Raw genomic sequence first — 72,089 nt, 5'->3', positions numbered from 1 at the left:
TGCTCCAAATATCTACTCTACTATACGAATCCGTTTCACTACTCATAGTTATTCGGATTAGTGTCAAAGCTTGCATCGACGTAACCCTTTACGATGAACTCTTTAACCACCTCCATAATCGAGAAAAATTCCTTAGTCCATCAGTTACTAAGGATAAATTTTGACCGCTGCTATTGATTCAATCATGGATCACTCTTTGTACCTCTCAACAGACTTTGAGTCAAGGCACACATCAGGTGCGGTACACAGCATGGCATACATTAGATTCTACGGCTAAGGCATAGAAGACGACCTTCGTCTATTCTCTTTATTCTGCCGTGGTCGGGTTTTGAGTCTTACTCAAATTTACACCTTACAACGCAACCAAGAACTCCTTCTTTGCTGATCTATTTTGAACTCCTTCAAAAACTTGTCAAGGCATGCATCTTATTGAAACTTTCATCAAGCGCTTTTGATCTATCTCCATAGATCTTTGATGCTCAACGTTCAAGTAGCGCAATCCAGGTATTCCTTTGAAAACTCCTTTCAAACAACCTTATATGCTTTACAGAAATTCTACATTACTTCTGATCAACAATATGTCTACCACGTACACTTATCAGAAATTCTATAGTGCTCCCACTCACTTCTTTGGAAATACAAGTTTCTCATAAACCTTGTACAAACCCAAAATATTTGATCATCTCATCAAAGTGTATATTCCAACTCCGAGATGCTTGCACCAGTCCATTGAAGGATCACTGGAGCTTGCATACTTGCTAGTATCTTTAGGATCGACAAAACCTCCTGGTTGTATCACATACAATGTTTGCTCAAGGAAACCGTCGAGGAAACAATGTTTTGACATCCTACGTGCAATATTTCATAAATAATGCAACAACTACTAACATAATTCTAACAGACTTTTAGCATCGCTACGAGTGAGAAAGTCTCATCATAGTCAACTGTTTGATCTTGTCGGAAACATGTTTGCGACAAGTCGAGCTTTTCTTAATAGTGACTTATCACCATCATCGTCTGTCTTCCTTTTAAAGATCCATCTTTACTCAATAGTCCTCTGACCATCAAGTAATTCTTCCAAAGTCTACACTTTGTTTTCATACATGGATCCTCTCTCTGATTTCATGGCTTCCAGCCATTTGTCGGAATCCGGGCCCACCATTGCTTTATAACTCGTAAGTTCATTGTTGCTCAACAACATGACCTCCAAGACAGGGTTACCGTACCACTCTGCAGTAGTACGCGACCTTGTCAACCTACGAGGCTTGTAGTAACTTGATCTGATGCTCGATGATCACCATCATCAGCTTCCACTTCAATTGGTGTAGGCGCCACAGGAACAACTTCCTGCGCCCTGCTACACACTGGTTGAAGTGATGGTTCAATAACCTCATCAAGTTCTACTACCCTCCCACTCAATTCTTTCGAGAGAAACCTTTCCTCGAGAAAGGATCCGTTTCTAGAAACAAACACTTTGCTTTCGGATCTGAGATAGGAGATGTACCCAACTGTTTTGGATATCCTATGAAGATGCATTTATCCGCTTTGGGTTCGAGCTTATCAGACTGAAACTTTTTCACATAAGTGTCGAAGCCCCAAACTTTCAAGAAACGACAGTTTAGATTTCTCTAAACCTCAGTCTATACTGTGTCATCTCAACAGAAATACGCGGTGCCCTATTTAAAGTGAATGCGGTTGTCTCTAATGCATAACCCATAAACGATAGTGGTAATTCGTTAAGAGACATCATAGCATGCACCATACCAAATAGTGTGTGGCTATAACGTTCAGACACATCATCACACTATGATGTTCTAGGTGGCATGAAATGCGAAACAATTTCCACATTGTCTTAACTGCGTACCAAAACTCGTAACTCAGATATTCATTTCTATGATCATATCGTAGACAGTTTATCCTCTTGTTACGACGAACTTCACTCTGAAACAGAATTGAACTTTTCAATATTTCAGACTTGTGATTCATTAAGTAAATACTCTAGTATCTACTCAAATCGTCATTGAAGTAAGAACATAATGATATCCACTGCGTGCCTCAGCACCCATTGGACTGCATACATCAAAATGTATCACTTCCAACAAGTTACTATCTTATTTCATCTCAATGAAAACAAGGCCTTGCTCATGTGGTATGATTTGCATGTCACTAGTGATTCAAAATCAAGTGAGTATGAAGATCCATCAGCATGGAGCCTCTTCATGCAATTTATACCAACATGACTCAAGCGGCAATGCCACAAGTAAGTGGTACTATCATCATTACCTCGTATCTTTTGGCACCAATATCATGAACATGTGTAACACTACGATCGAGATTCAATAAACCATTGAAGGTGATTATTCAAGAAAATAGAGTAACCATTATTCTCTTTAAATGAATAATCGTATTGCAATAAACACGATCCAATCATGTTCATGCTTAACACAAGCACCAAATAACAATTATTTAGGTTTAACACCAATCCCGATGGTAGAGGGAGCGTGCGACGTTTGATCATATCAACCTTGGAAACACTTCCAACACGTATCGTCACCTCGCCTTTAGCTAGTCTCCGTTTATGCCGTAGCTTTCATTTCGTGTTACTAATCACTTAGCAACCGAACTGGTATCCAATACCCTTATGCTACTAGGAGTACTAGTAAAGTACACATCAACATCTTGTATATTAAATACATTTCTTTCGACTTTTGCCAGCCTTCTTATCTACCAAGTATCTAGAGTTGCTCCGCCTCAGTGACTGTTCCCCTCATTACAGAAGCACTTAGTCTCGGGTTTGGGTTTAATCTTGGGTCTCTTCATTAGTGAAGCAACTGTTTTGCCGTTTCACGAAGTATCCCTTCTAGCCCTTGCCTTTCTTGAAACTTAATGGTTTTACCAACCATCAACTATTGATGCTCCTTCTTGATTTCTACTTTCGCAGTGTCAAACATCGCAAATCGCTCAAGGATCATTGTATCTATCCTTGATATGTTATAGTTCATCACGAAGCTTTCACAGCTTGGTGGCAGTGACTTTGGAGAACCATCACTATCTCATCTGGAAGATTAACTCCCAGTTGATTCAAGCGATCGTCGTACTCAGACAATCTGAGCACACGCCCAACGATTGAGCTTTTCTCCTTTACTTTGTGGACAAAGAATCTTGTCGGAGGTCTTGTACTTCTTAACAAGGGCACAAGCATGAAATCATAATTTCATCTCTTTAGAACATCACTTATGTTCCGTGACGTTTCAAAACGTCTTCGGCGCCTTGCTTCTAAGCCATTAAGTATTTTGCACTGAACTATCGTGTAGTCATCAGAAACGTATATGTCGGATGTTCACAACATCTACAGACGACGCTCGAGGTGCAGCACACCGAGTGGTGCATTAAGGACATATGCCTTCTGTGTTGGGGAACGTCGCATGGGAAACAAAATTTTCCTACGCGCACGAAGACCTATCATGGTGATGTCCATCTACGAGAGGGGATGTGTGATCTACGTACCCTTGTAGACCGTACAACAGAAGCGTTAGTGAACGCGGTTGATGTAGTGGAACGTCCTCACGTCCCTCGATCCGCCCCGCGAACAGTCCCGCGATCAGTCCCACGATCTAGTGCCGAACGGACGGCACCTCCGCGTTCAGCACACGTACAGCTCGACGATGATCTCGGCCTTCTTGATCCAGCAAGAGAGACGGAGAGGTAGAAGAGTTCTCCGGCAGCGTGACGGTGCTCCGGAGGTTGGTGATGATCCTGTCTCAGCAGGGCTCCGCCCGAGCTCCGCAGAAACACGATCTAGAGGTAAAACCGTGGAGGTATGTGGTCGGCCTACCGTGGAAAAGTCGTCTCAAATCAGCCCTAAAACCTCCGTATATATAGGTGGGAGAGGGGGAGCCTTGCCTTGGGTCTCAAGGAGCCCCAAGGGGGTCGGGCGAACCAAGGGGGAAGGTCTCCCCCTCCCAAACCGAGTCCTACTTGGTTTGGAAGGTGGAGTCCTTCTTCCCTTTCCCACCTCCTCCTTTTTTTTCTCTTTGATTTTCTTCTTATGGCGCACAGGGCCTTCTTGGGCTGTCCCGCCAACCAACTAAGGGCTGGTGCGCCACCCTCAAGGCCTATGGTCTTCCCCGGGGTGGGTTGCCCCCCCGGTGAACTCCCGGAACCCATTCGTCATTCCCGGTACATTCCCCGTAACTCCGAAAACCTTCCGGTAATCAAATGAGGTCATCCTATATATCAATCTTCATTTCCGGACCATTCCGGAAACCCTCGTGACGTCCGTGATCTCATCCGGGACTCCGAACAACATTCGGTAACCAACCATATAACTCAAATACGCATAAAACAACGTCGAACCTTAAGTGTGCAGACCCTGCGGGTTCGAGAACTATGTAGACATGACCCGAGAGACTCCTCGGTCAATATCCAATAGCGGGACCTGGATGCCCATATTGGATCCTACATATTCTACGAAGAACTTATCATTTGAACCTGAGTGCCAAGGATTCATATAATCCCGTATGTCATTCCCTTTGTCCTTCGGTATGTTACTTGCCCGAGATTCGATCGTCAGTATCCGCATACCTATTTCAATCTTGTTTACCGGCAAGTCTCTTTACTCATTCCGTAATACAAGATCCCGCAACTTACACTAAGTCACATAGCTTGCAAGGCTTGTGTGTGATGTTGTATTACCGAGTGGGCCCCGAGATACCTCTCCGTCACACAGAGTGACAAATCCGAGTCTTGATCCATACTAACTCAACTAACACCTTCGGAGATACCTGTAGAGCATCTTTATAGTCACCCAGTTACGTTGCGACGTTTGATACACACAAAGCATTCCTCCGGTGTCAGTGAGTTATATGATCTCATGGTCACAGGAACAAATACTTGACACGCAGAAAACAGTAGCAACAAAATGACACGATCAACATGCTACGTCTATTAGTTTGGGTCTAGTCCATCACATGATTCTCCTAATGATGTGATCCCGTTATCAAGTAACAACACTTGCCTATGGCCCGGAAACCTTGACCATCTTTGATCAACGAGCTAGTCAACTAGAGGCTTACTAGGGACAGTGTTTTGTCTATGTATCCACACAAGTATTGTGTTTCCAATCAATACAATTATAGCATGGATAATAAACGGTTATCATGAACTAAGAAATATAATAATAACTAATTTATTATTGCCTCTAGGGCATATTTCCAACAGGAGGATGATATTTAAACCACTTCTCTTTGGGGAGATCAATATGAGCGGCAAATGATAACCACAATGAAGCTACTATCTGAGAGTCAAGTCCATACTTAGCGCTAAAATCACTAAAGGTATTTGTCTCAACAAAGGATTTAACGAAATCAAACGTGAAATTCATACCTGACTCCTTACCTTCTTCAAGCTCCCAATCTTCGGAGTTGCGTTTAATTCTCTCCAATAAATTCCATTTGAAGTCAATATCTCTCTTCATAAAAGAACCGGTACAAGAAGTGTCAAGCATGGTGCGATCATCATGAGAAAGCCGAGCATAGAAGTTCCGAATGATAATTTCTCTCGAGAGCTCATGATTGGAACATGGATATAACATTGATTTAAGCCTCCCCCAAGCTTGAGCGGTGCTTTCTCTGTCACGAGGCCAAAAATTGTAAATATAATTCCAATCACGATGTACTAAATGCATAGGATAAAACTTTTGATGAAATTCCAATTTCAACCGATTGTAGTCCCATGATCCACTATCATCACATAGCCGATACCATGTCAATGCCTTATCCTTCAAAGATAAAGGAAAGACTTTCTTCTTGACCTCATCCTCGGGCAAACCTGCAAGCTTAAATAAACCACAAACTTCATCTACATAGATTAGATGCAAGTCTGGATGTGATGTTCCATCTCCTGTAAAAGGATTAGCCAGCAGTTTCTCAAGCATACCCAAAGGATTCAAAGAAAATATTTTCAGTAGGTGCAGCAGGTTGAGGAGCAACTCTTTTTTCTTCCGGTCGAGGTGAATATACCCCGAACAAGCCCCTCAAAGGATTAGTATCCATAGTGACAAGTGACAATAAATTTCCGCACACTATATGAATGTTTCCTTACCAAGTTCCACTTACCAAAGGCGCTTCACTCCCCGACAACGGCGCCAGAAAAGAGTCTTGATAACCCACAAGTATAGGGGATCAATCATAGTCCTTTCGATAAGTAAGAGTGTCGAACCCAACGAGGAGCAGAAGTATGTGACAAGTGGTTTTCAGCAAGGAATTATCTGCAAGCACTGAAATTGTCGGTAACAAGTGATTGTGTGGTGAGATGATTCGTAGCAAGCAACAAGTAAGAAAAGTAGCAACGGTGCAGCAAAGTGGCCCAATCCCTTTTGTATCAAGGGACAAGCATGGACAAAGTCTTGTAGGAGGAAAAACGCTCCCGAGGACACACGGGAATTTCTGTCATGCTAGTGTTCATCATGTTCATATGATTCGCGTTCGTTACTTTGATAGTTTGATATGTGGGTGGACCGGCGCTTGGGTACTGCCCTTACTTGGAAAAGCATCCCACTTATGATTAACCCCTCTCGCAAGCATCCACAACTATGAAAGAAGGATTAAGACAAAGTCTAACCATAACATTAAACTAGTGGATCCAAATCAGCACCTTACGAAGCAACACATAAACTAGGGTTTAAGCTTCTGTCACTCTAGCAACCCATCATCTACTTAATACTTCCCAATGCCTTCCTCAAGGCCCAAATAATGGTGAAGTATTATGTAGTCGACGTTCACATAACACTACTAGAGGAAAAACAACATACAACATATCAAAATACCGAACGAATACCAAATTCACATGACTACTATTAGCATGACTTATCCCATGTTCTCAGGAACATAAGTAACTACTCACAAAGCATAATCATATTCATTACCAGAGAGGTAATGAGTAGCATCAAGGATCTGAACATAAACTCTTCCACCAAATAATCCAACTAGCATCAACTACAAAGAGTAATCAACACTACTAGCAACCTTACAAGTACCAATCGGAGACGTGAGACGGAGATTGGTTACAAGTGATGAACTAGGGTTTGGAGATGATATGGTGCTGATGAAGATGTTGATGGTGACGAGTCCCCTCTGATGAGAGGAGTGTTGGTGATGACGATGGCGACAATTTCCCCTCCGGGAGGGAAGTTTCCCCGGCAGGATCGTCCTGCCGGAGCTCTAGATTGTTCCTGCTCAAGTTCCGCCTCGTGGCGGTGGCGAAACCACGAAAAAGCTCCTCCTTGATTTTTTCCTAGACGAAACCCTTCATATAGCAAAAGAGGGGGGTCAGTGGGCCAACAGGCTGCCCACAAGCTCTCATGGCGCGGCCTTAGGGGGGGGGGTTGCACCGTGCATGCTTGTGGCCACCTGGACGCCCCCTCTGGCGCTTCTTCGGCCAAGTATTTTTGATAAATCAGGAAAAAAATCCTCGTTGATTTTTACGGCGTTTGGAGTTGCGCAGAATAGATATCTCAACTTTGCTCCACTTTCATGCCAGAATTCCAGTTGCCGGCATTCTCCCTCTTCATGTAAACCTTGCAAAATAAGAGAGAAAAGGCAAAAGAATTGCACCATGAAGTGAAATAATAGCCAAAGAAGCGATAAATATCAACATGAAAACATGATGCAAAATGGACGTATCAGCCGCTCCGACGGACAAGGAACCTATGCTCTTGTACATCGCGGCCAATTCCAAGGCAGTTAGCGTGGCAGTGGTTGTCGAGCGGAAGGATGAAGGAAAGGAGTATCCGGTCCAACGACCGATGTATTTTATCAGCGAAGTCCTAACGCTCTCCAAGCAACGTTACCCGCATTGGCAGAAGCTAGTTTTTGGGGTGTTTATGGCGAATCGGGAGCTGAAGCACTACTTCTAGGAACATCCCATCACGTTCGTCAGTTCTGCCCCCCTCGGTGACATCATACAGAATCGAGAGGCAACTCGACGGATTGCTAAGTGGGCCATCGAGTTAGGGCCCCATCATGTGCGATATATGCCCCGGACGACCATCAAATCTCAAGCACTCGTGGACTTCATCAATGATTAGACCGAGTTGCAAATTCGAGAGGATAGGCCCGATCATACTTATTGGACCATCTATTTCGATGGATCCACGCAATTGGAAGGCTCAGGGGCTGGCATGGTGATAATTTCGCCTCAAGGTGACAAGTTTTGCTATGTCCTTCGGCTCATATTCCCATGTACCAATAATGCAGCAGAATATGAAGCCTTGCTCCATGGGTTGTGACTCGCCAAAGAGATGAACCTCAAGCGAGTCAGATGTCTGGGCGACTCAGATTTGGTGGTACAGGAGGTTTCTGGCACCTGGGATTCAAGAGACCCCTTGATGGTGGCTTACAGACGAGCTGTGTCAGATGTACCGGGTCATTTCCATGGTTATCAAGTGGATCACATCGACCGGCGACTTAATGAAGCAGGGGACGCTCTTTCCCGTCTCGGTTCACAACATAAGCCGGTTCCTCCCAATGTGTTTTTGGATGTATTACATAACCCCTCGGTGAGACTGCCTTCAGAAGAAGACTTGGCGGTGCTGAACCCCGAGTCTCAACTCGTGGCGGGTCTTCATGCTACTCCGGATTGGGCGGCTCCTTATGTGGCGTATCTCACCAGAGGCGAGTTACCTGCCAATGAATTATTGGCTCGCCAAATCGTCCGTCGGTGTAAATCCATGGTCATACACAATGGCGAGTTGCACAAACGAAGCACCTCAGGGGTATTTCAAAGGTGCGTCTCTCCTGAAGAAGGATGTATGATCCTTAATGAGATTCATGCAGGAGACTGTGGTCATCATGTTGGGTCACGATCCTCGGTTTCTAAAGCCATCAGACATGGGTTTTATTGGCTGGCGGGTCATGCAGACGCAGAGGAGATTGTTCGCCGATGTGATGGCTGCCAAAAATTTGGACGTCAGATGCATGTGTCGGCTCAGGAATTACGGATGATACCAATCACTTGGCCGTTTGCAGTCTGGGTGCTTTACATGGTTGGCCCTTTCAAGATGTCATCCAATAAAAAGACTCACCTATTGGTGGCGGTTGACAAGTTTACCAAGTGGGTTGAGGCAGAGCCCGTTAGTATCTGTGATGCAGACACGGCTGCCAAATTCTTGAAAAAATTGATTTTCAGATTTGGATACCCTCATAGTATCTCCGGCTTGACATCTCCGCGGTTGCACATCCCCAGTCTAATGGGCAGGAGGAAAGAGCGAATCAGGAAATATTGCGGGGAATTAAGCCTCGGCTCATGGTACCTTTGGAACGTACTCCACGGTGTTGGGTGGAAGAATTTCCCTCAGTATTATGGAGCATCAGGACAACTCCAAATCGCTCCACGGGTTTTACTCCTTTCTTTCTGGTCTACGGGGAAGAAGCGGTGTTACCAAGTGACATCAGACACGATTCACCGCAAGTCGCCGCCTATGTGGAACAGGACAACGAACTGGCACGACAAGACTAGTTGGATGCTTTGGAGGAAGAACGTGACTTGGCCGCGTCACGATCGGCGATCTACCAACAAGACTTGCGACGCTACCATAGCCACTGGGTCAAGAGCCGGACTTTTCAAGAGGGCGAGTTGGTGCTCCGTTTGATTCAAGATCACACAAGTATGCACAAACTGTCACCTCCGGGGAAGGACCGTTTGTCATCAGCAAGAATCTTCGAAACGGCTCATACTACTTGGTGGATCTTCGCCCAGATCGGCCAACTACAGAGGCTGAGACAACTCGCCCCTCGAATATAGCCCACCTGCGGCCTTACTACACTTAGAGCCATGGGCTCCTTTTTTTCCAAATTTCAGAAAATTGTAATTCATTATTTATGAAAGCAATAAAGCCGACACCCACGAACTTCGGGGTCCTTTGTCATTTCAGCTTTTGAAAGCATGAGTCTTTATTGTTCTATAAGTCGTCCAACCATGGACGCTATCAAAGCCAAAGAGCATAAGTCGGCATGCTGCACTTATTTCAAAACTAGGCCTTGATAAGCCAAAGAGGACTAGTCGCCACGTGCATGGTTCAAACATAGGCGCCTTATATGATTTTGAGAATTAAGCCGGCTTACTTGGGGGCTACCAGTTCCCAAGTCGTTTTGCAGTAAGAGCATACACGCTTCTGCGATCCTATGCTCGACTTTTCCTAAATCATAGGTCACTTGGGGGCTTCCAATCACTGAGTTCAGCCTGAATACCCTCTTGGCTAGCGAAAAATTACCGCATTACAAACGGTTATACTGGACTATGTGTTGGACAAGTCGCCACATGGACCTATGTACTTTGGGCGAGTCAATCCGTCATTTGGACCCTGAACTCGCCCTGGTTAAAACATAAAAGGTACCGACCGGAGCCACACATGGAGAATAGACAAACCATTGGTTCATTGAACCTGCTTCATTGAAGCTTGACTCGCGCTTGATCAGCCGGTCTAAAAAAACAAGGCTGTTGCAAAAGCCTTCTAAGGGTAACACTAGAGTTTTGCAAACTCGTCTTATCCTGTCGGAGCTCATTGAGCCGACGAATGTTATTTCTTGATGGCACGACCACAAGGTTTCATAATATCTTTGAGTCGACTTCTGTTTATAACTCGCCACGACTCATTGGGCCAGTTTTTAACTACTATTTTCCATAGCCCACGGGGCTGGTTTATTTTTTGCCATAACCCAGGGGGCTGGTCTATTCTTTGCCATAAGCTCACTGAGTCGGCTTACGTTTTCATGACACACAGGATGAAAGCTTTTATGTCAAATTGTGACACTTCCTTGTTTATCAAAGTTAAAGGCGATTCATGAATAGATAAAGGAATAAGTGGTTCAGGAAGGTCAATCAAAAGGCACTAGTGACCAATTGTTTCCCCACAAAATCTAACAAGCTATTACTGTTGGGTAACGTAGCATAAATTCAAAATTTTCCTACGCATATTCAGATCTTCCTATGGAGAGACCAGCAACGAGAGAGGGGTGAGTGCATCTTCATACCTTTGAAGATCGCTAAGCGGAAGCGTTACTAGAACGCGGTTGATGCAGTCGTACTTGTGGCGATTCATATCGCGGTGTGATTCCGATCTAGTGCCGAACTACGACACCTCCGCGTTCAACACACGTGCAGCCCGGTGACGTCTCCCGCACCTTGATCCAGCAAGGAGGAGGGAGAGGTTGGGGAAGATCTCTGGCAGCATGACGGCGTGGTGTCGAGGGAGAGACGAGGTCTCCCGGCAGGGCTTCGCCAAGCACCGACAGAGAGGAGGAGAAAGAAGAGCAGGGCTGCGTCGAGGGAGAGGAAAAACCGTGTCTCCAAAAGCCCAAAAGTGCCCACTATATATAGGAGGAGGGGAGGGGGGTGCCACCCCTAGGGTTACCACCCTAGGTGGTGCGGCAGCCCCCCCATATGGGAGGTGTGGCGGCCAGGGTAAGGGGGAGGGGTGGCGCACCCCTAGGTGGGCCTTAGGCCCACCAGCGCCTAGGGTTTCCCCCCCTCTCCACCTCATGCGCCTTGGGCTGAGTGTGGGGGGCGCACCAGCCCACCTAGGGGCTCGTTCCCTCCCGCACTTGGCCCATCTAGCCTCCCGGGGTCGTTGCCCCCTTCCGGTGGTCCCGGTACGTTACCGGTTACGCCCGAAACACTTCCGGTGTCCGAAACCATCCGTCATATATATCAATCTTTACCTCCGGACCATTTCGGAGCTCCTCGTGACGTCCGGGGTCTCATACGGGACTCCGAACAACTTTCGATAACCTCGTATAACAATTCCCTATAACCCTAGCGTCATCGAACCTTAAGCGTGTAGACCCTACGGGCTCGGGAGACAGGCAGACATGACCGAGATACCTCTCCGGCCAATAACCATCAGCGGGGTCTGGATACCCATGGTGACTCCTACTTGCTCCATGATGATCTCATCGGATGAACCACGATGTCAAGGATTCAATCAACCCCGTATACAATTCCCTTTGTCTGTCGGTATAGAACTTGCCCGAGATTCGATCGTCGGTATACCTATACCTTGTTCAATCTCGTTACCGGTAAGTCTCTTTACTCGTTCCGTAGCACGTCGTCGTGTGACTAACTCCTTTAGTCACATTGAGCTCATGATGACGTTCTACCGAGTGGGCCCAGAGATACCTCTCCGTCACACGGAGTGACAAATCCCGATCTCGATTCATACCAATCCAACAGACACTTTCAAAGGTACCCGTAGTGCACCTTTATAGTCACCCAGTTACGTTGTGACATTTGATACACCTAAAGCACTCCTACGGTATCCGGGAGTTGCACAATCTCACGGTCGAAGGAAAAGACACTTGACATTAGAAAAGCTTTAGCATACGAACAATACGATCTAGTGCTACGCTTAGGATTGGGTCTTGTCCATCACATCATTCTCCCAATGACGTGATCCCGTTATCAATGACATCTAATGCCCATGACCAGGAAACCATGATCATCTATTGACTAACGAGCTAGCCAACTAGAGGCTTGCTAGGGACACATTGTGATCTATTTATTCACACATGTATTATTGTTTCCTGTTAATACAATTATAGCATGAACAATAGACGATTATCATAAACAAGGAAATATGATAATAACCATTTTATTATTGCCTCTAGGGCATATTTCCAACAATTACATGGCTCGCAGGGCCAAGTCGGGAGTCATCCCCCAATGAAGAAAGGATCGGATTGTCTTTTTAAGGTAAAAATTACATCTTGAGAAGACTCAAGCCGCCTCCGGGTCACCTTGACTTGAGCTCTCTTCAACTTCAATTTCTAAGTCGCCCAGTTTCCAGTTACACTTGGATAGGGCGACGAACTCATCTTCATCATCAAGGAAGAGGGATAGATCCATGTCAAGGTCAAAAGGATTCTTGGGCCGACGAGGAGCCAAGCTAGTAATTTCGAGTCACCTTCTTGTTCTTCTCATCATATGCGGCTTGGTATTTATTCAAATCCAAGCCGGCTGTCAGCTGAGTCGCCGAGAAGCGGGATTCCTTGATCACTCGGTGGTAGTCCTCCTCGGTGAACTCCGACCCGTCGTCCTTCAGTTCTGGGTAGACAGCGGCTACTTCTTCTGGTTTCAGCTCCGGAGCATAGGCTAAACACCGGCTTAGGGTGTTCAGGACTCCCTTGCGGGCGGCTGATCTTTTCAGTTCCTCTATTTGAGGAGGCAACATGGACAAATAGTGAGCATATTCTTGATGGATTTAACTGGCTCTTTGCTGCCCATCACCGCTTTAATTGTCAGCACACACCCTGTATATAACTTCTGGGTGAAGGTATACCTAGCCTTTAGCTTCAGCATGCAGTCATCTGGGAGATTGGCGGCTCATGAACCTACGGAGGACACATCAGTATTTGATAGTTTTGGGAGATTTGATTTATTTCTTCAATAAGCAAGGGTTAATGCTTACCAAACATGGCTATAGTCATGTTGGAGATGTGCTTTTTCAAGCTAGAAAGCTCTTGCTAGGCGGCTTCCAGTTTTCCTTCGGCTTGCTCAGCATGCTTCAGGATGGCGGCTTGGTCAGCTTTGGCTTTCTTCTCCAGTTTTTGATGATCAGCTTTCATTCTCTCCAGTTCAGCCAGAACCAAGTGATATTTCCTCTCCGACTCAGATCGTGCATTTTGTTGTTCAGCTAGATTCTTCCTTAAGTCGGCTAAAGCTGACTTAGTCTCGATCACAGATTCCTGCAAAACAAAATTTCGGGAGACAAGTTTCAAAATTATTGCAAGCAATATTCTTGACACTTGGGGGCTAATGTATGATTCTATTCAAAGTCATACAAAACACAAGACCCGGTTCATCTTTCAAAAGATGACCCGACCCTTGGGGGCTACAGGCTGAAGATTTTTAACTAAATTCAAGACCCGGCTCATCTTTCAAAAGATGACCCGGCCCTTGGGGGCTATAGGCTGAAGATTTTTAACTAAATTCAAGATCCGACTCATCTTTCAAAAGATGACCCGACCCTTGGGGGATACAGGTTGAAGATTTTTAACTAAATTCAAGACCCGACTCATCTTTCAAAAGATGACCCGACCCTTGGGGGCTACAGGCTGAAGAGTTTTAACTAAATTCAAGACCCGACTCATCTTTCAAAAGATGACCCGGCCCTTGGGGGTTACAGGTTGAAGATTTTTAATATACACAAGACCCGTCTCATCTTTCAAAAGATGACCCGGCCCTTGGGGGCTATAGGTTGAAGATTTTAATTATACACAAGACCCGACCCATCTTTCAAAAGATGACCCGCCCTTGGGGGGCTACAGGTTGAAGATTTTAATTATACACAAGACCCGACGCATCTTTCACAAGATGACCCGGCCCTTGGAAGGCTAATGGGTGGAAGAGAATACATAAATAGACGTACCTCATGCTTAACTTTCATCAGGTGAATCAAGCTTTTATTCATTTCATAACTCGTCTCTAGGCAACTCGTGAAGCCAGAGCAGAGTTGGTCAAATTCTAGCTTCTCATACTAGGGGAGCTTGAACTTAATGACGTCTTGATCGGTGGAAGGATGAGATTCCTTTGAGGTGTGCTTGGATAGCACCGCCTCCGAAGGTGTGGAGTAGCCAGTGCTGGTGATTATGACGGCATCTGGATCTTCAGTCGCCTTGAGAGGGCTCAGCAGGTTAACCTTGTCAGCAGGTTCCTTCAAAATGACGGGTGAGTCATCACGGACATCGGGGATATCATCCACATGAATGTCATGAGCTTCTGCTTGATCCTCATCAAGCTCTCGGACACAGGCGCTCATGCCTAAGGCCTTAGTCGTCTTAGAAGCAGAAGATAAGTCGCCAGTTTTTCTTTTCTTTGCTTGTGCTCTGAGATAAGGGCACCAAGATTAAGGCACATATCGTTATTTAGAAGAAAGAGAGTTAACAAAGGGACTCACCTTTGCACACGAATCATTGGCGGGAGATCTAACATTGCTGAGTCGCCAGATGAAGGGGGAGAAGTTTGACAGAATAAAAGTTTGAAGGCTAAGGAAGTTGAGAATCGTATTTTCCACAAGGAAGAGTATGTTTAAATAAAAGTGTACCTCGCTTGTGCGCTTCCGACCGGTTGTCTTCTCAGGAAGCCCGGAAATTAAGTCGCCACAGTGACTCCGGGTTTTGCACTTGGGAGTATATCTGTCACACCCTGTTTTTCACCACAAGTATTTTATGTTCCAAAATCAGAGCTTGTTAAAACTTTTTCAAATAATGTTGTGAGTGCAATGTAAGCCCTTGTATGAGTGAATGCTTGCTTGCTTGATGACTCAAACCCATGAAAAACTTATTATTTTGCTCTCTTCAAAAACCCTTTTTCCTTTATATCAAGATAACCTTCATCATGTTGGGATACACTACTAGCTCATGAAGCCAAGTGGCACTTCCAACCAAAGTTGGTGATCTGATCCAAATATTATTTTAATTCATTAAAAACATTAATTGGTGATTTAAAATATTATTTTCCTATTTTATATTTATGTCTGTTTCTAAGGCTAGGAATGATATTCCCACAAGGAAAATTGCTTTCCTGCCTTAGAAAATTCGGAGTAAATTCATGGAAGCTCAGAAGGACATATATTTTCCATATATAAGATTTTCAACCCTATTTTATATTAATATTATTTGAGTAAAACCCTGAAAACCATTTCTGTCTGTTTTAGCTTTTTGAGATGTTTCCAAAGGAAATAATCTCAATAGATTCCCATAAAATTACAGGAGCCCTCCCAAGCCATATTAGGTGCTCACATAAAATCTCACCTTGATCCAAGGTGGGGAAGTGCATCAAATGAGCCCAAAACCCTCTTTGTCCAGAGAAGAGTTGGAACAACTCTACATTGCGAAGTTTCTCCAATGGAGCTGAAACTTTGCAGAGGTGTTTGACACCCCAAATAAGGACTCCACACCAAAGATGAGATTTGTGAGACTCCGATTGGCCACACTTCCTTTGTAAAGGACACAACTGGTCATTTTGGAGCATTTCCAAGTTTACAAAGCTAAACTTGTTCAATGGATCTCAAATTTGGTGAAACCCCATGTTTTTACCCCAAGACCAACCTGTTAAGTGTCAGTTCCAGTGGTGGAGTGGAAGCACCCCAAATCACTGTCGAACACCTTCTGACAGGAAGGTAAAAACCCTCCTAGCCACTGTTTTACCCAATGGAAAAGCCCCAAACTTGGTGAGTTAGAGCCCCAGAACACCCTGAGCACTCAGTCAACCAGCCCCTCCCCAACTCCAAGCACAAGTGACAAGATCTTCAATTTGAGCCGTAGGCCAGGGCTTGCAACACTGGTGTTCCTTGCCTCCTTTGACCAGCTCGTGCTCCCACTAGCACACAACCGCTAGGCACACTCCCAGCAACACTCAGGACACGGAGGACACGTCCAAAGTGCCCCAGAGCGCGCCAGCATGCCGTGGCATGCCAAAACCGCACTCTGGACGCGCTACAGAGAACCTCCAGCAAGGGGACGTCGCCCCTGGCCAGTTCCAACCTCCCCAGTAGTGTCCAAACGCTCCCCCGACAGCCACTCTGTGCAAAGCTACCATCAGGGGCCCCCTCTCCTCGCGCAAGAACTCAGGCGACGCGTGCCCGCGCACGCCCGACGCGTGCCCGCGCACGCCCGACGCGGCCGAGCATGCACGGACGCTCTGGCTCGACCCCACTCGCTCTCCCTCTGCGGCCGATGCATCAGAAGGTCCTAAACCACGTCCCGAACCCGTGGTTTCGCGACCATCACCTCACTGCGCACGCACGCGCGCCACGGTGAGTCACCGGCACGCCCGAGTCGGCTCACCGTCGCTCGCCTATAAATAGGTCTCCCCGGTGCCTCAGCACCCCCCAGGCAGCTTCAGCACAACCACTAGACTCCCCCTAGCCTCCCAATTGAGCTCGCAGAGCCCCGGTGCTCGAGATCGACCGAGGCCCCTCCGCCTCGGAGCTCGGGTCGATCTCCGGCTACACCCCGGCTCCTGCGCCGCCCGACCTCCCATTGCACCTCCCTCGACGCCAGGATCATTTCCCCCAACTTCCTCGAGCGAATCCGTGCCCCTAGCCACTAGCTCGACGCCATCCCGAAACCTTTCCGCCACGGTCACCTTGTCGCCGGCGACCCAGACCACCTCCGGTGACGTCCCGACCACGAGCAGGTAGGCGGAGGAACGAGGGACCCATTCCCACTCCTAGATTGGCCTGAGGGCAACGGTAGCCTCGCCGGAGTCGGTCTCCACCTCTCTGGCTGGAGGTAGGAGAAGGACCCGATAGGTGGAGCCCACCTGTCGGTGTCCTCGGGCAGCCAGCGCGCGCAGCCGCTGACGCTGACCCCAGGGGCCCGCATGTCAGGTTTGAACCTGGCACGCGCGCGCCTAGTGGCCGGTCTGCTGGCTGGGCCGGCTGGGTTCCCCCTTGGCCGTTTCTTTAATTTTTTAACCTGCAAGCTTAAATGATTTTTATAAAAATATTTAGCTAGTAGAAAAATACGATTCTTCCACCAACAATTTTCTAAAAATGTGTAGTAATTGATTTTGTAGAGTATGACATTTTTCAAAAACAGAATCTGTTTTGGTATAATAAAATGATACTAAAAACATTTGTTTGCTCCTGTTTGCTTTTAAATAAATATGCTTAGCTAATAAAAACCATAGGAAACATTTTCCAAAATAATAAACTGAATTTATTCAAGCTTTGCAACATTTTTAAAAGCACCTTGTGATCTGTTTTGGTGTGAGCTATTATTTATTTATTCCTTTCTCGACGGTAGAGTTACCGAGTGACGGAGGATTCGGAGCGGAAGACCTCGAAGACCCCGGATACCTAGCTGACCAAGGAAAGCAGCCCTTTGACCATGACTTGAGAACATACATTGATGCATGCTAGAATAGCAAGTATTTTTTTGTTGCATGAGATCACAGTGCCGGTTCATCATTGGTGTGATGGTACCGAAGGCTTCTTCGAAGCACTTGCATGATAGTGATGTTATTCATATGGCTCCTTGGAGCACAAGCATGATGAGCTTGACCCTACCATCTATAAGGATCATGCTACTGTCATGTTGACTAGTAAAGTTATAGGATCATTGCACTGAGCTTGACCCTACCCCTTGAGGGTCACGCTGATACCATGTTGACAAGTAAAGATAGAGCATATTATCATGAGCATAATGATGAGTTCAAATAAAAGTTTATGAAAACCCCGTCGGGTGCCACTAATGGCCGAGGGTGATGATGAGTTGGTGGTTACTTTTGGTGAAGTGATGCACCGGTGTTTTGTGTGAGTATGGTTTCGGAAATGGGATTAGATTTATGATGTGTCGACCGTTCCAACCTTACCAGTACGACCACGATACCCCTTTATGGGACGGGGATTTGTTGATTACTCTAGTCGGTGCTAGCAAAGAGTCACATTACTAGTGGCGGGAGTGATTGTCGTCACTCTCGTGATGGGGTCTTGCCACGTAGGACGACTATGCCATTATTATGAGTTCCACGCACACCGTTGGTCCCTCCATGGTTGATACTGTCCAGAGTCGGTGCTCGTAAGACGTACAACATGTGGGCTAGGTACCAATCGAGTGGACCTCTTTGTCTAGTATCATCAGGGGAAAGATGATGATCGGGTACTTACCTCGGGTATATGTGATATACCGCGAGTCGTGGATGACACGGAAGTTTCCCGTTTCTCGTGGGTCCAGCGTACTACCTCTTCAGAGTGTAAACTATTCGAATAGTCGTGTCCACGGTCAAGGACAGTTGGGTGGTGCTGCTTAAACTATGTCCAGCATTTCCGCATAAACCAAGTGTGTGTGTGTGAGTTCGGTGAATGGTGTTAATAACCGGAGTTACTTGAGGAATTGATATGACCAAGTTCGGTGACTTGGCATATAGGGTGAACCCGGTGTGTTCAACCCTTGTCAGATATGTCGATATCTGTAACCTGTTCTTCAAGAGTAGTTCTTTAACTTGTTGCATATACCTCATCATTCCACCAAAGATACATGTTACTGTTATTCTTCACTATCAATGTTCATATCATGGGCTGTTTGCGAGTACATTCAAAGTACTCATTGGCTTGCCACTGGTTATATTATTGACCAGACATGGAAGGACCGGAGTTTGGCGACGAGTACGCCTTCGGAGACGAACCTGCGATCTAGGACGCTTCCAAGTCAGAATGCATGTCGGTGTAGGTTTGATGGCATGGGCACCGCTTAGCCCTTACGAGTTTCCGCTACCCGATGTATCTGTTTAATTGGCTTTAGGCCTCGCTCTTGAACCCGACCTTCTGGTCGTTTCATGTAATAATTTCGGTACTTGGATGTAAGACTCTATTATTCAGTATCTGTGTTCAGTGAACATTGAGCCTTAGGGTCACTGGGCACGGCGAACTCGACTTGCTAGTCGGGGTCCCCACAGAACTGGTATCAGAGCCATCCTGACTATAGGAAGCCTTAGATAGCATGGACGTTAGCCGAGAACGTTAGAACGCCAGCCTTGCACAAGACTTTTGCACATACAACCTTCCGACTTCTCTCCTATACCTTGTAGATGGCTGCCGTACCTGAGACGCTTCTGGAGACCGGCTTTCCACTACTCCTGGTGGATTGTCTTGAGAAGTGACATGTACGTCGCACGCCCATCTTCCTCTACCACAAGCACTAGCTCAACGCCGACACTAAGGAATATCACGTGGACGTGATAGTGAAGGCTAATGACTCCCCGTCTAGTTGGTTCTTCGAAGGACCACAGATGGGAGAGCTGTTGTTGGCAGTGGAGACGGCCGCACGAGAGGCGCTCGTGCGTCTCCGCAGCATCCTCCCTGAGATGGCTAACGAGCCTGTCACTCGTCACCTACCTTTCATTAAGGAAGGAGTGGATGGGAGTCGGACACTCACCCCAGCCACGGAGGATGGGATGCCATTAAGGTTTCAGACCTACTTCAGCCTCTCGTCGGACACCCTGACGCACTTCCTGGTTAAGGAATCAACCAAGCTTCGCCAAGAGCTGCACCTAGTCAAGGGCCTGCTCCACACTGAAAAGATGAAGAATCGCAAGGTTTAGAAGTAATCCTCGGCATGGATTGGTTGGCCAAGAACCAGAGTCTTTTGGACTGTGCCAACAGGGCCATTACCATGACAAGCAACCAAGGGGTCAAGGTCAGGTTTGTCTCCGAGCCAGTATCGGCTCAATTGCCTCGAGTCAACAGTCTATCCGAGGTAGAGCTTGATCAAGTGCGTGTAGTCTGTGAATACCCGGACGTCTTTCCAGACAAGCTACCCGGAATGCCTCCTGACCGAGACATCGAGTTCATCATTGAGCTCATGCCCGGATCAAGGCCTATATATAAAAAGCCTTACAGGATGGGTTCCGAAGAGCTGGCAGAGCTGAAGAAGCAGCTGGATGAGCAACTCAGGAAAGGGTTCATCCGTCCGAGTGCATCACCTTGGGGATCACCTGTTCTATTTGTTTCAAAGAAGGATGGTACCATTCGACTCTGCGTCGATTACCGTTCTCTTAATGAAGTCACAATTAAGAACAAGTACCTGCTTCCCAAGATCGAAGACCTGTTTGACCAGTTAAACGGGGCCAGGGTATTTTCCAAGATCGATCTTCGGTCGGGATATTACCAGTTGAAGATTCGACCCGAAGATATACCCAAGGTTGCATTCGTGACCCGATACGGTCTATATGAATGCACTGTCATGTCCTTCGGTTTGACAAATGCCCCAGCTTACTTCATGTACCTCATGAACAAGGTCTTCATGGAATATTTGGACAAGTTTGTCGTCGTGTTCATCGATGACATATTAATCTTCTCCAAGTCCGAAGAGGAGCATGAGGAACACCTGAGGTTAGTTCTGGGAAAGCTTCGAGAGCACCAACTTTATGCCAAATTCAGCAAGTGTCAGTTCTGGCTGAACGAAGTTGGATTTCTGGGTCATACAATGACGGCAAGCGGATTGGCCGTAGATGAGTCCTAGATTACTACAGTGACCAACTGGGAATCACCAAAGGACGTGAAGGATGTCAGGAGTTTCCTCGGGCTCGCGGGATACTACCGCAAGTTTGTAGAAGGATTCTCCAGCATCGCTCGACCTATGACTCAGCTCTTGAAGAAAGGCCGAAAGTTCGAGTGGACACCGGCGTGTGAAGCAAGTTTCCAGGAGTTGAAGAAGAGGCTAACTACCGCCCCGATATTGGCTACCCCAGACATCAACAAGGAGTTCGTGATATATTGTGATGCCTGTGGAACCGGGCTCGGTGGAGTCCTGATGCAAGATGGCAGGGTCGTGGCGTACTTGTCATGGCAACTGCAACCGCATGAGGAGAACTACGCCACCCATGATCTCGAGCTAGCAGCCGTAGTGCATTCTCTGAAGACGTGCCGACATTACCTTCTGGGGAAGCGATGTGAGATATATACAGACCACAAAAGTCTGAAATATATCTTCACCCAAAGGGAGCTGAATATGAGACAGCGGAGATGGCTTGAGTTAATCAAGGATTACAACCTCAGCATTCAGTATCATCCCGGCAAGGCGAACGTGGTAGCCGATGCCTTAAGCCGGAAGGCAGGCTCCTTGAACGTCTTGCTCAAGGAAAGGTTACCCGTCTTGTATGAAGAGATGGAGAGCTTCAGGTTTGAGATAATCGAACCAGGATACCTGGCCAACCTCGAAGTCAAGCCTACTCTGGCAGACGACATCAAGGAAGCCCAGGAGGGACACAAGAGTATCGAAGGCCTCAAGAGGAAGGTGCGAGAAGGCAAAGCCCCAGGATTCTCGATTGATGAGCAAGGAGTACTGTGGTACGGGAAGCGCTTATGCGTACCTAACAAGGCCGAACTTAAGGACTTGATCCTGCAAGAGGCTCATGACACACCATACTCTATCCATCCAGGTGGTACCAAGATGTACCAAGACCTCCGAGAACGATTCTGGTGGCATGGCATGAAGAGACAAATTGGCTCCTATGTCGCTAAATGCGATGTATGCCAGCGAGTCAAGGCTGAACACCAGCGACCTGCTGGATTGCTGCAACCTCTTCAAGTGCCGCAATGGAAGTGGGATAAAGTCGGCATGGACTTCATCACCGGGTTGCCCTGGTCGAATAAGGGTCATAACTCCATTTGGGTCATAGTCGATCATTTGACCAAGGTGGCCCATTTCATCCCCGTTAACACCACCTACGATGGCAGCCAGCTGGCCAGTCTATACATTCATCGAGTGGTGAGTCTCCATGGAGTTCCCAAGGAGATCGTGTCCGACCGCGGCACGCAATTCACCTCAAGATTCTGGAAGAAGTTTCAAGAAGCTCTTGGAACCAAACTCTCCTTCAGTACGGCTTTCCACCCACAAACGGCCGGACAAACCGAGAGGGTAAACCAGATACTTGAGGACATGCTCCACGCCTGTATTTTGGCTCATGGTGCCAAGTGGGAAGATTGCTGCCGTTTGCTGAGTTTTCTTACAACAACAGCTACCAGTCCAGTCTTCAGATGGCCCCATTCGAAGCGTTATATGGGCGGAAGTGCCGCACCCTGCTCAATTGGTCCGAAACCAGTGAAGGACTAGTTTTCGGACCAGAAGCACTGCAGGAAGCAGGGGACAAGGTTCAGCTTGTCCGAGAGAACTTGAAGGCAGCTAAGTCAAGGCAGAAGAGCTATGCGGACCCTCGCTGCAGAGATGTGGAGTTTGTTCCCTGAGACCCGGTGTACTTGTGAGTCACGCCTCTCAAGGGGACCAAGCGTTTCCATGTCAAGGGGAAGCTAGCTCCAAGGTTCATTGGACCCTTCAAGATCACGGCAAGGCGCGGGGAAGTAGCTTATCAGTTGGAGCTACCTCCTAAGCTTTCAGGTGTGCACAACGTGTATCACGTGTCACAGCTCCGGAAGTGTTTGCAAGTGCTGAACCGTCCCGATCTTTACAAGGACATTGATCATCAAGCTATTGACCTTCAACCGAACCTTATCTACTGCGAGAACCCGATCCGCATTTTGGATGAAGCAGAACGTTGCACCAGAAGCCGCACCATCAAGTCTTTCAAGGTTCAGTGGAGCAACCATACCGAAGCAGGAGCCACGTGGGAACGTGAAGACTATCTCCGATCAGAATTTCTCGAGCTATTTAACACTTAGCTTAGGAATCTCGGGGACGAGATTCTTGTAAGAGGGATCGGTCTGTCACACCCTGTTTTTCACCACAAGTATTTTATGTTGCAAAATCAGAGCTTGTTAAAACCTTTTCAAATAATGTTGTGAGTGCAATGTAAGCCCTTGTATGAGTGAATGCTTGCTTGCTTGATGACTCAAACCCATGAAAAACTTATTATTTTGCTCTCTTCAAAAACCCTTTTTCCTTTATATCAAGATCACCTTCATCATGTTGGGATACACTACTAGCTCATGAAGCCAAGTGGCACTTCCAACCAAAGTTGGTGATATGATCCAAATATTATTTTCATTCATTAAAAACATTAATTGGTGATTTAAAATATTATTTTCCTATTTTATATTTATGTATGTTTCTAAGGCCAGGAATGATATTCCCACAAGGAAAATTGCTTTCCTGCCTTAGAAAATTCTGAGTAAATTCATGGAAGCTCAGAAGGACATATATTTTCCATATATAAGATTTTCAACCCTATTTTATATTAATATTATTTGAGTAAAACCCTGAAAACCATTTCTGCCTGTTTTAGCTTTTTGAGATGTTTCCAAAGGAAATAATATCAATAAATTCCCATAAAATTATAGGAGCCCTCCCAAGCCATATTAGGTGCTCACATAAAATCTCACCTTGATCCAAGGTGGGGAAGTGCATCAAATGAGCCCAAAACCCTCTCTGTCCAGAGAAGAGTTGGAACAACTCTACATTGCAAAGTTTCTCCAATAGAGCTGAAACTTTGCAGAGGTGTTTGACACCCCAAATAAGGACTCCACACCAAAGATGAGATTTGTGAGACTCTGATTGGCCACACTTCCTTTGTAAAGGGCATAACTGGTCATTTTGGAGCATTTCCAAGTTTACAAAGCTAAACTTGTTCAATGGAGCTCAAATTTGGTGAAACCCCATGTTTTTACCCCAAGACCAAACTTGTTAAGTGTTAGTTCCAGTGGTGGAGTGGAAACTCCCCAAATCACTGCCGAACACCTTCTGACAGGAAGGTAAAAACCCTCCTAACCACTGTTTTACCCAATGGCAAAGCCCCAAACTTGGTGAGTTAGAGCCCCAGAACACCCTGAGCACTCAGTCAACCAGCCCCTCCCCAACTCCAAGCACAAGTGACAAGATCTTCAATTTGAGCCGCAGGCCAGGGCTGGCAACACTGGTGTTCCTTGCCTCCTTTGACCAGCTCGTGCTCCCACTAGCACACAACGGCTAGGCACACTCCCAGCAACACTCAGGTCATGGAGGACACGTCCAAAGTGCCCCAGAGCGCGCCAGCATGCCGTGGCATGCCAAAACCACGCTCTGGACGCGCTACAGAGAACCTCCAGCAAGGGGACGTCGCCCCCGGCCAGTTCCAACCTCCCCAGTAGTGTCCAAACGCTCCCCGACGGCCACTCTGTGCAAAGCCACCATTAGGGGCCATCTCTCCTCGAGCAAGAACTCAGGCGACGCGTGCCCGCGCACGCCCGACGCGCCCGAGCATGCACGGACGCTGCGGCTCGACCCCACTCGCTCTCCCTCTGCGGCCGATGCACCAGAAGGTCCTAAACCACGTCCCGAACCCGTGGTTTAGCGGCCAGCACCTCACTGTGCACGGACGCGCCATGGTGAGTCACCGGCGCGCCCGAGTCGGCTCACCGTCGCTAGCCTATAAATAGGTCTCCCCGGCGCCCCAGCACCCCCCAGGCAGTTTCAGCACAACCACTAGACTCCCCCTAGCCGCCCAATCGAGCTCGCAGAGCCCCGGTGCTCGAGATCGACCGAGGCCGCTCCACCTCGGAGCTCCGGTCGATCTCCGGCTACACGCCGGCTCCTACGCCGCCCGACCTCCCATTGCACTTCCCTCGACGCCAGGATCATTTCCCCCAACTTCCCCGAGCGAATCCGTGCCCCTAACCACTAGCTCGACGCCATCCCGAAACCTTTCCGCCACGGTCACCTCGTCGCCGGCGACCCAGACCACCTCCGGTGACGTCCCGACCACGAGCAGGTAGGCGGAGGAACGAGGGACCCATTCCCGCTCCTAGATTGGCCTAAGGGCAACGGTAGCCTCGCCGGCGTCGGTCTCCACCTCTCTGGCTGGAGGTAGGAGAAGGACCCGACAGGTGGAGCCCACCTGTCGGTGTCCTGGGGCAGCCAGCGCGCGCAGCCGCTGACGCTGACCCCAAGGGCCCGCATGTCAGGTTTGAACCTGGCACGCGTGCGCGTGGTGGCCGGTCTGCACGCTGGGGCGGCTGGGTTCCCCCCCCCTGGTCGTTTATTTTATTTTTTAACCTGCAAGATTAAATGATTTTTATAAAAATATTTAGCCAGTAGAAAAATATGATTCTTCCACCAACAATTTTCTAAAAATGTGTAGTAATTGATTCTGTAGAGTTTGACATTTTTCAAAAACAGAATCTGTTTTGGTATAATAAAATGATATTAAAAGCATTTGTTTGCTCCTGTTTTCTTTTAAATAAATATGCTTAGCTAATAAAAACCATAGGAAACATTTTCCAAAATAATAAACTGAATTTATTCAAGCTTTGCAACATTTTTAAAAGTACATTGTGATCTGTTTTGGTGTGAGCTATTATTTATTTATTCCTTTCTCGACGGTAGAGTTACCGAGTGACGGAGGATTTGGAGCGGAAGACCTCGAAGACCCCGGATACCTAGCTGACCAAGGCAAGCAACCCTTGGACCATGACTTGATCACATACATTGATGCATGCTAGAATAGCGAGTATTTTTTTGTTGCATGAGATCACAGTCCCGGTTCATCATTGGTGTGATGGTACCGAAGGCTTCTTCGAAGCACTTGCATGATAGTGATGTTATTCATATGGCTCCTCGGAGCACAAGCATGATGAGCTTGACCCTACCATCTATGAGGATCATGCTACTGTCATGTTGACTAGTAAAGTTATAGGATCATTGCACTGAGCTTGACCCTACCCCTTGAGGGTCACGCTTATACCATGTTGACAAGTAAAGATAGAGCTTATTATCATGAGCATAATGATGAGTTCAAATAAAAGTTTATGAAAACCCCGTCGGGTGCCACTAATGCCCGAGGGTGATGATGAGTTGGTGGTCACTTTTGGTGAAGTGATGCACCGGTGTTTTGTGTGAGTATGGTTTCGGAAATGGGATTAGATTTATGATGTGTCGACCGTCCCAACCTTACCAGTACGACCAAGATACCCCTTTATGGGACGGGGCTTTGTTGATTACTCTGGTCGGTGCTAGCAAAGAGCCACATTACTAGTGGCGGGAGTGATTGTTGTCACTCTCGTGATGGGGTCGTGCCAGGTAGGACGACTATGCCATTATTATGAGTTCCAGGCACACCGTTGGTCCCTGCATGGTTGATACTGTTCAGAGTCGGTGCTCGTAAGACGTACAAGATGTGGGCTGGGTACCAATCGAGTGGACCTCTTTGTCTAGTATCGTCAGGGGAAAGATGATGATCGGCTACTTACCTCGGGTATATGTGATATACCGCGAGTCATGGATGACACGGAAGTTTCCCGTTTCTCGTGGGTCCAGCGTACTACCTCTTCAGAGTGTAAACTATTCGAATAGCCGTGTCCACGGTCAAGGACAGTTGGCTGGTGCTGCTTAAACTATGTCCAGCGTTTCCGCATAAACCAAGTGTGTGTGTGTGAGTTCGGTGAATGGTGTTAATAACCGGAGTTACTTGAGGAATTGATATGACCAAGTTTGGTGACTTGGCATATAGGGTGAACCCGATGTGTTCAACCCTTGTCAGATATGTCGATATCTGTAACCTGTTCTTCAAGAGTAGTTCTTTAACTTGTTGCATATACCTCATCATTCCACCAAATTGCATTCCACCAAAGATACATGTGACGGTTATTCTTCACTATCAATGTTCATATCATGGGCTGTTTGCGAGTACATTCAAAGTACTCATTGGCTTGCCACTGGTTATATTATTGACCAGACATCGAAGGACCGGAGTTTGGCAACGAGTACGCCTTCGGAGACGAATCTGCGATCTAGGACGCTTCCAAGTCAGAATGCATGTCGGTGTAGGTTTGATGGCATGGGCACCGCTTAGCCCTTACGAGTTTCCGCTACCCGATGTATCTGTTTAATTGGCTTTAGGCCTCGCTCTTGAACCCGACCTTCTGGTCCTTTGATGTAATAATTTCGGTACTTGGATGTAAGACTCTATTATTCAGTATCTGTGTTCAGTGAACATTGATCCTTGGGGTCATTGGGCACGACGAACTCGACTTGCTAGTCGAGGTCCCCACAATATCTTGCCTTCCTCAAAAGAAATCAGGGTCCATATAAGCATATGGGTGAGACATGGGGACTTTCCCACAGATCCGTCTGGCTAGTCTAGGAGAAGGGGAAGGTGAGTCGGAAGAAATAGAAATTACCTCATCCGCATCATCTTGGATCACGTTGTCCTCGCCCTACTCATAAAGACGCATGGTATAAGCATGAGTCCGAATATACAGGTGATAAGTAAACGGGAAGTTTTACCTTTGATTGCTCTTCGACAGCTCGTGACTCTCCGACAACAGATGAATCCTTGGCGGCGGCTTTGCCTTTGCCTGCTTTCTTCTTCTTCTTTGGCGGTGGTTTGGTGTTCTTCTAGGCTGTCACTTTTGGACCCCTTCGCCAAAAGGGATCGTCTTTCTGATGAACAGAAGTAAAATTTAAACCCAGAGCATTGGCAAGTATATTTATATGGAAAACGAAGGCGGCTTAGACTCTTACTGGCGGAGCCGGGTTGGAGCGGCAAAAGGCCTTGAGCCCGATTTTGGCACATTCTTCCAAACACTCGCCGGTTAGCTTCTTGATTATTTCAACAATGTCACTCTGTGTGAGTTTTTTGTGGTGGAAGCATTGCGGATGGTTCACCTTACCATCATATTCACACATTAACCCGTCTCGGCGACTCAAGGGAACAATGTTCCATTCCACCCAGCAGCGGAACGGATCAATCCCAATGAGCCCGTTATTGGTCAAAGACCGTAACTCGGAGAAGATGGGGATAAATTCATATTCTTCTTCTTCTGTGAGCTTCTCGGGCAGTTTGAAATCCATGGGCAGGCAGTCCTCTCTGAAACCCAGAAGTGGGTTCTCGCCAGGTGGAGAGGTGTCGCGGCAATAAAACCATGACTCAGCCCAACCTTTGGGATGGCTGGGCAGAAGGACTGATGGAAATCCGCGCTCACGACGTCTCTGGATGTTGACTCCTCCAAGTTCACGACGATTGTAAATTCAGTCTAGCGATTCAAATGAAAGAAGTTCCAAAACAAAGGAACTGTGGGCTCTCTTTGCAGGTATACCTCACAAAACACTTGGAACTGGCAAAGATTGCTGATGGAGTTGGGTCCCAAGTCTTGAGGATGGACGTTAAGGAAATGCAAGATGTCTCGGAAAAACTTTGACCCGGGTGGCTTAAAACCTCGTTCAAGGTAGTCGGTGAAAATGACTACTTCTCCATCGGCAGGGTTGGGGATCAACTCGCTCGATGCGGTTCTCCAACCAATGACTTCCTTACTGTTGAGATGACCTGACTTAACAAATTTCTCGAGAGTAGCATCATCGATTTTGGTTGGTAACCAATTGCACTTCGAAATAACAACCATGACTACAAAAAAGAGGAGAACAAGGCGGTTCAGGGAGGACCATGAAGTATGGTAACTCGCCAGTTTGGGTCTACAATGTGTTTGAGAAGGATTTGGTGACTCGCCAGTAGGTGACAAAATATGGATGTAAAGGCATTCTAACTTGCTAATTGGGCGATTCATGGAAACATCTTTAAAGTATTGCGACTCACGCTTCAACCGAAAAAGAGGGGGCGTAGCTTTGGTGATAAGTCTAAATCGCTGTGGAGGAAGAAGCTGAACAGCGACGCTCAAGGGTCTTTTTTCCTTAGGGATATTCCCGGAAGACGGACAAACATGTTTCTAAAAAAAGCAATGAATTGCGGATCTACGAGTGAACCAAATTAAAAGAATAATGCTTGATAAAATTATGAAGCCTATGAACATAACGAAGCGACGGTACTATTGCCTGGATCTGCGGCGCAAGAACTTAAGGTAACCGAGAGAGGCAATAAAGAGACCGTGGTTTGCTACTGCGAGAATCTACTGTAAGAATATGAAGCAGGTCTGGGGCAGAAAGGGATGTTCGTTGCGTTTCAAAGCTAGCTTGCGGGGGCAATGGCGTTCTCAATCTAACCCAATAGGGAAATGTGTTTACCTGAGGAAGGAGACAGCGCCAGAGACGGATGCAGAGAACTTCTCACCTCTTGCTGACTTCAAGGCGCCCGGGAGCCCACGGTTGATGAAGGAGCTTCGGGTGCCGGTGAGGAAGCCGAGGCGCTGGCACGATGAAGACGAAGTGCGCGAGGAAGACGAAGGCCGAGGTGGGGGTACGTGACGGTGCCCCCCCCATTCCCCCTGCGGTTATTTAAAGGGCTAGAATAGGAATCAGGACGGCCAGAACGGGAATTGAGGCGGCCAGAGCGGAGATCGAGGCGACAAGTCAGAATCTGCAATGATGGCACCTAGGTTTTCGGGATAAGTAAATACGGAGCAACAGATCCATTGGGTGGTTATGGCATTAAATACCCCGGAATTAAGGGGATAAGGTGATGTTATCAAAGATTACCCGGCGGTCAAATAAATTCACAACGAATGGCGGCTTATCATTCGTCGAAAGGCAAGGATGGTATGAGTCGCCCCAAGTGGGTGAAGATTTATTTACGTGAATGAATTCAAGACAATCTGGGGCCTAATGTCGGGGATATTACCTGCGGTATAACCCGCCCTTGGTGGGCCGGGTCATCAAAGGGGCGACTCAACATTGGAAGTGCGTCCCTTGGCCCAGAACCCGGATGGCGGTTCGAGAAGCTATGCAGATGATAGACTACCAAGGGAGTTCCCAATCTTGGAGGACACTACGAGTTAGAGATAGGGAAAGCTACGATGGGTAGCATGGCCAGGACTCTTGTAAACCCTAGGGTCTCGACCTGTATATAAAGGCGAGTCCCGGGGGAAGGTCAGGCGGGTTAGAAATTATCGAGAGCTAGGTCAGGCAAGTTACGCCCCCTTGTAATCGATACCATCATCAATCCACACAGAGCATGACGTAGGCTTTACGTCCATACGAGGGGCCAAACCTGGGTAAATATGAGTCCCGCTTTCGCTCACGCCCTTTGAGTCATCACCAAGGTGCGATGACTCCATCTTTAAGTCCTTTCACGAGGACATCTGTCATGATAAAACCACAACAACCTTGTCGAATCCATGGCATCCAAGACAAGCCAGCCACTCACATCAACTGTAACTGTTGGGTATTCAAGCAGGCCAACAAAGCAGTGTCCGAAGAACAAGGTAAGATCCCTTTAAGCGAAGACGACGAATAGCCCCGTGGCCCGAACAACGGGGGCCAAAAACAGTTCCCTCCCGAGGTAAAAGCCGTAAACATGATTTACGTGACTCACATACCCAAGAAGGAGCGGAAGCGAGCCCTCCGAGAAGTCTACGACGTAGAACCTATAGCTCCAAAGTATAATCCATGGTTGGCTTGCCCGATCACATTCGACCATAGGGATCATCTGACCAGTATCTCTCACAGAGGGTCGGCCGCCCTCGTCCTAGATCCCATCGTAGATGGGTACCACCTCACTAGAGTCCTCATGGACGGAGGAAGTAGCCTTAATTTGATTTATGCAGATACGATGAAAAAGATGAGCATCGACCCATCCAGAATAAAACCAAGCAATGCTACCTTTAAAGGAGTGATTCGAGGAGTTGAAGCCCGCTGCTCCGGTACCATAACGATAGAAGCCGTGTTCGAATCGCCCGATAACTTCCGTAGCGAAGACTTGATCTTTGACATTGGCCCCATCCATAGCGGGTACCACACACTGCTCGGCCGCACCGCCTTCACCCAATTCAATGCGGTGCCTTGCTATGCCTATCTCAAGCTCAAGATGTCCGGACCCCGAGGAGTCATCACCATCAACGGCAATACCGAACAATCTCTCTGGACTGAAGAACACACTGCAGCCTTAGCAGCCGAAAGCGAGCACGACGGCGAAACATCAAGTCACAAGCCGATCAAGCCGCAAGAGGCACATAAGCGATCCCGAGCTCAATCAGGTCCCCCGGAGAGTTCCTCGGCTCTGAATACATAGGGGTACCCCTCCCACAGCATGCCCCGAGCACCTTCAAGGTATGTCACTCGCGTACACCATTTCATTCTGCGAATAACATGGGAGGTTGTGGGGGCCTTCGAACAAGTACCATACGCTCGGCTAGACCAAGCCACGGTACCAACTCCTTCCCAGACACATAAGGGATCCCGTAAAGAAACTCCCAAGCGTCAAGCCCTATGTCATCGACAACTTTGCATAGCTCTCCGATTGAAAGCCTATCTGCCATCTGCCACAACCTTTTAAGGACCTAACCCATCCCCTCTATTGTTTTGGAGAGTTAATGCAGCCAGGAGCGAGGTGTAAAAAGGATGCAGGGGAGGCATTGCTTAATAATGTTGCTTAGAGTTATGTACACAACGGCCTTGGTGCCGAGAATTATAAAAATTCCCCGCTCATATTTGTCACACATGCTTTTCTTTCCCTTTCAATTTACTTATTTTTATGCTTGTTTCCCTACTGCATGGCGCTGGTAGGACAAAATTATTTCATGACTACTAAAAAAGTGCGACCGGCTACTAAACCGGAGGCTGGGATTATTTCATCGACCCGAGCACTACACCATCACTCTTTATTTTACACATGTGTTCGATTTCTCCGGATTCTGCACTATATGCATCGGTTCCGAAATATTTCTTCGGTCTACAATTGGATTGCCCCGCTCCTGTGCTTACCCCCTTATGGTCCTCTAGTTCGGCTAAAGGGGTAAAGGAGAACCACTGCGATTCTATTCCCAGCTTACGTTGTTTTGAAATACCTCAGTAGAGAAAGACGAAAACTGAACGTCATAATGAGCGAGAGCTGGTCTGCAATCTGAGATTATTTACATAGTCAATAGAGGCTATTCCGTGTAACACAGATGGGTTTGCAATTAAACAAACCCCACGGTAATTATCCCGATCTTCTGTTTTTCCGATTACTGCGACAAGGGTTGGGGGCTTGTCATTAGCCCCCGCATTAGAACATTCCAATGGCTAAGTGAAAGCGATAAAGCCTCATAGTCTGATTGCCTCATTTCTGTCCTACACTAGCACCTTTGAGGACCGACTAAATCGGCTAAGGGTTTTGTGCGGACGATGAAACACCCCGAGTAGCATCTACATGGGGGCTGAAGCCGACGACCGGCAACTTTCAGATTAAAACAGCCACTATAGGAATCAAACTAATATAAAACATACTCAACTTAGGACATGTATTGCTGAAAGCAGCTTGTTCTGAGTTACATCAAACATATATTTATTCTAATACTACATCCTTGGAGCATTGCGATTTGATTTTCGAGCACCTTCCATGGCGGAAGAGAAGTACATCTCGGGGCGCTTGTGCTCCTTTCTGATGGGCGGCGGATCAGTAGCCATGCTCAGCGGATATACCCCCGGGAAGTGCACCATCATCCACGCAAAGGCCATCCGAGCCCCCACTATAAATGTTGAGTGATGTAGAGCTTCAATCCGAGTTACGACGCTGATCAGCTTTCGCACTAGGGCGAAGTAGTTGTTCGGCAAGGGCTCGGTAGGACACAGCCGAACACGTCCTTCATAGCTGGCTCGGCTATCCTGTGTAGTTCAAGGAGCTGTTTCATTTGGTCGCTTGGACTGGGGTTAGCCTCAGGGGTCTCAAACTGAGCCCAGAATAGTCGCTGCTCGACATCCCCGTCGTGAGCCGCAAAGTACTTGGCGACATCTACCGCGCCGGCGGAGCGCCATATCCATGTAAGAAAGGAAAATCAGTTCCCACCAAAGGCACACTGCAGTAAGTATGGCATACCGATTGCCATAAGCTTGGCCTGACGCACCTCTTCTTCATCGAACTTCCGCTCCACCCGCTCTGATTGGAGCTCGGAGGATAGCTTGGTCTGCTCGGCCGCCTGATCTTTGGCTTTTTGCTCAAAGGCCTCGCACTTCGAGCTTGCCTCCTCCAGCTCTTGTTGAACCTCCGTCACCCTAGACTCATATTGCTTGTTAACGATCTTAAGGGTGTCCAGCTCGGAAGCCACCTGTTCGGCTGCTGCCTCGTGGGAAACGGCCTCTTGTTTGACATTCTCTACCTTGGCGCAAAGCTTTTCAAGCTCTTTGTCTTGAGCTGCTAATCAAAGATAAAATGACAAAGATCAGACAGCAGGGCCAAGACATTCCGCCAAATATCACTAAAAGGGACTACTCTTATACAACTTACCCTACTTCTCATCAAACCGACCATTGAGGCGGTTAAGCTCTTCATCGGACACTTGCAGTTTCCGATTTAGTTTGACTATTTCCAACGCGTTAGCATTGGCACCCGATGACGTGGCCTACAAAGTGCACAATCCGTGAGCACGGTTTCAGCCTATTGACTTAACCTCGCTTGACCAATTTTTTTAAAACAAGTATTCTAACCAAAGTCTTCGGGCATTTTTTTGTGCATTTTCTTTTTTGAGCCACATGTTAGCTTTTCAAACTCCCCCTTGGTCGGGGGGTGTCATACCAGTAAAAGTATATTTCAAATATATAAAACATTATTGAAAAAATAGTGGTTTACCTTAAAACCCGTCAATAAGCCGGTCAAGGCTTCGTTCAGTCCGCTCTTAACGGACTCAATGCTCCGCAAAACCACACCCATTAAGGTGCAGTGCTCATCAGTAATGGAGGAGTTGGCTAGGATCTCCTTCATCACTGCCGACCCCTCGACCATAGCACGTTCTGGCATGGGTGGCATCGAGGGTGGTACCGAGGATGTTGGAGGGAGCTCGGGCGAATGACGACCCTCCCTTACACCGTCCAAAGGCTGATCTCCCGGGTTGCATCGGCCGGGGAATCGGCCTCACCACAGCCTCCTGGTTCATGGTGGCCGGTATATCTTTGTTAGCCAGGACCTTGTGGTCCTCGGCGTCTGAGGTGTTCACCTCAGCCATCTGCTCCCCGCCCCGCGCATCAGGCGGGGCTTGACGGGAAGTGATACGTCTCCAACGTATCTATAATTATTTATGGTTCCATGCTATTATCTTGTCAAACTTTGGATGTTTTGTATGCCTTTTATATCTTTTTTCGGACTAACTTATTAACTCAGTGCCAAGTGCTAGTTCCTGTTTTGTATGCCTTTTCCATGCTATTCTTCCGCCTATAAATCCCCGAAAAATCCAAAATCACGGGAGAGAGCCACGAAAATATTTTTCCGCCGCCGCAAGCTTGTGTCTCCGCAAGATCCCATCTGGGGCACATTCTGGTGCCCTGCCGGAGGGGGATTCATACACTGAGGGCTTCTTCATCAACACCATTGCCTCTCCGATGATGCGTGAGTAGTTCACCATAGACCTTCGGGTCCATAGCTAGTAGCTGGATGGCTTCTTCTCTCTCTGGATCTTCAATACAAAGTTCTCCATGATCTTCATGGAGATCTATCCGATGTAACCTTCTTTTGCGTTGTGTTTGTCGAGATCCGATGAATTCTGGATTTATGATCAGATTATCTATGAATCTTATTTGAGTTTCTTCTGATCTCTTATATGCATGATTTCATATCCTTGTAATTCTCTTCGAGTTGTGGGTTTTGTTTGGCCAACTTGATCTATGATTCTTGCAATGGGAGAAGTGCTTGGTTTTGGGTTCATACCGTGCGGTGACTGCTACGGCAACAAAAGTCCTTCCCCGGCAACGCCAGGAATTCTTCTTGCTACTTTTCTTGTTTGTGTCGGTTTCTCCCTTGAAGAGGAAAGGGTGATGCAGCACAGGAGCAGTAAGTATTTCCCTCAGTTTGAGAACCAAGGTATCAATCAAGTAGGAGAATCTCGTCAAGTCCAGAGTACCTGTGCAAACACAAAATAGCTTGCACCCAACGCTATAAAGGGGTTGTCAATCCCTTCAACATTGATTGCAAAGTGAGATCTGAAGGCGGAAAGTGCAACGGAGTAAAAAGTGTAAGGCTGAAAATATGGTGTGGAGTAGACCCGGGGGCCATAGTATTCACTAGAGGCTTCTCTCAAAATAGCAATATCACGGTGGGTGAACAAATTACTGTCGAGCAGTTGTTAGAACCGCGCAAAGTCATGACGATATCTAAGTCAATGATCACACATATAGGCATCACGTCCGAGAAAAGACTCCTACGGTACAAGACGCTACAAGCAAAACACATATCATGTAGTGAATAAAAATATAACTCCAAGTAATGCTACCGATGGATTGAAGACGAAAGAGGGGATGCCTTCCCAGGGCATCCCCAAGCTTAGGCTTTTTGGTGTCCTTGAATTTGGCTTGGGATGCCTTGGGCAACCACAAGCTTGAGCTCTTTCCACTCCTTATCTCTTTGTCCATGAGAACATCACCCAAAACTTGAAAACTTCACAACACAAAACTTAAACAAAAACTCGTGATATCATTAGCACAAGAAAACAAACTACCACCTCTTTTGGTACTGTAGCAACCTTGAATTCTATCTATATTGGTGTTGGGATACTGTATTCTTACTTTTCCATGGCTAGTACCCCCCGATACTAACCATAGTTTCATCAAAACAAGCAACCAACTCAACAAAAACAGAATCTGTCAAACACAGACCAGCCTGTAGCAATCTGTATACTTTGTATACTTATGGTACCTCAAAAATTCTGAAAACTTACGACTGCCTCGGAAAAAGGCATATAAACTAGCAGCAAAAATAATCAACTCAAAATCTCTTTCTGAATAAAAATGAAAAATCATATCGTGAGCGAAAAGTTTCTGTCTTTTTCCAGCAGGATCAAACAACCATCACCAAGACTAGTCATAAAGGTTTTACTTGGCTCAAACACAAAAAGAAACACAAAAAAACACAATCACAACAGAATTATGATGGTGTGAACGCAACAAAAGAGAAAGAAAAATATAAATTCATTGGGTTGCCTCCCAACAAGTGCTATTGTTTAACACCCTTAGCTAGGCATAAAAGCGATAGAATCACGTATCGTCGTCTTTGGTGCTTAAACCATAAGTGGCCCTCATCATGGATTCATAAGGCAATCTTATTTTCTTTCTAGTAAAGTGTTCAATGCCCTTACTTAAAGGAAATTGAAATCTAATATTCCCTTCCTTCATATCGATGATAGTACCGATAGTCCTTAGGAAAGGTCTACCAAGAATAATAGGGCATGTAGGATTGCAATCAATGTCAAGCACAATGAAATCCACATGTACATAGTTCCTATTTGCAATAATAAGAACATCATTGATCCTTCCCATGGGTTTCTTGACAGTAGAATCCGCAAGATGCAAATTAAGAGAACACTCTTCAATCTCATTAAAACCCAGAACATCACATAAAGACTTTGGAATCGCGGAAACACTAGCACCCAAATCACACAAAGCATTGCATTCATAGTTTTTGATTTTGATTTTGATAGTAGGTTCCTGATACGTCTCAAACGTATCTATAATTTTTGATGGTTTCATGTTGTTATCTTGTCATCTTTGGATGTTTTATGTATCTTTTATATCTTTTTTGGGACTAACTTATTAATTCAGTGCCAAGTGAGAGTTCCTATTTTTCTGATTTTGGAACGGTGTCCAAATGGAATAAAATCCCCGAAATAGAATTTTCCCGAACGGAAGAAGATCACGGGGCTTGTGGGCCAAGCCAGGAGAGCTACAGGGAGCCCACAAGCCCCCTAGCCGCCACCAGGGGGCGGCGGCTAGCAGGCTTCTAGCCTCCCTGGCGCCCCCCTAACCTAGCTCCTTTGCCTATATATTCCCTAAAATACAGAAAACATCAGGGAATCCACGAAAACACTTTTCCGCCGCCGCAAGCTTTCCATTTCCACGAGATCTCATCTGGAGACCCTTCCCGGTGCCCTGCCGTAGGGGGCTTTGGAGTTGGAGGGCTTCTACATCAACATCATCGCCCCTCCAATGACTCGTGAGTAGTACACTTCAGACCTATGGGTCCGTAGTTAGTAGCTATATGTCTTCTTCTCTCTCTTGGATCTTCAATACAAAGTTCTCCATGATCTTCATGGAGATCTATCCGATGTAATCCTCTTTGGCGGTGTGTTTGTCGAGATCCGATGAATTGTGGATTTGTGATCAGATTATCTATGATATATATTTGAGTCTTTGCTGATTTCTTATATGCATGATTTGATATCCTTGTAAGTCTCTCCGAGTCTTGGGTTTTGTTTGGCCAACTAGATCTATGATCCTTGCAATGGGAGAAGTGCTTGGTTTTGGGTTCTTACCGTGTGGTGACCTTTCCCAGTGACAGTAGGGGCAGCAAGGCACATATCGTGTAGTTGCCATCAAGGGGAACAAGGTGGGCTTTGTCGTAGATATGAGATTGTCCATCTACATCATGTCATCTTGCTTAAGGCGTTACTCTGTTCTTTTGGACTTAATACACTAGATGCATGTTGGATAGCGGTCGATGTGTGGAGTAATAGTAGTAGATGCAGAAAGTATCGGTCTACTTGTTTTGGACGTGATGCCTATAGATATAATCATTGCCATAGATGACGTCACGACTTTGCGCCGTTCTATCAATTGCTCGAATGTAATTTGTTCACCCACCGTCTACTTGCTTTCATGAGAGAAGCCACTAGTGAACACAACGGGGTCTATTCACACATATCGTTTCCACTTTCGCTTTTACTTTGCTTTGTTACTTTGTTGCTTTCAGTTCTCACTTGGCGAACAATCTATAAGGGATTGACAACCCCTTCATAGCATTGGGAGCAAGCTCTTTGTGTTTGTGCAGGCACTTGTGATACTCCTTCACTGGATCGATACCTTGGTTCTCAAAACTGAGGGAAATACTTACCACCGCTGCGCTACATCACCCTTTCCGCTTCGAGGGAACACCAACGCAAGGCTCCAAGGCCACGGGGAAAATCCTTTGGATATTTCCCTAGGAAGTCCCTTAAGGCATAGCCGTAGCAGAAGGATTCTTGGTATCGTTGCTGAGGAGTAACTAGACAAGAACAGTCTCCCGTCAGCACGTTTCTGGCGCCATTGGAAGGTCTTTTGTTGTAGTAGCAGAAGTATTTCTGGCGCCGTTGCCGGGGAAGGAGAGATCTATCCAAGTAGGTCTCACAAACTCATCTCTTGCATTTACTTTTTTTGCCAGTTGCCTCTCGTTTTCCTCTCCCCCACTTCACATTTGCCGTTTTCATTTGCCTTTCTCCTTTGCCATTTTCTTTTGCCCGTTTCACTCTCTCTTCCTGCTCGTTTCTATGTGAGATAGTCCATCAATGGCGAGACCCACCACTCCAAACGATACCCCTGAGAATGAAGTTCTCAATTTCAGGCAGAATGAGGAAGAAAATTTAAAGGACGCTTGGTACAGGATTTGCAATGCTCAAAGTAGATCTACTCGTAAGCAATCCACTACCGTTCTTCTTCGCAGTTTTTATTTTGGGATTTCTCCTTGGAATAGGTATATCCTTGATACCATTGTAGGCGGGAATTTTTTGGGGAGCCATACTATTGACTCCTATGGAGCTATCATGATTTTGGTAGGCTCACCCCCGCTCATGGTTAATTTAACTACCTTAACCTTGGAGCACGTGATGCAAAGGCTTGACGCTATTGAAAACAAAATTGCCACAGTTGAACTTATTGAGGGTTTGTATAGAAAGATCCACAATCAAATTACTCAGTACGGATCCAAAGTGGGATTTTTTTTGAAAAATTTAAGGGAGAAGGAACTTATAGTTAATGATTCTTCTAGAATTGGCAAACTAGAAAATGCCATAACCAACTTGGGTTCCGCTTTTGCCGCTGTGCAAAATACTCCAAATCTCACTCTCAAAAAGACTGTCAAGTTTGTTTTTGTTCCTAAAGCTAGTGGTGAGTTATCAATAAAGATGAAGATCTTAAGATGATAAATGATCACGCTACTTATGGTTGGAGCACCAAAGATGACTATACGTGATTCCATCACCTTTTGCCTAGCTAAGGGCGTTAAACAAAAGCGCTTGTTGGGAGGCAACCCAACGAATCTATCCTTTTTATTTTTGTTTTTTGTTTTCCACACTTTCATAATTCTGTTATGATTGTGTTTTTTGTGTTTCTTTTCGCGTTTGTGCCAAGCAAAACCGTTATGATTAGTCTTGGGGATGATCGTTTGGTCACAGCTTTTGAGTTGATTCTTTTTGCTGCTGATTGCTACGCAAATTCTTCAGATTGTCGCAATTTTTCAGAATTTTTGAAGTACCAGAAGTATATGAAGTATACAGATTGCTACACACTAGTCTGTTGTTAACAGATTGTGTTTTTGTTGTGTTGGTTGCTTATTTTGATGAAACTATGGATAGTATCAGGGGGTATTAGCCATGGAAGATTGAAAATATAGTAACCCAACATCAACATAAGTAGAACTTAAGTTTGCTACAGTACCTAAGGAAGTGGTGGTTTGCTTTCTTATACTAATGTTATCACGAGTTTCTGTTTAAGTTTCATGTTGTGAAGTTTTCAAGTTTTGGGTGAAATTCTTATGGACAAAGAAATAAAGAGTGGCAAGAGCTCAAGCTTGGGGATGCCCAAGGCACCCCAAGAGATTCAAGGATTCCGTAAAAGCCTAAGCTTGGGGATGCCCCGGGAAGGCATCCCCTCTTTCGTCTTCAAATCCATCGGTAACGTTACTTGGGGCTATATTTTTATTCACCACAGGTTATGTGTTTTTGCTTGGAGCATCTTGTAACGTAGGAGTCCTTTATTTTTGTTGTGTCACAATCATCCTTGCTGCACACCTAGATAGAGAGACATGCACTCACCGTGATTTTGTCGAGCTTCACTTATATCCTTTGGTAGACAATTCAGCTCACATGTGCTTCACTTATACTTTCTGAGCTAGTTGATTTTGCTCTATGTGCTTCACTTATATCTTTTAGAGCACAGCGGTGCGTGGCTTGGTAGTTGATCTATGCTATGAAAGTAGTCCCAAAAGGGGTAGTTATCCAAAGGGATGCGAAAACTTCCACCTTCATGTGCATTGAATAGTTAGAGAAGTTTGATTCATCTCAATTAGTTTTGAGTTGTGGTTATGGTAATATTGAAGTTATTCTAGTAAGGTGTTGTGGATCTAGAAATACTTGTATTGAAGTTAGTGATTCCCGTAGCATGCACGTATGGTGAACCGCTATGTGATGAAGTGTGAGCATGATTAGTCTTTTGATTGTCATCCTTTGTGTGGCGGTCGGGATCGCACGATGGTTTATACCTACCAACCCTTCCCCTAGGAGTATGCGTTTAATGCTTTGTTTCAATTACTAATAAAACTTTTGCAACAAGTATAAGACTTCTTCATGACTAATGTTGAGTCCATGATTTAGATGCACTTTCACCTTCCACCATCACTATCTTCTTAGTGCCGTGCAATTTTCGCCGGTGCACAAAACCCACCATTATCCTCCCTCAAAACAGCCACCATACCTACCTACTATGGCTTTTTCAAAGTCATTCCAAGATATATTGCCATGCAACTACCACCATGACATGTGCCACCACTTCTACATTTGCCACTGCATGATCGTAAGATAGCCAGCATGATGTTTCCACTAATGTCTATGCCATGCTAGATCATTGTCACGGTACACTACCGGAGGCATTCCATATAGAGTCATCGTTGCTCTAAGTTTTGAGTTGAAAGTGTGATGATCATCATTGATGGAGCATTATACCATGTGAGGAACTAAAAGAGGCCAAAGATGCCCACCAAAAAAAAGAGGCCAAAGAGCCCATTCAAAAAAAATGAGAGAAAAAGAGAGAAGGGACAATGCTACCACCTTTCCACACTTGTGCATATTAAGCACCATGATCTTCATGATTGAGAGTCTCTTATTTTGTCACCACCATATATCTAGTGGGAAATTTTCATTATATAACTTGGCTTGTATATTCCAATGATAGGCTTCCTCAAAATTGCCTTATGTCTTCGTGAGCAAGCAAGTTGGATGCACACCCACTAGTTTTCTTTAAGAGCTTTCACATACTCTTAGCTCTAGTGCATCATTTGTATGGCAATCCCTACTCATTCACATTGATATCTATTGATGAGCATCTCCACAGCTCATTGATATGCCTAGTTAATGTGACCATCTTCTCCTTGTTTTTCTTGCAACCTCCACCACACTCCACACCACTTATAGTGCTAAAACCATGGCTCACGCTCATGTATTGCGTGAGAGTTGAAAAGGTTTGAGAAAGTAAAGGTGTGAAACAATTACTTGGCCAATACCGGGGTTGTGCATGATTTAAATTCGTTATGCAATGATGATAGAGCATAGCCAGACTATATGCTTTTGTAGGGATAACTTTCTTTTGGCCTTGTTATTTTGAAAGTTCATGATTACCTTGCTAGTTTGCTTGAAGTATTATTGTTTCCACGTCAATAGAAAACTATTGTTTTGAATCTAATGGATCTGAACATTCATGTCACATAAAAGGAGTTACAAAGGACATCTATGCTAGGTAGCATGAAAGCATCAAAAATTCATTCTTTATCACTTCCCTACTTGTCGTTGTTTTGTCACGGCACATGTCCTCGTGAAAGGACTTAGTACTGGAGCCATCGCACCTTGGTGGCGACTCAAAGGGGTTGAGTAGGAGAGACACGACTATTTACCCAGGTTCGGCCCCTCGTGATGAGGTAAGAGCCTACGTCTTGCTTTGAGTTGTATTGATGTAGTTTCGATTACAAGGAGGGCGTAACTCGCCAAACCTAGCACTCGATGATTTCTAACCTCCCTCTGCTTCCCTGGGACTCGCCTTTATATGCAGGTCGAATCCCTTGGGTTTACAAGGGTACTTTCCTTCCTACAAACTGTGACCTCTACGATCTCCAAGTCGCCATCTTCCAAATCTTGGAGACCTTCCGGAGATTACAAACCGCCACACGACTTCCGGCCTTGCCAGGCCAAGGCCCGAATCACGTTCGGATGAATCGCCTGATTCGGTGACCCGGCCCAACTAGGGCGGGTTATTAATAGGTAATATCCCCAACATTAGGCCCCAGATTGACTTGAATTCTCTTCACGCCAATATTTCCGCTCAGTTAAAGGCGATTCATCCTTCATCCTTCTCTATACGTCAGAAACTTTGACCCGCCATCTGTCGCGGAAGAACTTAAATCGCCAAACCATTTCTCGTTGGCATCTTCTTATCCTGGTAGTAAGTTGTCGTATCCAGTCATTTTCCTCATGTATTTTCGGCTGTCCAGTAGATCCATAGTTTACCACTCATTGCGTAAAAGCTGTTTGTAGTCTTCCCACTTCACCATTTTGAACAAATGTCTCCGATGCTTTAAGACACAACTCTCGTGAGTGGCCAAACTTCGTAAGTCGCCATAGCAACCCGACCCGGATCTTTATATGGCGGGTCAAGATTTTTCCTTAGTCCATGAACAAACTACTTGGCGAGTCAAATGAACTTATTTCACCTCTTACGGTAGATGTTCAAGCGTGTAAATTCACCCGTACTTTACTCCTTTGTAGCATGGGCACCGTCTTCAAAAGTGACTCGCTCCCTACCAAAGTCGACGATACCATACTAGCAGATTATGTGCAAACGAGCAATTTGGACCCTCAGGACGTTATCGGTTGGCGTACCTGGTTCGGAGAGGATCTCCCCAACCCCAAAGAAGGGGAGATAGTCGTTTTCGTCGAACACCTTGAGCGAGGTTTTAAGCCGCCCGGATCAAAGTTCCTTAGAGATGCCATGGCTTTCATGAACGTCCGCCTCCAGGATCTGGGGCCTAATTCAATAAGTAACCTATGCCAGTTCCAAGTGTTCTATGAGGCTTACCTGCGGATGGAACCCTCAGTTCCCCTATTCTGGTACGTTTTCCACTTAAATCGCCAAACGGAATTTCACAATGGCCCCAGCCTGGAACTTGGCGGTGTCAATGTTCAGCACCGGAGGGATAGCCCGTTTCCCTCACTCGCCATGCCAAGCCATCCCAAAGGCTGGGGCGAGTCTTGGTTCTATTGTCAACAGACCTCGCCTGCAGGCGAAAACAAGCTTCTGGGCTATAGGAAAGATCGCCTTCCAACAAAATTCAAGCTTCCCGACAAGCTCACCGAAGAGGAGGAATCAGATTTTATCCCAGTATTGTCCGAGTTAAGATCTTTGACAAACAACGGCCTTACTGGGGTCGACTTGATCCGCTGCTGGGTCGAATGGCGCATCCTCCCTTTGAGTCGCCGGGACGGGTTAATGTGCGAATTTGATGGCACCTTAGATCATCCTCAATGTTATTTCCATACGGCTTTAACGGAAAAGGATATTGTCACCATCATCAAGAAGCTGACCGGCGAGCTTGCGGGAAAATGCGGCCAAATCGGCCTCAAACCCTTCTGCAAAATTAATCCGGCGCCCAAGGTAAGCAATTTTAACCCGCCTTTTGTCTTTACTTCTTATGTTTCATTCGAATTGTGGCCTTTTATAACATATGCCATTCCAGAAAGGTGATAAATTTTGGTCCAAGAAACCCAAAAGGCCAGCCATGAAGCAAGCTAAGCCGCCCCCAAAGAAAGCCAAGGGCAAGGGCAAAGCTGTTGTGGCCGAGCCATCCGAAGCCGATGAATCTCAAGTCGGCGACGCACCTTCAGAGGTAAAAACCTATCCTATTTTCACTCGCCATCCGCTACTGTTAACTTTGTATTTATGTCTCTGCCTCTCTTGAATAGAATGAAGACAACGAAAGCCAGGAGGATTCTATAGAGGTAATTTCTGTTTCCTCCGATTCATCTCCTTCTGCACCTAAGCCGGCCAGGCGAATTTGTGGGAAAGTTCCCTTCTCACATCCAAATGCTTGTTTGGACCCAAATTTTCTACTGAAGAACGCACAACATACTTCAAATCAGAAGCCCCGAAGTCATTCCGGTGATCTCGTGTCCGTCTTACCAGCAAAGAATAAGAGGAAACCAAATGAGGTACCCATGAACAACACTTCTTCATGTTTCTTTGGATCACATCTGTAACCCGCCTATATCTTTGATGTATAATTCTTGCAGAATTCTCCTCCTACATCTCGCGACTCAGTAATGTCGACACTTCTGCCAATGATTCGAGTCCCTGGGTAAGTCCTTTGATAATTTTACTTTGAATCTGAGGGTGATAAATTTTCAGTCGTTTAATGCGCCTCTCCCCTCTTTTAGGGCACAGGCGAAGAAGAGGAAGACCAGCGGGTCAACTCCTATCATAATTTCAGAGCCCATCAAAGAGTCAGCGCCGATCCAAGATAACCCGGTGTTGGAATTATGCCCTAGAGGCAATAATAAATATAGTTATTATTATAATTCCTGTATCAAGATAATCGTTTATTATCCATGCTATAATTGTATTGAATGAAGACTCATTTACATGTGTGGATACATAGACAAAACACTGTCCCTAGCAAGCCTCTAGTTGGCTAGCCAGTTGACCAAAGATAGTCAGTGTCTTCTGATTATAAACAAGGTGTTGTTGCTTGATAACTGGATCAGGTCATTAGGAGAATCACGTGATGGACTAGACCCATACTAATAGACGTAGCATGTTGATCGTGTCATTTTGTTGCTACTGTTTTCTGCGTGTCAAGTATTTGTTCCTATGACCATGAGATCATATAACTCACTGACACCGGAGGAATACTTTGTGTGTATCAAACGTCGCAACATAACTGGGTGACTATAAAGATGCTCTACAGGTATCTCCGAAGGTGTTAGTTGAGTTAGTATGGATCAAGACTGGGATTTGTCACTCCGTGTGACGGAGAGGTATCTCGGGGCCCACTCGGTAATACAACATCACACACAAGCGTTGCAAGCAATGTGACTTAGTGTAAATTGCGGGATCTTGTATTACGGAACGAGTAAAGAGACTTTCCGGTAAACGAGATTGAAATAGGTATGCGGATACTGACGATCGAATCTCGGGCAAGTAACATACCGAAGGACAAAGGGAATGACATACGAGATTATATGAATCCTTGGCACTGAGGTTCAAACCATAAGATCTTCGTAAAATATGTAGGATCCAATATGGGCATCCAGGTCCCGCTATTGGATATTGACCGAGGAGTCTCTCGGGTCATGTCTACATAGTTCTCGAACGCGCAGGGTGTGCACACTTAAGGTTCGACGTTGTTTTATGCGTATTTGAGTTATATGGTTGGTTACCGAATGTTGTTCGGAGTCCCGGATGAGATCACGGACGTCACGAGGGTTTCCATAATGGTCCGGAAACGAAGATTAGTATATAGGATGACCTCATTTGATTACCGGAAGGTTTTCGGAGTTACCGGGAATGTACCGGAAATGACGAATGGGTTCCGGGAGTTCACCGGGGGGGGCAACCCACCCCGGGGAAGCCCATAGGCCTTGAGGGTGGAGCACCAGCCCTTAGTGGGCTGGTGGGGCAGCCCAAAAGGGCCCTATGTGCCTAGGAAAGAAAATCAAAGAGAAAAAAAAGGAGGAGGTGGGAAGGGAAGGAAGGACTCCCACCCACCAAACCAAGTCCAACTCGGTTTGGGGGGGGGGGGCCTTCCCCCTTGGACTCGGCTGACCCCCTTGGGGCTCCTTGAGCCCCAAGGCAAGGTCCCCTCCCTCCCACCTATATATACGAAGGTTTTAGGGCTGATTTGAGACGACTTTTCCACGACAGCCCGACCACATACCTCCACGGTTTTTCCTCTAGATCGCGTTTCTGCGGAGCTCGGGCGGAGCCCTGCTGAGACAAGGTCATCACCAACCTCCGGAGCACCGTCACGCTGCCGAAGAACTCTTCTACCTCTCCGTCTCTCCTGCTGGATCAAGAAGGCCGAGATCATCGTCGAGTTGTACGTGTGCTGAACGCGGAGGTGCCGTCCGTTCGGTACTAGATCGTGGGACTGATCGTGGGATTGTTCGCGGGGCGGATCGAGGGACGTGAGGACGTTCCACTACATCAACCGCGTTCACTAACGCTTCTGCTGTACGGTCTACAAGGGTACGTAGATCACTCATCCCCTCTCGTAAATGGACATCACCATGGACATCACCATGATAGGTCTTCGTGCGCGTAGGAAATTTTTTGTTTCCCATGCGACGTTCGCCAACAGTGGTATCAGAGCTAGGTTCATCCATAGATGTCTTCTCGAGTAGAACACAAAAGTTTTTGTGGGCGGTGATGTGCATTTTCCTGCCCTCCTTAGTCTTTTCTTGATTCCGCGGTATTGTTGGATTGAAGCGGCTTGGACCGACATTACTCGTACGCTTACGAGAGACTGGTTTCATCGCTACGAGTAACTCCGTTGCTCAAAGATGACTGGCAAGTGTCGGTTTCTCCAACTTTAGTTGAATCGGATTTGACCGAGGAGGTCCTTGGATGAGGTTAAATAGCAATTCATATATCTCCGTTGTGGTGTTTGCGTAAGTAAGATGCGATCCTACTAGATACCCATGGTCACCACGTAAAACATGCAACAACAAAATTAGAGGACGTCTAACTTGTTTTTGCAGGGTATGCTTGTGATGTGATATGTCCAACGATGTGATGTGATATATTGGATGTATGAGATGATCATGTTGTAATAGAAAATATCGACTTGCACGTCGATGGTACGGCAACCGGCAGGAGCCATAGGGTTGTCTTTATACTAACGTTTGTGCTTGCAGATGCGTTTACTATTTTGCTAGGATGTAGCTTTAGTAGTAATAGCATGAGTAGCACGACAACCCCGATGGCAACATGTTGATGGAGATCATGGTGTGGTGCCGGTGACAAGAATATCATGCCGGTGCTTTGGGTGATGGAGATCAAGAAGCACGTGATGATGGCCATATCATGTCACTTATGAATTGCATGTGATGTTAATCCTTTTATGCACCTTATTTTGCTTAGAACGACGGTAGCATTATGAGGTGATCTCTCACTAAAATTTCAAGAAGAAATTGTGTTCTCCCCGACTTTGCACCGTTGCTACAGTTCGTCGTTTCGAGACACCACGTGATGATCGGGTGTGATAGACTCAACGTTCACATACAACGGGTGCAAAACAGTTGCGCACGCGGAACACTCGGGTTAAGCTTGACGAGCCTAGCATGTGCAGACATGGCCTCGAAACACATGAGACCGAAAGGTCGATCATGAATCATATAGATGATATGATTAGCATAGGGATGCTTACCACTGAAACTATACTCAACTCACGTGATGATCGGACTTGAGCTAGTGTAAGTGGATCATGAACCACTCAAATGACTAGACAGATGTACTTTTTGAGTGGGAGTTTAGCGAATAATTTTATTAAGTTAAACTCTAATTATCTTGAACATAGTCTAAGTCCACGTTGAATATATTTGTGTTGTAGATCATGGCTCGCGCGACAGTCACCCTGAATTTTAATACGTTCCTAGAGAAAGCTAAGTTGAAAGATGATGGAAGCAACTTTGTAGACTGGGCTCGTAATCTTAAGCTAATCTTACAAGCTGGGAAGAAGGATTATGTCCTTAATGTTGCGCTAGGAGATGAACCACCCGCTACGGCTGATCAGGATGTTAAGAACGCTTGGTTAGCACGTAAGGAGGACTACTCAGTAGTTCAATGTGCAGTCTTGTATGGCTTAGAACCGGGACTTCAACGTTGCTTTGAGCATCATGGAGCATTTGAGATGTTCCAGGAGTTGAAGTTTATCTTTCAGAAGAACGCCCGGATCGAGAGGTATGAGACCTCCGATAAATTCTATGCTTGCAAGATGGAGGAGAACTCGTCTGTCAGTGGACATGTGCTCAAAATGTCTGGATACTCAAACCGTCTAGCTGAGCTGGGGATTGAACTCCCGCAAGAGGCTATCACTGACAGAATCCTTCAATCACTGCCGCCAAGCTATAAAGGCTTTGTGTTGAACTACAACATGCAAGGGGTGAACAAGTCACCCGGCGAGTTGTTTGCGATGCTGAAAGTCGTAGAGTCTGAACTCCGTAAAGAACATCACGTGTTGATGGTGAATAAGAACACTAGTTTCAAGAGAAACGGCAAAGGCAAGAAGGGTAATTCGAAGAAGAGCGGCAAGCCTGTTGCCAATCCGACGAAGAAACCCAAAGCAGGACCTAAGCCTGAAACAGAGTGCTACTATTGCAAGGGTATGGGTCACTGGAAGCGCAATTGCCCCAAGTATCTGGCAGATAAGAAGGCGGCCAAAGAAAAATCAGGTATATTTGATATACATGTTATTGATGTGTACTTAACCGGCTCTCGTAGTAGTGCCTGGGTATTCGATACCAGTTCTGTTGCTCATATTTGCAACTCGAAACAGGAACTGCGGAATAGACGAAGGCTGGCGAAAGATGAAGTGACGATGCGCGTAGGAAATGGTTCCAAGGTTGATGCAATCGTCGTTGGCACAGTTTCACTTCAGTTACCATCAGGATTAGTGATGAACTTAAATCATTGTTATTTAGTGCCTGCGTTGAGCATGAACATTATATCTGGATCTTGTTTATTGCAAGACGGTTACTCTTTTAAGTCAGAGAATAATGGTTGTTCTATTTCTATTAGTAACATCTTTTATGGTCATGCACCTAATGTGAGAGGATTGTTCATATTGAATCCTGATAGCGATACGCATATACATAACATTGAGACCAAAAGAGTTAGAGTTAACAATGATAGCGCCATATTTTTGTGGCACTGCCGCTTAGGTCATATTGGTGTAAAACGCATGAAGAAACTCCATGCTGATGGACTTTTGGAGTCACTTGACTTTGATTCACTTGACACGTGCGAACCATGCCTCATGGGCAAGATGACTAAGACTCCGTTCTCCGGAACTATGGAGCGTGCAAGTGACTTGTTGGAAATCATACATACCGATGTGTGTGGTCCGATGAGCGTAGAGGCGCGCGGCGGATATCGTTATATTCTCACCTTCACTGACGATTTGAGTAGATATGGTTATGTCTACTTGATGAAGCACAAGTCTGAAACATTTGAAAAGTTCAAGCAATTTCAGAGTGAAGTGGAAAATCATTGTAACAAGAAGATCAAGTTCCTACGGTCTGATCGTGGGGGTGAATATCAGAGTTTCGAGTTTGGTGCTCACTTAAGACAATGTGGAATTGTTTCACAGTTAATACCGCCTGGAACACCACAGCGTAATGGTGTGTCCGAACGTCGTAATCATACTTTATTAGAGATGGTGCGATCTATGATGTCTCTTACTGATTTGTCGTTATCGTTTTGGGGTTATGCATTAGAAACAACTGCATTCACTTTAAATAGGGCACCATCAAAATCCGTTGAGACGACACCATACGAACTGTGGTATGGCAAAAGGCCAAAGTTGTCGTTTCTTAAAGTTTGGGGATGTAATGCTTATGTCAAAAAGCTTCAGCCTGAAAAGCTGGAACCCAAAGCGGAAAAGTGCGTCTTCATAGGTTACCCAAAGGAGACAGTTGGGTACACCTTCTATCTCAAATCCGAGGGCAAAGTGTTTGTTGCTAAAAATGGAGCTTTTCTCAAGAAGGAGTTTCTCTCGAGAGAATTGAGTGGGAGGAAGATAGAACTTGACGAGGTTGTCGAACCTCTCATCCCTCTAGATGGTGGCGCGGGGCAAGGGGAAACCTCTGTCGTTGCAACGCCGGTTGAGGAGGAAGTTAATGATGATGATCATGAAACTCCGGTTCAAGTTTCTATCGAACCACGCAGGTCGACGAGACCACGTGCTGCTCCAGAGTGGTACGGTAATCCCGTCTTATCGATCATGTTGTTGGACAACAATGAACCTGCAAATTATGAAGAAGCAATGGTGGGCCCAGATTCCAACAAATGGCTAGAAGCCATGAAGTCCGAGATAGGATCCATGTATGAGAACAAAGTGTGGACTTTGGAGGTACTGCCTGAGGGCCGCAAGGCTATTCAGAACAAATGGATTTTTAAGAGGAAGACGGACGCTGACGGCAATGTGACCGTTTATAAAGCTCGACTTGTGGCAAAGGGTTTTTCACAAGTTCAAGGAGTTTACTACGATGAGACTTTCTCACCCGTAGCGATGCTTAAGTCCGTCAGAATCATGTTAGCAATAGCTGCATTTTTCGATTATGAAATCTGGCAGATGGATGTCAAAACGGCGTTCCTTAACGGTTTCCTTAAGGAAGAATTGTATATGATGCAACCCGAAGGTTTTGTCGATCCTAAGAATGCTAACAAGGTGTGCAAGCTCCAGCGATCCATTTATGGACTGGTGCAAGCATCTCGGAGTTGGAACAAATGCTTTGATGAGGTGATCAAAGCATTTGGGTTTATACAAGTGGTTGGAGAATCTTGTATTTACAAGAAAGTGAGTGGGAGCTCTGTGGCGTGTCTAATATTATATGTGGATGACATATTGCTGATTGGAAACAACGTGGAGTTTTTAGAGAGCATAAAGGATTACTTGAATAAAAGTTTCTCTATGAAGGACCTAGGAGAAGCTGCTTACATTCTAGGCATTAAGATCTATAGGGATAGATCAAAACGCCTGATAGGACTTTCAAAAAGCACATACCTTGATAAAGTTTTGAAGAGGTTCAAAATGGAACAGTCCAAGAAAGGGTTCTTGCCAGTTTTACAAGGTACAAGATTGAGTAAGACTCAATGCCCAGCAACTGATGAAGATAGAGAGCATATGCGCTCCGTCCCCTATGCTTCAGCCATAGGTTCTATCATGTATGCAATGCTATGCACTAGACCGGATGTTAGCCTGGCCATAAGTATGGCAGGTAGGTTCCAGAGTAATCCAGGAGTGGATCACTAGACAGCGGTCAAGAATATCCTGAAGTACCTGAAAAGGACTAAGGAGATGTTTCTCGTATATGGAGGTGACGAAGAGCTCGCCGTAAAAGGTTACGTCGATGCAAGCTTTGACACAGATCCGGATGACTCTAAGTCACAAACCGGATACGTATTTATTCTTAATGGGGGTGCGGTAAGCTGGTGCAGTTCCAAGCAAAGCGTCGTAGCAGATTCTACATGTGAAGCGGAGTACATGGCTGCCTCGGAGGCATCTAAGGAGGGAGTATGGATGAAGCAGTTCATGACGGATCTTGGAGTGGTGCCAAGCGCACTGAATCCAATAACCTTGTTCTGTGACAACACGAGTGCCATTGCCTTAGCAAAGGAACCACGGTTTCACAAGAAGTCCAGACACATCATACGACGCTTCAACCTCATCCGCGACTACGTCGAAGGAGAGGACGTGAATATATGCAAAGTGCACATGGATCTGAATGTGGCAGACCCGCTGACTAAACCTCTTCCACGGCCAAAGCATGATCAACACCATAACTGTATGGGTGTTAGATTTATTACAATGTAATTCGCATGATGATGTGAGGGCTAGATTATTGACTCTAGTGCAAGTGGGAGACTGTTGGAATTATGCCATAGAGGCAATAATAAATATAGTTATTATTATAATTCCTGTATCAAGATAATCGTTTATTATCCATGCTATAATTGTATTGAATAAAGACTCATTTACATGTGTGGATACATAGACAAAACACTGTCCCTAGCAAGCCTCTAGTTGGCTAGCCAGTTGATCAAAGATAGTCAGTGTCTTTTGATTATAAACAAGGTGTTGTTGCTTGATAACTGGATCATGTCATTAGGAGAATCACGTGATGGACTAGACCCAAACTAATAGACGTAGCATGTTGATCGTGTCATTTTGTTGCTACTGTTTTCTGCGTGTCAAGTATTTGTTCCTATGACCATGAGATCATATAACTCACTGACACCGGAGGAATACTTTGTGTGTATCAAACGTCGCAGCGTAACTGGGTGACTATAAAGATGCTCTACAGGTATCTCCGAAGGTGTTAGTTGAGTTAGTATGGATCAAGACTGGGATTTGTCACTCCGTGTGACGGAGAAGTATCTCGGGGCCCACTCGGTAATACAACATCACACACAAGCCTTGTAAGCAATGTGACTTAGTGTAAGTTGCGGGATCTTGTATTACGAAACGAGTAAAGAGACTCGCCGATAAACGAGATTGAAATAGGTATGCGGATACTGACGATAGAATCTCGGGCAAGTAACATACCGAAGGACAAAGGGAATGACATGCGGGATTATATGAATCCTTGGCACTGAGGTTCAAACGATAAGATCTTCGTAGAATATGTGGGATCCAATATGGGCATCCAGGTCCCGCTATTGGATATTGACCGAGGAGTCTCTCGGGTCATGTCTACATAGTTCTCGATCCCGCAGGGTCTGCACACTTAAGGTTCGACGTTGTTTTATGCGTATTTGAGTTATATGGTTGGTTACCGAATGTTGTTTGGAGTCCCGGATGAGATCAAGGATGTCACGAGGGTTTCCGGAATGGTCCGGAAACGAAGATTGATATATAGGATGACCTCATTTGATTACCGGAAGGTTTTCGGAGTTACCGGGAATGTACCGGGAATGACGAATGGGTTCCGGGAGTTCACCGGGGGGGCAACCCACCCCGGGGAAGCCCATAGGCCTTGAGGGTGGCGCACCAGCCCTTAGTGGGCTGGTGGGGCAGCCCAAAAGGGCCCTATGCGCCTAGGAAAGAAAATCAAAGAGAAAGAAAAAAAAGGAGGAGGTGGGAAGGGAAGGAAGGACTCCCACCCACCAAACCAAGTCCAACTCGGTTTGGGGGGGAGCCTTCCCCCTTGGACACGGACGACACCCTTGGGGCTCCTTGTGCCCCAAGGCAAGGTCCCCTCCCTCCCACCTATATATACGGAGGTTTTAGGGCTGATTTGAGACGACTTTTCCACGGCAGCCCGACCACATACCTCCATGGTTTTTCCTCTAGATCGCGTTTCTGCGGAGCTCGGGCGGAGCCCTGCTGAGACAAGGTCATCACCAACCTCCTGAGCGTCGTCACGCTGCCGGAGAACTCTTCTACCTCTCCGTCTCTCTTGCTGGATCAAGAAGGCCGAGATCATCGTCGAGTTGTACGTGTGCTGAACGCGGAGGTGCCGTCCGTTCGGTACTAGATCGTGGGACTGATCGCGGGATTGTTCGCGGGGCGGATCGAGGGACGTGAGGACGTTGCACTACATCAACCGTGTTCACTAACGCTTCTGCTGTACGGTCTACAAGGGTACGTAGATCACTCATCCCCTCTCGTAGATGGACATCACCATGATAGGTCTTCGTGCGCGTAGGAAAATTTTTGTTTCCCATGCGACGTTCCCCAACACCCGGATCAAGACGAGCCTGAGAATCAAATGGATCTTCCTAGCTCGCCCAAGGAAACAATGGATGCCCCTAAGCCGCCAAGTCCATTGACAACAGCAGAAGACCCGGATGCTGTAATTATCACTGGTACCAGCTTCTCTAAACCGGCCACAACGGTTTTGTCAAAGCATGTGCCATCATCCTCTCAAACCATTCCTGAGTCTGGACTCTCCAAGGCTAAGCTTCCTGAATATGAACATCTGGAATTCAAAGAACTTTGCTCTGCTTTTGCAAGTCGCCTGGAGGCGAGTTATGAGATGGTGAAAAGCCTGCTCCGAATGCTAAAAAATAAACATGAGGTAAGTTTTGTTATATATTATATTATTCCCATTACCCCCCAAGGGCCGGGTCATCAGTAAAAAGATGAGCCGGGTCTTGATAACTTAGAAAAACTTTCGACCAGTAACCCCCAAGGGCCGGGTCATCAGTAAAGAGATGAGCCGGGTCTTGATAACTTAGAAAAACTTTCGACCAGTAACCCCCAAGGGCCGGGTCATCAGTAAAAAGATGAGCCGGGTCTTGATAACTTAGAAAAACTTTCGACCAGTAACCCCCAAGGGCCGGGTCATCAGTAAAGAGATGAGCCGGGTCTTGATAACTTAGAAAAACTTTCGACCAGCAACCCCCAAGGGCCGGGTCATCAGTAAAAAGATGAGCCGGGTCTTGATAACTTAGAAAAACTTTTGACCAGTAACCCCCAAGGGCCGGGTCATCAGTAAAGAGATGAGCCGGGTCTTGATAACTTAGAAAAACTTTCGACCAGTAACCCCCAAGGGTCGGGTCATCAGTAAAAAGATGAGCTGGGTCTTGATAACTTAGAAAAACTTTCGACCAGTAACCCCCAAGGGCCGGGTCATCAGTAAAGAGATGAGCCGAGTCTTGATAACTTAGAAAGACTTTCGACCAGTAACCCCCAAGGGCCGGGTCATCAGTAAAGAGATGAGCCGGGTCTTGATAACTTAGAAAAACTTTCGACCAGTAACCCCCAAGGGCCGGGTCATCAGTAAAAAGATGAGCCGGGTCTTGATGATGTATAATTTTATCTGAAAAAAATTATACATTAGCCCCCAAGTGTCAGGGGTATTGCTTGCAATAGTTCTAAGACTTGCCCCTTATCATGTACTTCAACAAGAAACTCTTATTCAGACTGAATCAGCACTTGCCGATTTAAAGAAAAACTTATCTGATCAGCAAGATGCCCGAACCAAGTCGGAGGAGAAGTATCGATTGGTCTTAGCTGAGATGGAAAAACTAAAAGCCGATTTAAAAAGGGCTCAAGCTGACCAAGATGCTGCAACAAAAAGAGCAGAGGAAGCTCAAGCCTAGCTGGCTACTGTGCACCAACATCTATCTAGCTTGAAACGTCATATCTCAAACATGGCACAAGCCGTCTTAGGTAAAATACTCAAAACTTTGATCTTTGTTTAAACCAATAACTCTTATCCTGAGTCGCTGATTATCATTACCCCTTGCACAGGTCCAAGAGCCGCCAATCTTCAGGATGATTGCGTGCTGATGCTGAAGGCAATTTACACACTGACAGAGCAGCTGTATACCGGCATTGTACTAACTGTTAAAGCAGTGATGGGTGCCAAGGAGCCTATAACCTCCATAAAGAAGATGCTTGGCTGCCTATCCACACTTCCTCCCCAGATTGGCGAGTTGACACGGTCAGCCGCCCGGAAGGGAGTGCTGACTACATTAAGTCGCTGCTTAGCGTATGCTCCAGAGATCAACCCGGAAGAAGTAGCAGCGGGCTTTCCTCAACTCAAGGATGACGGGTCAGAATTCGTCGAAGAGGACTATCAGCGTGTTGTCAAGGACTCGCGGCTGGCGGCGACTCAACTTGCTGCAAGCCTGGATTAATCAAAGTATCAGGCTGCTTATGATAGCAAGAACAAGAAGGTCAACCCGCCAACCTTTGTGACGACCAGCTTAACTCCACGGCGACCCAAGAACCCTTTTGACTTGGACGCAGATCTTTCATCAATCTTGACCGATGAGGACGACTTCGCGGCTCTGGCCAAGTGTAACTGGGTACTAGGCGACTTGCAAATTGAGGTCGGCCAAAGCTCGCAGCAAAACGATCCAAGGGCGCCAGCAGAATAGACTTCATTGATTTGGCCCTAAGAGCCATGTAATAGGTTTCCTTTAGGAATCGGTACTACTTTTGTGATACTTTCGAAAAGAATCCTTATGTCACCCTTAAGGCGATTTGAAATATTGGATCCGTCGTTTGAAAATTCTTTATAATGCTTAATCCGCCATGGATGAATTGATTTTGATCATCAACCTGTTTTAAGATTGAAAAACATATGTGAAATCAAATAAATAATAAATGATAACACATATTTTCAAGGTGAATCAGGAAAAAGGTTTGGAAAACCTTGTGGCAGTGCCAGGAAGGAAAATAAAAAATAGCAATTTCATCGGCTCATAAGGTCACGACAGGATGGGGCGAGTCAGAAAACTCAAGCGCCACCCTAGATGATGGTTTCGTCGGCTCATAAGGTCGCGACAGGATGGGGCGAGTCAGAAAACTCAAGCGCGCACCCTAAATGATAGTTTCGTCGGCTCATAAGGTCGTGACAGGATGGGGCGAGTCAGAAAGCTCAAGCACACACCCTAGATGATGGTTTCGTCGGCTCATAAGGTCGCGACAGGATGGGGCGAGTCAGAAAGCTCAAGCACACACCCTAAATGATGGTTTCGTCGGCTCATAAGGTCGCGACAGGATGGGGCGAGTCACAAAGCTCAAGCACATACCCTAAATGACGGTTTCGTCGGCTCATAAGGTCGCGAAAGGATGGGGCGAGTCAGAAAGCTCAAGCACACACCCTAAATGATGGTTTCGTCGGCTCATAAGGTCGTGACAGGATGGGGCGAGTCAGAAAGCTCAAGCACACACCCTAAAGGATGGTTTCGTCGGCTCATAAGGTCGCGACAGGATGGGGCGAGTCAGAAAGCTCAAGCGCCACCCTAAATGATGGTTTTGTCGGCTCATAAGGTCGCCACAGGATGGGGCGAGTCAGAAAGCTCAAGCACACACCCTAGATGATGGTTTCGTCGGCTCATAAGGTCGCGACGGGATAGGGCGAGTCAGAAAGCTCAAGCGCCACCCTAAGATGATGGTTCTGTCGGCTCATAAGGTTGCAACAGGATGACAAAATTGATCTCAATGAGGAAGCCCCCAAGTCGGGAAGCATTTTAATTTTATTACTTCATAATGAAACTGAAAAACTTACAAAATGCAGAGCTTAAGAGCTCAAGTGTAATAAGGCCGCAAGTGGGCAATATTCCAGGGGCGAGTTGACTCACCCTCCGTAGTTGGCCGGTTAGGCCGAAGATCCACCAGATAATAAGAGCCGTTGCGAAGATTCTTGCTAACGACGAACGGTCCTTCCCATGGTGGTGACAACTTATGCATGCCAGCACGATCTTGTATCAACCGAAGAACTAAGTCGCCTTCCTGAAAGGTCCGGCTCTTAACCCGGCGGTTGTGATAACGCCGTAGATCCTGCTGATAGATGGCCGAACGGGCTGCAGCCAAGTCACGTGCCTCCTCTAAGGCGTCCAAGGAGTCTTGACACGCCAGCTCATTGTCTTGCTCCACGTATGCAGCGACTCTAGGTGAGTCATGCCTTATGTCAGTAGGAAGAACGACTTCTGCTCCGTAGACCAAAAAGAAAGGGGTGAAACCCGTGGACCGGTTCGGGGTGGTCCGGATACTCCACATCACTGAAGGCAATTCTTCGACCCAACATCCTGGGGTTTTCTCCAGGGGAACCATGAGTCGGGGCTTAATTCCTCGTAAAACCTCCTGATTCGCCCGTTCCGCCTGCCCATTAGATTGTGGGTGAGCGACCGCAGAAACATCAAGGCGGATATGTTCTCGACGGCAAAACTCCTGCATCGCCCCTTGGGACAGGTTAGTACCATTATCAGTAATGATACTGTGTGGATATCCAAACTGGAAGATCAGCTTCTTCAAGAACTGGACCGTTGTCTCCGCATCGCAAGCTCCAATAGGTTCCGCCTCAACCCACTTGGTGAACTTATCAACCGCCACCAGCAAATGGTTTTTCTTGTTGGATGACATTTTAAAGGGGCCGATCATGTCTAACCCCCAGACCGCAAAAGGCCAAGTGATGGGAATCATTCTTAATTCTTGAGCCGGCACATGAGCCTGTCGTCCATAACGCTGGCATCCCTCGCACCAACGAACTATATCTTATGCATCTGCGTGAGCCGTCAACCAAAAGAAACCATGATGGAATGCTTTTGACACCAAAGAGCGTGACCCGACATGATGCCCACAATGTCCGGAATGAATGTCATTTAAGATTATGCATCCTTCTTCGGAGGAAACACATCGTTGAAAAACTCCAGAGGCGCTCCGCTTATATAACTCGCCATTGATGATCACCATGGATTTGCTGCGCCGAATGATTTGACGGGCCAAAACTTCGTCTGTTGGTAACTCGCCTCGGGCGAGATAAGCCAGATAGGGAAGAACCCAATCCGGCGTGACGTGGAGAGCCGCCACGAGCTGAGACTCAGGATCTGGTATTGCCAACTCCTCCTCCGATGGTAAAATCACAGATGGTTTATGCAAAATATCCAGAAAAACATTAGGAGGAACTGGCTTTCGCTGGGAACCAAGTCGTGAAAGGGCGTCAGCCACCTCGTTGAGGCGCCGATCAATGTGGTCAACCTGATAACCATGAAAATGACCCGCCACGTCAGACACAGCTCTTCTGTAAGCCGCCATCATGGGGTCCCGTGAATCCCAGGTACCCGAAACTTGCTGCGCCACCAAATCAGAGTCGCCAAAACACCTGACCCGCGTTAGATTCATCTCCTTGGCGAGTCGCAAGCCGTGAAGCAAAGCTTCGTATTCCGCAGCATTGTTAGTGCACGGAAACATGAGTCGGAGAACATAACAGAATTTATCTCCTTGAGGGGATACCAATACCACACCAGCCCCCGAGCCTTCCAGCTGTCTAGATCCATCAAAATAAATAGTCCAGTAAGTAAGATCAGGCATGTCTTCCGGAGCCTGCAACTCCGTCCAATCATTGACAAAATCAACTAAGGCCTGAGACTTGATGGCTGTGCGGGGGGTGTACTGCACGTGATGCGGCCCAAGTTCAATCGCCCACTTGGCAATCCGCCCTGTTGCCTCCCGATTCTGGATGATGTCCCCAAGGGGGGCAGAGCTAACCAGTGTGATAGGGTGTTCTTGGAAATAATGCTTAAGTTTCCGACTCACCATAAACACCCCATACACTAACTTCTGCCAATGTGGGTACCGTTGCTTGGAAAGGGTTAGCACTTCGCTGATAAAATACACCGGGCGTTGCACTGGGTACTCCTTCCCTTCCTCCTTTCTTTCAACAACCACTGCCACACTTACTGCTTTGGAATTTGCTGCAACATACAGAAGCATGGGCTCTTTTTCAGTCGGGGCGGCCAGGACCGGCGGGTTAACCAGTTGCCGTTTCAAGGCTTCGAGCGCTTCGTCCGCCTCATTTGTCCAAACAAACTGGTCAGATTTCTTTAGTAACTGATAAAGAGGAATCGCCTTTTCACCCAGGCGACTTACGAAGCGACTTAGAGCCACAATGCGACCCGCCAGTCGTTGAACTTGGTTAACGTTTGCCGGCTTTCCAAGGGATGTAACTGCTTCGATTTTGTTCGGGTTAGCTTCAATGCCACGCTCAGACACCAGGAAGCCCAACAATTTCCCTGCAAGAACACCAAAAACACACTTGGTGGGATTCAGCTTCATCTGATATACCCGCAGATTATCAAAAGTTTCCTTGAGATCCTCCAATAGCATCTCCCCCTGGCGGGTTTTGATCATAATATCATCGACATAGGTGTGGACGTTGCAACCGATTTGGCTGCGAAGGCAATTCTGGATGCAGCGCTGATAAGTCGCCCCCGCACTCTTGAGTCCAAAAGGCATGGACACATAGCAAAAAGCCCCAAAGGGGGTTATAAAAGCTGTTTTCTCTTGATCCTCCACGGCCATCTTGATCTGGTGATATCCTGAGTAGGCGTCCAAAAAGCACAATCGTTCACATCCCGCCACCGAGTCAATGATCTGGTCGATGCGGGGAATACCGAAAGGATCTTTCGAACAAGCTCTGTTGAGGTCTGTGTAATCAATGCACATACGGAAGGTACCGTTCTTCTTGAGTACCAAAACCGGGTTAGCCAGCCATTTGGGGTGGAAAACTTCCACGATGAATCCGGCGGCTAAGAGACGGGCGACCTCTTCCCCGATCGCCTTGCATCGCTCCTTGTTAAACCTGCGAAGATATTGCTGGATGGGTTTTGCCTTTGGGTCAACATTAAGATGGTGCTTAGAGAATTCTCTCAGCACACCAGTCATGTCAGAAGGTTTCCATGCGAAGATGTCCTGATTCTCACGGATGAATTCGATGAGCGCGCTTTCCTATTTGGGATCCAGACCCGTCCCGATGGTGATCTGCTTGGATGAATCGCCGGGAACGAAATTGATTGTTTTAGTGTCATCCGTTTGTTTGAACTTGAGGGGCGACTCAGCATCTGTCGTTGGCTTCTTTAGGGGTGACATGTCCGCCGGGTCAACATTGGCCCGATGGTGTTTGAGCTCTTCTGCAGCGCAGGCGACTTCCGCATAAGCCGCGTCCCCTTCTTCACATTCCTTTGCAATTCTTCTATCCCCATCAACCGTAATGGGTCCCTTAGGACCGGGCATCTTGAGCTTAAGGTAAACATAGCACGGGCGAGCCATGAAACGGGCATAAGTCGGCCGCCCAAATAACGCATGATAGGGGCTTTTCAATTTGACCACCTCGAATATTAGTCACTCGGACCTGTAATTCTGTGCCGTTCCAAACGCCACTGTGAGTCTGACTCGGCCTATGGGGTACGCTGACTTGCCCGGGACGATTCCGTGGAAAACCATGGTTGAAGGCATCAGGTCCTTTTCCAATAGGTTCATCCTTTGGGAAGTGTCAAAATATAAGATATTAATGCTGCTGCCACCATCCATTAGCACTTTGGACATGGTGTAGCCCCCAACTTGGGGAGCCACGACCAACGCTAAGTTGCCAGGATTGTCAACTCTTGGCGGGTGATCCTCCCTACTCCATGATATGATCTATTCAGACCAGTGCAGGTACCTGGGAAGCGTCGGCTCAGACACACTGTACGCCCGGTGACTCACCTTCTTATCACGTCTGCAAGCATTTGTGGTGAAAACGTGATACTGCCCATTGCTTAACTGTTTGGGATTGTTGCGGAAACCTCCGTTGTCATCCTGACCCTGCGGAGCCCCCTGTGGGGGCGGCTGCTGAAAGGCTCCTGGCGGGTTATACCACCGTTGGTGGTGCACCGGATACTGGCCGCTGCTTGGCTGCGGGCCTCCCTGAGCCCCCTGTTCGGGAAAACCGCCAAAGGGGTTCTGTCATTGGTTGGGCGCAGCAAACTGCTCCTGCCGTTGGTCCGGGTCATCATTTTGGCTTTTCTTGATTGCCTCCGCCCGAAACTCCCGCATTACGAAACAGTTCTCCCAGGAGTGAGTCGCCGGACCGTCTGCCGTGGCATGGTGCGGGCAAGGGCCCTTGAGTAACTCTTCATAGTTACGCGGCCTCTTCCCACTGAATCCCCTGTTTTTCTTCTGGCGTTGGTTGCCACTGTTGGTGTTGGTGTTGGCGACTAAGTCCGAGGGTTCCTCTTGCTGCCTTCGCTTGCCATTGGCTCCTTGATTGTGGCGGTTACGTCCCTAGAATCGGGTATGATTTTTGGATGACTCGCCTTTCTTGGGCGAATTAGCTTTACCGTCCTCACCGGGATCTTTGGTGTCATCCGCTTCAGCTTACCTAGTGAGGGTGTCCATCAGCTCTCCCATGTCTTGGACCTTTCGCTTGAGTCGCCCCAATTTCTATACCAAGGGTTCATAATGGCAATTCTGCTCGAGGATCAACACAGCCTGAGCCGCCATAATACCATCTGACGAATGGATAATTTCCGCAACCCGCCGTGACCAATGGTGGGCCGACTCATCAGGGCGCTGAACGCAGTGCTGCAGATCGACGATGGTCATTGGTTGTTTGCAGGTTCCTCGGAAGTTTTTGATGAATCGCTCTTTCAACTCGGCCCAGGTCTGGATGGAGTTGGGAGGTAAGTTTTTCAACCAAGTACGTGCTGACCCCTCAAACGTCGAGCATGTCCATGGCGATTTCATAACTCTCGACCCACGATGCCGGCTCAAGGTCCGGGGTGTAGTTAGGCAGCTTTCTTGGTCCCTTAAAATCTTTGGGCATTCTTTCGTTGCGAAGGGCGGGGGAGAAGCATGGCACCCCCACTCGCCCACCGCTCCCGATGAGAGGGGTCGGGGCGATTTGGATGTTCGGGAGATCCCGGCCCGGCGGGTTCTGATGATCAGGCGGGTTGTCCTGAGGGACGGGTCGCGGCCCGCTGTTTACGGCGGGCTGATCCTCTGGCCGATTCCTGGTGTAACTCGCCTAGGGAGTGGAATGCAGCCTATCTAGGCTATGTGAGAACTGGGCATTTTGAACCACCGCCGTCTTCAACATCTTAATGGCGTTCCTTGCTTCTATCTCGGCAGGTGTGTTGCCCTGAATCGGAAGAGATTCCAGATGGCGAGTTGCAGCCAGGACATTGTCCACCGGGTTGGAAAAGTGGCCTTGAGGCGTCCGGAATCGGGAATTGCGATCCTCAATTGTCTGACCCGGCGGGTTAGGCGGTTGACCCGGTGCTCCCCCTGAGGCGGCTCCCGCCCCTGGGGTTCGCGGAGTATCGAACAGGCTGGTCGGGTTGAGATCATGAGGCAGGCGACCTTGGTGTCTCTGTTGATGGACGGCGTCGGATGCACGTTGGTGTCTTTCGAGCCGCCGGTTGTCAGTATTTAAGCGAATCCTCTCGGCCCCAATTTGAGCTTGCCGAGTCTCGATCCTGGCGGACTCCACCTCGGCATCTCGATGAGCCTTTGCCACTGACTCTCTGAGTTTCGCCAGCTCCGCATTTATCTCCTCCTGATTTTTTGGCATGAGGGGAGTCGCCATCAGCCTTGTGATTTCCGCCACTAATTCCACTAGGACAGCGGTCGGGCTTCTAGACGTCTCGCCGGTTCCATCGCCTCCTGTAGGGTTTTGCGAGGGTTGAGTCGCCCCCGCCATATAAATGGCGATCTGGCGGCGGTTTCGGTCAAGGACTTCGGTGTCCATAGCCACCGACAAGCCCCCAAGATAATCCCCATGTAGAGACCGGATTGAATCTGAATCGCCCATGGATGATTCGTCATCAGTGTTGACTGGTGTGGTTTCCTGGGACGCCGAGCGCTCTGGCTCCTCCGATCCCTGCGTGAACCCAACAAAGACCGGGCGAGTCATATTTGGCGTCACTACTAGGCGGACGTACCTGGCCGGCTCGACGATGTCAGTGGAGATGTCCGGCTCAAGCACGGATGATCCGATCATGCCGATGAAGATGTTGATCTTGCCGAAGGGGACCCTGTAACCAGATTCAATCGAATCCGCCTCGGGCCCCCATTGTCGGTTGTCGATGTAGGTCTTCCCGCGCGACTCCGGGTCATGAGCCCCGTCGCGTAACTCCCAAACCCCGGTAGGGCTCCCTTTGAGAACTCAACTCCACCGTGTGTAGGCCCCACGGTGGGCGCCAACTGTCGTGGTTTTGTCACGGCAGATGTCCTCATGAAAGGACTAAGTACTGGAGCATCGCACCTTGGTGGCGACTCAAAGGGGTTTAGTAGGAGAGACACGGCGATTTACCCAGGTTCGGCCCCTCGTGATGAGGTAAGAGCCTACGTCCTGCTTTGAGTTGTATTGATGTAGTTTCGATTACAAGGAGGGCGTAGCTCGCCAAACCTAGCACTCAATGATTTCTAACCTCCCTCTGCTTCCCTGGGACTCGCCTTTATATACAGGTCGAATCCCTCGGGTTTACAAGGGTACTTTCCTTCCTACAAACCGTGACCTCTACGATCTCCAAGTCGCCATCTTCCAAAGCTTGGAGACCTTCCGGAGATTACAAACCGCCACACGACTTTCGGCCTTGCCAGACCAAGGCCCGATCACGTTCGGATGAATCGCCTGATTCGGTGACCCGGCCCAACTAGGGCGGGTTATTAACAGGTAATATCCCCAACACTACTCGAGGACGAGAAGGAGTTAAGCTTGGGGATGCTTGATACGTCTCAAACGTATCTATAAATTTTGATGGTTTCATGTTGTTATCTTGTTATCTTTGGATGTTTTATGTATCTTTTATATATTTTTTGGGACTAACTTATTAATTCAGTGCCAAGTGCCAGTTCCTGTTTTTTCTATGTATTTGGCTCTTTTTAGATCTGATTTTGGAACGGAGTCCAAACGGAATAAAATCCCAGAAATATTTTTTTTCCGAACGGAAGAAGATCAAGGGGCTTGTGGGCCAAGCCAGGAGAGCTACAGGGAGCCCACAAGCCCCCTAGCCGCCACCAGGGGGCGGAGGCTAGCAGGCTTGTGGCCTCCCTGGCGCCCACCTGACCTAGCTCCTTCGCCTATATATTCCCTAAAATACAGAAAAAAATCAGGGAATCCACGAAAACACTTTTCCGCCGCCGCAAGCTTCCGTTTCCGCGAGATCTCATCTGGAGACCCTTCCCGGTGCCCTGCCGGAGGGGACTTTGGAGTTGGAGGGCTTCTACATCAACATCATCGCCCCTCCAATGACTCGTGAGTAGTTCACTTCAGACCTACGAGTCCGTAGTTAGTAGCTAGATGGCTTCTTCTCTCTCTTGGATCTTCAACACAGAGTTCTCCATGATCTTCATGGAGATCTATCCGATGTAATCCTCTTTGGCGGTGTGTTTGTCGAGATCCGATGAATTGTGGATTTGTGATCAGATTATCTACGATATATATTTGAGTCTTTGCTGATTTCTTATATGTATGATTTGGTATCCTTGTAAGTCTCTCCGAGTCTTGGGTTTTGTTTGGCCAACTAGATCAATGATTCTTGCAATGGGAGAAGTGCTTGGTTTTTGGTTCTTACCGTGTGGTGACCTCTACCAGTGACAGTAGAGGCACACATCGTGTAGTTTCCATCAAGGGTAACAAGGTGGGCTTTGTCGTAGATATGAGATTGTCCATCTACATCATGTCATCTTGCTTAAGGCGTTACTCTGTTCTTTTGGACTTAATACACTAGATGCATGCTGGATAGCGGTCGACGTGTGGAGTAATAGTAGTAGATGCATAAAGTATAGGTCTACTTGTTTTGTACGTGATGCCTATAGATATAATCATTGCCATAGATGACGTCACGACTTTGCGCGGTTCTATCAATTGCTCGACAGTAATTTGTTCACCCACCGTCTACTTGCTTTCATGAGAGAAGCCACTAGTGAACACTACGGCCCCTGGGTCTATTCACACCTATCGTTTCCACTTTTGCTTTTACTTTGCTTTGTTACTTTGTTGCTTTCAGTTCTCACTTGGCAAACAATCTATAAGGGATTGACAACCCCTTCATAGCATTGGGAGCAAGCTCTTTGTGTTTGTGCAGGCACTTGTGATACTCCTTCACTGGATCGATACCTTGGTTCTCAAAACTGAGGGAAATACTTACCACCGCTACGCTACATCACCCTTTCCGCTTCGAGGGAACACCAACGCAAGGCTCCAAGGCCACGGGGGAAATCATTTGCATATTTTCCTAGGAAGTCCCTTAAGGCGTAGCCGTAGCAGAAGGATTCTTAGTCCGTTGCTGAGGAGTAACAAGACAAGAACAGTATCCCGTCAGCACGTTTTTGGCGCCGTTGGAAGGTCTTTTGTTGAAGTAGCAGTTCCCACTCATCATAAAGCTTTCTAGGGATAGAGATTTCCAATTCAAGTTTCTCTTCAAGAGATTTTATCATAGATTCGACGATATGATCGTTAAAGGCCTTGTTTTGGCTATAAGCGTGTGGAGAGTTTAACATGGATTGCATCAAGGAGATGCGTTCAATCAACCAAAGTGGATTCATATCCAGCCCCATAATCATTACGTTTGACACAAGAAAACAAAGATTCAACGGGAGTCACACCAAGCACTTTAAGATCTTCGTGAGTCTTATCACGAGAACACGCCTTTTTAAGCCATTCATGTCTAGCACGAATTTGGGTGGTTCTTTCTTTGCTCTCAATCATGGAAACACGCATAGCTTTCAAAGTTTCATCCATATTGATCTTGGGAGGAGCACATCTAACTTTCAAAGCATCAATATCACTAGACATTCTATCAACGCTCTTAGCCAAATCGTCAATTTTGAGTAGTTTTCCCTCTATGGACGCATTGAAAATCTTTTGTGAGTTGATGAACTCTTTGATATTACTCTCTAGATTAGAGGGTAATCTATTGTAATTTCCATGAGTATTGTTGTAGGAGTTGCCGAAGTTATTAGAGGAGTTACTAGGAAGAGGCCATGGAACATAGTTTCCTCTAAAAGCATTGTTGTTGCCAAAATTATTCCTACCAACAAAATTAACATCCAACCTAGCGTTGCTACTCCCAATAAAAGAAGACAAGGGCATATCATTAGGATCTAAAGGACCACTTCTACTAGCAACCAAATTCATTAACTCATCCATCTTAGCACTCAACGAGTTAATTTCTTCTATAGCGTGTACCTTCTTACTAGTAGGTGACCTTTCAGTGTGCCACTGAGAGTAGTTCGTCATGATATTGTCTAGGAGCTTTGTGGCCTCCCCTAACGTGATTTCCATGAACGTTCCACCTGAGGCGGAGTCCAAGATATTTCTAGAAGCGAAATTCAAGCCAGCGTAAAAGATTTGTACAATCATCCAAAGACTCAAGCCATGAGCGAGACAATTTCTAATCATCAATTTCATTCTCTCCCAAGATTGTGCAACATGTTCATGATCAAGTTGCTTGAAATTCATGATATCATTATGGAGAGAGATGATCTTAGCCGGCGGAAAATACTTGGATATATAAGCATCTTTGCACTTATCCCAAGAATCGATACTATTTTTAGGCAAAGATGAAAACCAAGTTTTTGCGCGATCTCGCAACGAGAAAGGAAAAAAGCTTCAATTTAATCACATCATTATCCACATCTTTCTTATTTTGCATATCGCAAAGCTCAATGAAGGTATTGAGATGGGATTCGACATCTTCACTAGGAAGGCCAGAGAATTGCTCGTCCATAACAAGATTCAGCAAAGCGGCATTGATTTCGTATGACTCCGCACTAGTGGCGGGAGCAATCGGAGTACTAATAAAATAATTATTACTAGTATTCGAGAAGTCACAAAGTTTGGTGTTTTCATTCATGGTGACTTCGGAAAGCAAGCAAGCACACAAGCGAACAAAGAGCAAGCGAGAAAAAAGGGTGAACGAAAAGGCGAACGAAAAAGACAAACGAAAAAGGAAAATTGTGAAGTGGGGGAGAGGAAAACGAGAGCCAACTCGCAAACAAAGTAAATGCAAGAGATGAGTTTGCGACACCTACTTGGATGAGTTCTTGACTTGATTCTCCCCGGCAATGGCGCCATAAATTCTTCTGCTACGCAACAAAAGTCCTTCCCCGGCAACGCCAGGAATTCTTCTTGCTACTTCTCTTGCTTGCGTCGGTTTTTCCCTTGAAGAGGAAAGGGTGATGCAGCACAGGAGCAGTAAGTATTTCCCTCAGTTTGAGAACCAAGGTATCAATCCAGTAGGAGAATCTCCTCAAGTCCAGAGTACCTGCGCAAACACAAAAGAGCTTGCACCCAACTCTATAAAGGGGTTGTCAATCCCTTCAAGATTGATTGCAAAGTGAGATCTAAAGGAGGAAAGTGCAATGAAGTAAAAAGTGTAAGGCTGAAAATATGGTGTGGAGTAGACCCGGGGGCCATAGTGTTCACTAGAGGCTTCTCTCAAAATAGCAAATACTTTCTGCATCTACTACTATTACTCCACACATCGACCGCTATCAAGCATGCATCTAGTGTAGTGAGTTCATGACGAACAGAGTAACGCCTTAAGCAAGATGACATGATGTAGAGGGATAATCTCAAACCAATGATGAAAACCCCATCTTTTTACCCTTGATGGCAACAACACGATACGTGCCTCGCTACCCCTTCTGTCACTGGGTGAGGTCATCGCATGGTATGAACCCAAAACCAAGCACTTCTCCCATTGCAAGAATCATAGATCTAGTTGGCCAAACAAAACCCACAACTCGAAGAGAATTACAAGGATATGAAATCATGCATAAGAGAGATCAGAAGAAACTCAAATAAGATTCATAGATAATCTGATCATAAATCCACAATTCATCGGATCTCGACAAACACACCGCAAAAGAAGATTACATCAGATAGATCTCCATGAAGATCATGGAGAACTTTGTATTGAAGATCTAAGAGAGAGAAGAAGCCATCTAGCTACTAGCTATGGACCCGTAGGTCTATGGTGAACTACTCACGCATCATCGGAGAGGTCATGGTGTTGATGAAGAAGCCCTCCGTATCCGAATCCCCCTCCGGCTGGGCACCAGAACGGGCCCGAGATGGGATCTTGCGAAGACAGAAGCTTGTGGCGGCGGAAAAGTACTTTCGATGATCTCCTGATTTTTTATGGGATTTTAGGGAATATATAGGTGCAAAACCTAGGGCAAAGGAGCCTCAGGGAGCCCACAAGCCAGGGGGTGCGAGCCCCTTGGCCGTGCCATGAGGGCTTGTGGGGTCCCTGGTGGCCCCCAGCCCTGATTCTCCGGCTTCCCGATCTTTTTCTGTTCCGGAAAAAATCTTTTTGGCAGTTTCATTCCGTTTGGACTTCGTTCAAAATCCTCCTCTCAAAGGGGTCAAAAACATGGAAAAAACAGGAACTGGCACTTGGCACTGAGTTAATAAGTTAATCCCAAAAAATATATAAAAGTCATGTAAAACATCCAAAGTTTGACGAGATAATAGTATGAAACCATCAAAAATTATAGATACGTTGGAGACGTATCAGTGACCTCACCCAGTGACAGAAGGGGTAGCGAGGCACACATCATGTTGTTGCCATCAAGGGTAAAAAGATGGGGTTTATATCTATTGCATGAATTTATCCCTCTACATCATGTCATCTTGCTTAAGGCGTTACTCTGTTTGTCATGAACTCAATACACTAGATGCATGCTGGATAGCGGTCGATGTGTGGAGTAATAGTAGTAGATGCAGAAAGTATCGGTCTACTTGTCTCGGACGTGATGCCTATATGTATGATCATTGCCTTAGATATCGTCATGACTTTGCGCGGTTCTATCAATTGCTCGACAGTAATTTGTTCACCCACCGTAATATTTTCTATCATGAGAGAAGCCTCTAGTGAACACTATGGCCCCGGGTCTACTTCACATCATATTTTCAGCCCTACACTTTTACTTTGTTGCACTTTCCGCCTTCAGATCTCACCTTGCAATCAATCGTGAAGGGATTGACAACCCCTTTGTAGCGTTGGGTGCAAGATTGTTGTTTTTGCACAGGTACGGTGGAGACTTGGCTTGATACTCCTACTGGATTGATACCTTGGTTCTCAAACTGAGGGAAATACTTACTGCTGCTGTGCTGCATCACCCTTTCCTCTTCAAGGGAAAAACCAACGCAAGCTCAAGAGGTAGCAAGAAGAATTTCTGACGCTGTTGCCACTGAGCATCAAGTGAAGCTTATCCAAGTAACCGTCGCAAACTCATCTCTTGCATTTACTTTTTTGCCTCTCGTTTTCCTCTCCCCCCCCCTTCTGAAAAAAATACAAAAATATTTGCCTTTTTCGTTTGCCCTTTTCTTTTGCTTGCTCTTTGTTCGCTTGTGTGCTTATCTGCTTGCTGAAGTCACCATGACTGAAAACACCAAACTTTGTGACTTCTCGAATACTAATAATAATGATTTTATTAGTACTCCGATTGCTCCTGTCACTAGTCCGGAATCATATGAAATCAATGTTGCTTTGCTGAATCTTGTTATGAAATAGCAATTCTCCGGCCTTCCTAGTGAAGATGTTGCATCCCATCTCAATACCTTCATTGAGTTATGCGATATGCAAAAGAAGAAAGATGTGGATAATGATGTGATTAAATTGAAGCTATTTCCGTTCTCATTGCGAGATCGAGCAAAAACATGGTTTTCATCTTTGCCCAAAAATAGTATTGATTCTTGGAACAAGTGCAAAATGCTTATATATCCAAGTATTTTCCACCGGCTAAGATTATCTCTCTCCGTAATGATATCATGAATTTTAAGCAACTAGATCATGAACATGTTGCACAATCTTCGGAGAGAATGAAATTGATGATTAGAAATTGTCCCGCTCATGGCTTGAGTCTTTGGATGATTATACAAATCTTCTATGTTGGTTTGAATTTTGCTTCTAGAAATATCTTGGACTCCGCCTCCGGTGGAACTTTCATGGAAATCACATTAGGAGAAGCCACAAAACTCCTAGACAATATCATGACAAACTATTCTGAGTGGCACACTAAAAGGTCACCTACTAGTAAAAAGTACACGCTATAGAAGAAATTAACTCGTGAGTGCTAAGATGGATGAGTTAATGAAATTGTTAGCTAGTAAAGCTGCTCCTTTAGATCCAAATGATATGCCCTTGTCTTCCTTGATTGAGAGTAGCAATGAAAGCTTGGATGTTAATTTTGTTGGTAGGAATAATTTTGGCAACAACAATGCTTTTAGAGGAAACTATATTCCTAGGCCTTTTCCTAGTAATCCCTCTAATAACTTTGGCAATTCCTACAACAATGCTCATGGAAATTACAATAAATTACCATCTGATCTAGAGAGTAATATTAAAGAGTTTATCAACTCGCAAAAGATTTTCAATGCATCCATAGAAGAAAAACTACTCAAAATTGATGATTTGGCTAGGAGCGTTGATAGAATGTCTCTTGATATTGATGCTTTGAAAGTTAGATGTGCTCCTCCCAAGATCAATATGGATGAAACTTTGAAATATATGTGTGTTTCCATGAATGAGAGTAAAGAAAGAACCACCCAAATTCGTGCTAGAAATGAATGGCTTAAAATGGCGTGTTCTCGTGATGAGAATCACGAAGATCTTAAAGTGCTTGGTGTGACTCCCATTGAATCCTTGTTTTCTAGTGTCAAACCTAATGATGATGGGGCTGGATATGAATCCACTTTGGTTGAAAAACGCCCCAACGATTTGGAGTCCATCTATCTTGATGCTAAAAGCATTGAAAGTGGAGTAGAGGATATCAAAACTTTGAGTAGTAATGAAACTACTACTTTGGATTTCAAGGAATTCAATTATGATAGTTGCTCTTTGATTGAATGTATTTCCTTGATGCAATCCATGCTAAACTCTCCACACGCTTATAGCCAAAACAAGGCCTTTACCGATCATATCGTCGATGCTATGATGAAATCTCTTGAAGAGAAACTTGAATTGGAAGTTTCTATTCCTAGAAACTTCATGATGAGTGGGAACCTACTATAAAAATCAAGATAAAAAACTATGAATGCAATGCTTTCTGTGATTTGGGTGTTAGTGTTTCCGCGATTCCAAAGTCTTTATGTGATGTTCTAGGCTTCAATGAGATTGATGAGTGCTCTCTTAATTTGCATCTTACGGATTCTACTGTTAAGAAACCTATGGGAAGGATCAATGATGTTCTTATTATTGCAAATAGGAACTATGTACCCGTAGATTTCATTGTGCTTGATATTGATTGCAATCCTACATGTCCTATCATTCTTGGTAGACCTTTCCTAAGGACTATTGGTGCTGTCATCGACATGAAGGAAGGGAATATTAGATTTCAATTTCCATTAAAGAAGGGCATGCAGCATTTTACTAGAAAGAAAATAAGATTGCCTTATGAATCCATGATGAGGGCTACTTATGGTTTGAGTACCAAAGACGACGATACGTGATTCTATCGCCTTATGCCTAGCTAAGGGCGTTAAACAATAGTGCTTGTTGGGAGGCAACCCAATGAATTTATCTTTTCATTTTGCTTTCTGTTTTGTTGCGTCCACACCATCATAATTCTGTTATGATTGTGTTTTTTGTGTTTCTTTTTGTGTTTGAGCAAAGTAAAACATTTATGACTAGTTTTGGTGATGGTTGTTTGATCATGCTGGAAAAAGACAGAAATTTTTCGCTCACGAAATTCTTTTTCATTTTTATCCAAAAAGAGCTTTTGAGTTGATTATTTTTGTTTCTGGTTGATATGCCAATTGCTCAAATTTTCTTAATTTGTCAGAATTTTGAGATACCATAAGTATACGAAGTATACATATTGCTATAGACTGGTCTGTTTTTGACAGATTCTGTTTTTGTTGTGTTGATTGCTTATTTTGATGAAACTATGGATAGTATCAGGGGGTACTAGCCATGGAAAAGTGAGAATACAGTAATCTAACACCAATATAAATATAAATCAAGTTTGCTACAGTACCTAAATAGGTGGTAGTTTGTTTTCTTGTGCTAATGATA

This window comes from Hordeum vulgare, chromosome 7H, assembly GCF_904849725.1.
Source record: "Hordeum vulgare subsp. vulgare chromosome 7H, MorexV3_pseudomolecules_assembly, whole genome shotgun sequence".
NCBI lineage: Eukaryota > Viridiplantae > Streptophyta > Magnoliopsida > Poales > Poaceae > Hordeum > Hordeum vulgare.
The sequence above is the reverse complement of the archived record's forward strand: the minus strand, read 5'-3'. Positions refer to the sequence as shown.